Raw genomic sequence first — 72089 nt, forward strand, 5'->3', positions numbered from 1 at the left:
GTTGTTAGTTCAGAGTTATGTGTACTTCTGTGTTCCTTGTGTACCTTTTGTTAATTTATGTTGTTTGCTGTTGCACCTTGGTCTTGGGGAAACGTTGTTTTGTATTACTGTGTACTGCACTGTGTATGGTTAAAATGGCAATAACTTGACTTGTTTTTTGGTGTTTTATTGTTTGGAAGCAAAACTGCAGTACAGTCAACTGTACACATGGGGGCGCCACATGCTCAGCGCAGCAAGCAAGATTTATTAGTGCAATAGCCTAATCTAGAGCAGTGTTTTTCAAGCCTAGTCCTCAAACACCACCACACACATTGCTTCCTTCCTTGAACCCTAGCAATTTGCTTATTTAATGAGTTGAATTACATGAATTGGAAAACAGGACTCTAGAATCTAGACATCACTATCAATCATCTATTTATTCACTGAGACACTTATATTACATCTATAAGTGTTTAGTAAAGAGCTCGTGAAGTAAAAATGATAAATCATTTCAGAGGAGTTGTTCAAAAATGAAAAGCTCTCATTTTTGCCAGTTCAATTATAGCTGTAGACATTTCTGAGTACATTCGATTACTCTTCATAACAGCTGAACCTTGCACACACATCTCCCAAGGAAAAACCCAACTCATTTTATTGTCAGCATGCGTCAAAATATTCCAGTGATCTGAGCAAGCGTAAATATTTCTTCGAACAAAACAGGAATTTTTCCGCCACAGAACAACACTCATGTTTATATGGTTGCTAGAGGATATCCCTAGAGAGTGGCACGAGGAGCCCACCGTAAACTGTTGTATTTTATGGTTTTGTTGTGTCACATTACTGACATGTCACATTACACAAAGCTTTGATTGATATTATAATACTGTGTATTTTGGTGTTTTGTTGATGATGTTGATGTTGTTCATGGTGGTGATAGTGGATTACTGAATTCTCTGTTGGAAGACATGTCCAGAATTGTCTTTAATAAAACCTAATAAAAATGTTAATTATTCATTAAATAAAAGTTGTTTTTTAAATTCATAAATAGAAGTAATTAAAAAAAAATGCAAAACATTTAATAGGGACCTGGATGATATTTAATAGGGTAATTTAAATCAACATTTATATATACTTATACATTAATAATATACTCATGTACTTTCAGTCCAACATGTCCCAGTGTATGTGTATGGGCAGTGTGTGGATTTTCTGGAACTGACCCCCTTGTCTTTCGGTCGTATCACAGGAGCAGCAAGTATGAAATGGCAACAGAGAAAGCCCTAGCTGGCTGGTAAATTAGGGCATGGGATATAGCATGGGGTTCATAATTGGTGCCAATTAGTGTATCATTATCGTGTGTGTTCTCGCTAGGGTCATAGAGAGGTGAGATACATAGTGAAGTTAGAGTACTCAGTCACGAGCCCTAAGGTGCTATTTTTCTACATGTCAAGGAGTAAAAAATTCATCATATCACATCATCGTACCAATATATGTATATAGTTAATTGGATTATATATTTAATTTTCAATAGTCGAATTAAAAGAAAATGTTCTCCGAATGCGTGGAATAAAACGTTGATTATATTAGATACATTTAAAAAATGTCCCCACTGTGGGACGAATAAAGGTATATCTTATCGTATATTGTTAGATTTAAAAAATAATAATTAATTAAAGGTAATAATTGATATACCAGGATACTACATATTCAGAATTATGTTCAGATTGAGTTTAGCAGTCATTTAGTACTTTGGAAAATAAATCGGCCCTACTGTAGAACCCTGTGTCCTCCAGGCAGGCTTGTTCTCATGAAGACTGGGACCTCTGCATGCCCCCAGTTGACATTTTCATCGTGGATTTTGTCAACAGCAAGGGCCACGTTTTCCTGACAGTTTTGACAACTCCCAGCTTCTTTGTTCACTCTCACTGTCACTTTTTCTGGCTCGGATGAAGAGAATCCCCTTTGCAATAGAGAAAGGGTTCCAGAAACCAAGCTGTTAATTCAATCAGGAGTGTGGCATGCTCAATTAGGCACTCATAAGGGCCCAGAAAGAGTCTGCGGGGCCCTGTGGAGGGCAGGCAGCCCAACTTTGGAGAACCATTAATTGTGAATGACAGTGTGTAAACATTTGGGTGAATAGGCAGCACAGGTGCTGGACACCCAAGCCCTGTCTCAATAGCCCTTTTCACACCCAGATTCCCTCTGCACTTCCTCACTCGCTCCTTCTTTCTACTTTTTTTTTAGGATTACATAAGGTGCAACAATGACAGGGTTGGAAAATTTTTTTTGAGCATTTAAGTACTTACATAGAAGGAAAAATGCGTTTCAGTAGTCAGGGAGATTTGTAATGAAGAGGCACATCTGATTCGGGAGCGAGAAACCTACTGCAACCAGAACATGTAAAAGATGTGGAATTCATCAAATGAAAGCCAGATGAGAGGCTTTAAAGGGAGTAGACTCTCCTTCTGACCTCACATTTTTGTCTATGAAGTCCCCTCTTTGTCCATTCTCCTCTTTCTTTCCTTTATCCTGCTTGACTTTTATTTACTTCCCTGAAAAGGCGCTAGAAATATACAAATGTACTGTATCAATCAATAATTTTTTACTATAGGGGAACATTTCTCTTTTTGTTTTTGCATGATTATCTACAAAAGTAATCCAAATAGTTGACTACAAGTATTAAATGCAACACGGCTGTCTTTTATCGCAAAAATTAGTTTTTTCTTTTTTTGTTCGTTTTTGTGGAGTAAAACACCACCACCAATTGGTTGTAAGTAAAAGCAGAAAAACTGTATATGTTAAAGATTACATTTTGAGAAACAGGAAGATTTTTGCATGTAAGTGAAACATTTTAAGCATTACAATTTCATAATTTGGTCAAAATGCACTTTTTTTTTAAAATAATTAGTGATAAAAAATTGTCAACTTAAAATATAAATTACACAAATTACACAAATTAGTAAAGGAATTCTATATTTTTTTTAAATGTTTAAATAATGACAGCTGTTCTGTTTCCTCTGCTTCCTGTTCACAACAGACATGGAATGATTATGGGCTTGAAACACGGATCACAAATGATGATGTCGAATTTCAATAAATGTGTATATATATATATATATATATATATATATATATATATATATATATATATATATATATATATATATATATACTGTATATGTCCTTGATGTTCCAGAAATGTAGAGGTTAAAAAAGTAGCCTGGAGTGTGTTATAGAAACGCTGTGAAAGTATACTATGTTCTTCAGAAATAATTCAAATTTTAATAAAAAAAAAAAAAGAACAATAACATAAGAGTTTCAAATCGTTTAAGTATAAAAAATAGCCAGAAAGAAATTTCCCCCTTGATCTGGCAAAACCACAATAAAGCTCGCTCCAGATGTCTAATTTCACAAAACGAACTGAATGAAAAAAAAGAAAAACAGGTATTGTGATCCCTGAACATGAACTGGGCTTGTCATGCTTATCTTAGACATCAAATTAATATCCAAGCAGGGGAGGCATTCTCTCATCTGTTCATCAATGCTGATTAAAGGCATGCAACGAGCACAGCCTGGTGATAATTAAACCCGAGTTGGCAGGCACTGTCTACAGACACCTGCTGATTTTCTGGTGGGTCTGTTTCTGAAAAAACAGACATTGGACAGTGAATTGAGGCTCTTTCAAAAAGGGCCGGCGTGATAATTGGGCAGTGCAAGTCCTTTCGGGTTCGTGGATTAATTCTTCCCCACCTCTCCCTTTGTCAAGCAGATGTTTCAAACCCAGGCCAAGTGACAACACCATACTGTGTTGGGCAACTTTCTACTTGAGCAGCACTTTGTTTCCACACTGTTCTTTTGCCTGGTGTGAGGGCACAGTTAAAATAGAGAGGGCAGAGCGAAAGTGGATACAGAACATTAAGTGATCTCGTTAACATTCCATTAGACGCTCTTGATCTCCCCTCACAGCCATGCCCTCCCTTTTCCCCAGAATAACTACACACAGGAGTGGACCAGCTGGCACAGGGAGGAGTAGTTCAGCCCAGCTAAAGCCCCCAGGGAGAGATTCAGGCATGGATCAGGACACAGCCCAGCTCTGCACTTGTGATACCACATATCCCTACAAAAAAAATCAATCAAGTACAGATATTGTTCTATCTCATTAAAACCCTGTTCAGTGCTAATCTCTTAACCATAATGACCTATTGTGTATGTGTGTGTGTGTGTGTGTGTGTGTGTGTGTGTGTGTGTGGGTGTGTACCAGAGTGAAAGCAAGTTGAGGGAACAGGAGGGGGGCAGGACACCTGCACACGACTCAAAGCCCTTCTGTCTCGGCTTCACACTTTCAAACACACACACACACACACACACACACACACACACACACACACACACACACACACACACAGGGAACATACAGGTAAAATAAAAATTTAAAGGTACAACATTGTAAGTAACATTTTTCCCATTGTTCAAAAGTTTTTTTTTTTTTTGCATAATTAGCATGAAGAGATTTTCATATTTTGCATATTCATATTAAAGTTGGCTTTGTATTTGATTTGATCCATTCATTCATTTATTTATTCATTCATTAATTTTGTCATTCCTATATTTTAGGAACATGATCATATTCAGGTTTGTCTATATGGTCAACCAAATTCTAACACACTGTACAATTGTTTTGCTTATTTAATACAATATATACAATGATACAAATAAATATTGATCAAATATATTTATACATATATATATATATATATATATATATATATATATATATATATATATATATATATATATATATATATATATATATATTATATACACAGGAACTACATTATACATACGACGGAAACCCAGAAAAAATGCCAGCAACACTGTGCTCGAAATCAAGCAGTATGAGGGCATGCTGTATTACAACAATAACCAACAACATGGTGGCAAATCTGAATATTTTCTCTCATACCATAGCGAGTTATTTTGTTTACAATTATTGTAAATAATGTAATAATAAGTCACGTCGTACTTTTAAATGTTGTGTAATACCCAAGAAACTGTCCTAATGACATATCAGCTATAAAAGCACATCCAAAGACTCTTTCTTAAAGTCGATAAGACAAAAAAACGTGTTAAAATGTTCAACATATATTATAAATATAATATATATTATAAAATATATTTCATCTATCTATCTATCTATCTATCTATCTATCTATCTATCTATCTATCTATCTATCTATCTATCTATCTATCTATCTATCTATCTATCTATCTATCTATCTATCATCTATCTATGCCCATTACAGGTAAAATATCTAAAGCGTGGTTGGTTCATTATTGGACAGTTCTAATGTCCATCATCCCCGTTAGTCCCGCCTCCTGGGTTTTTAAATGAGCGCCAAAAGAGAAAGTGAGCGGATTCAACCTGTAGCTGCCGCAGGAGGAGCGCGCGCGCGTCCCGGAGGATAAAAGCAGGTTGCTATGGCGATCACCGGTCATTGAACGAGCGCGAGCGCCGTGTAAACCCGCACCTTCATACACACCTTAAGAAGACAGACACCGGTGGCCGAGGAGAACAAAAAGTGGACCAGAAGAGGACTTTTTTTTTTGGGTGGGGAATTTCTGCTCAGTAACTGTTTGACTCGTCCGTAAGAGTGAGTGTTGGGCTTTCGGAACCATGTTTCCTCCTCACTGGGTTCTTCTGTGTTCTCTGACCCTGTTCGTGCCGCCGCAGAGATCCAACGGTCAGCGGGTGAGTGAGAAAAAGCACGCGCGCTCACGCACGCACGGCCCCGCACGCGCGCTCACACTTTTGTCTTAGTCCTGGTAAGGACTCTCCGATATAGTCCTTATTAATTATAACTGTTTAATTAAATGTTTGCTGATGATTGATTCATTAATGATAACACCTGAATCAAACCACTTTAATCCCAGTAACCAAAAAGATCTATCTATCTATCTATCTGTCTGTCTGTCTGTCTGTCTGTTTAGTTATTTATCTATCTGTCTGTCTGTCTGTCTGTCTGTCTGTCTGTCTGTCTGTTTAGTTATCTATCTATCTATCTATCTATCTATCTATCTATCTGTCTGTCTGTCTGTCTGTCTGTCTGTCTCTGTCTGTCTGTCTGTCTGTCTGTTTAGTTATCTATCTATCTGTCTGTCTGTCTGTTTAGTTGTCTATCTATCTGTCTGTCTGTATGTCTGTCTGTCTGTCTGTCTGCCTGTCTGTCTGTCTGTCTGTCTGTCTGTCTGTCACCTTGTTAGTCCTCACCAATCTGTAGAAACACATAAGCTGTCAGCGTCACAGCACACACACATTTTCACTATAGGATTAATCATCTACAAGTATTTCTACATCCATTGCACCTTAATCATCATTTATTTGCTTTAATTTATCCAACAAATAGTCACATGCATGCACCTGAACGAGTCACATGACTTTCCGACCTGTCTCACATACCTGAAAGCCACGAAATCTGTTTCTTCTCTTTGTACTTTAAACATCTGCCGGTTTGGTGCGAAGAAAATTCAATGCATGGGATGAATATCTCAGTTTTCAACAGCTCTAAGGATGCACGAAGTACAATGAATGGACATTTGGTGTCACCCTTTGAGTCTGTCGAGATTTTTTATTCTCATTTCTCAGGGAGTTTTTCCTCACCTCTGGCTTGCTCATTAGGGATACATTTATAAGTGATAAACTTATAGACAGTGAACGTATACATTCTTATACATATAAGTTCATAACATATATATATATACGTTACTTCAGAATCCACCTATCTGTTTAAAGCCGCTTTTGGATATTGTTAAAATTGCAATGCAAATAAAACTGAACTGAATTAAAGTTCTCTTTTGAGTTTTGAAGTTTCCTTCCTCATACCATTTCCTTACCACTGTCGCCACTGTCTCGCTCATTAGGGATGAACTTATAAGGGATAATCGTATAGATATATAAGAAACCTCTTAATTGAGAATTTGTAACCTCGTTATCTTTGTAAAGCTGCTTTGGGATCATGTAACTCGTTACAAGCCCTATACAAATAAAACCGAATTGAATTAAACCGAATATAAAGCCGGTGTTATTTTATATAGTATGAATCATGAAGAATGTTCTCATCCTATTTATGAACTCATTTTCAATAAAATACTGACATCCGAGCTCTGAGTATCTGTAGACAATACATGATGTTCTTTTGACACTTTAAAAAAATCAAACTATCAAATACATATACGACGACTGCACATATTCGGACATTTGTTAATCCTATATTTACACGCGCGATCAGAGTTGCATCAAAACTCGTGGTTTGCTCAGCATGACTGAGACAGGATGAAACACAACATTCTGGGTTTTGTGCAAGCACTCAAGTAGGATGTGGTGTCACTGGGATTTTTTTGATAGCAGCCCGAAAAACCTCCAAAAACCAAACCACCATTTCTTTGAAAGAGATCTGACCTCTGACTCTCCACACACCACAGAGAAAATATAGACAACACTACAATATCCATATGAGATGGTGCACACCGAGACTCGACCTATTCTAGGCATTTATACTGATTACTAAACATGCATAACACTGACACAGGAACAAACCAGGCTGGATTTATTTATTGATGCTGCACGGTCCAGCTGTGTATAGATGATTCCACATTGTCCATCGGGTTTCCGGTGATACTTCACTGAACCCATTGCCCTTTTGTGGTATATGTCTATTGCTCCCCTTGCACCCCTCTGGGTTGTAAGAAAGAAGCGAGCGGTTGCTTTCTTGGCTCTGCAATTTTTTTTTTTACAATTTTAACAAAGGCAACATTGTGGATTTCTTTTTCTCACAGCTGAATCAGTTTGTGTGTGTGTGTGTGTGTGTGTGTGTGTGTGTGTGTGTGGGGATGTCCTGAATGGTAGCACAATATAGCTGTATTTAAAAGCAATACTTTTCCTTCGTTCAGCTTTTGTTTTCCATTTATTTGTCAGGCCGTCATTTTCACAAGTGAGAAAGACTGAGTCATGGCGATGAGCTTTATTCTTTCCTCGCTCACTTTCTCTTCGCTCTCTCTTTCTCGCTCTCTCTTTTTTTTTTGTGTGTACTCCCCTTTTATACTCTGGTCTGAATCAATGATATGACACTGGCCAGACAAAACTCTACAATGTGCCCCAGTTACAGCATTTTTTCCATCTGCGAGAGGAAAGGAAACCTCAAGTACCTGACGGGCCAGCGTTTTAGGCCCAAGAATGATTTGGCAAGATTGGCTTTTTCAGATAATGTCTGTTTAATGAGCCACAGAGACCACAGAGAATGAGTGAATGTGTGCGAAAGAGAGGCAGAAAAAGCCAGAAAACGTAGGATGAGAGCAAAAGAGAGGTTGGCGGGATGTCAGACTGGGGACTGTCATAAATGTGGCCTGAGGGTGTGTTGACTCATAGACGAATCAGTGACAAAGCAATGCATTGCCATATATATATATATATATATATATATATATATATATATATATATATATATATATATATAAAGAAGGTTAATTCATGTGAAAGCATCTGTTCAGCTTAAATGCTGATGAAAACATAGGGAACGTCTAATTTGGAACGTTCAATTTAGCAGTTTTAATCGATATATTTTTTAAGGTTTCGGGGCACCAAAGCATTTTATTCACTTGTGAAAGAGTCTGTTCATCTTGGTATTTTATGAAGCAAAAACAACAGTATTGCATCAGGAGCAATTTCAAGATAATGAATTGCTTAAGTTTCCAGCACAAGAATCTTTTCTTACTTTTCTTTTCTCGATTTAACACTGAAAAAGATATTTCTATTCACACTTGACAGTTACTGGGCTTCCCGAGACAAGATGACTCTTTTAACAGGTGGTGTCTGTGTGTGTGTGTGTGTGTGTGTGTGTGTGTGTGTGTGTGTGTGTGTGTGTTCTATAAGAGAAAAAAAGAAAAAGTCGGCAATACTAAACAAATCCTCCCTCTCGTGCCTGAGAGGTTTTTGAAAAACACCCCGGTGTAATCATTACTGGAGGTCAAAGGGGTTATGATATAAAAAAAAAGCTGGAGTTTTAATAAACGCTTAAAAAAACCCTCTCCTCCCCTTCGTGCCTCATTAGAGCAAACTTATCTGACGGTTGTGAGAACGGAAAGCTTTATGGGGAGTTATGAGCGCCGTGCTGGAAGGTGCATTCAAGCCAATAAACGGATTCTGCATATCCGGTTGACAGAAAGTCAAATTCCAATCAACTTCCTGTCCACCGGAGGAAATGTACAGTGAGATTTCTGCATGTAATCAGAACTGAGGGCCTTAGGTCTAGGGCATACACGTTTTCATACCACTGTGAAGATAGAGGTTAAAAAAAATTCTGTTTTTCAACATCTAGTTTGATATCATCCACTTGAAGTGTATAAATGCCAAAGGAAAACTGTTTATTTCACAATTGGACAAACATGACCCTTGTATCGCTCTCGTAAAAGAGTCAAAAAGAGAAAAGGGTCTGTCATGCCCTTTATAACTCTGAAATCTTTCAGTAATCAGAACACCAAAGAACTCTCACTATATGACATAAATGAAGAGTAAATGATAATTGAACATCTTGTTTCTCTTTTTCAAAAGCGCAACATAGTATGTGTGATTTATTGGATAGCGTAAGGGTTAAATGTCCAATAGCAACATGTGTTCTCTGTTATGCTTTTAGCCCCAAGAGATGTTTCTCAACACTACCTTGGGAAGCACCCAGCTGTAAAATGAATAAAATGCTAATAAAAAAACAAGATCTACAGTATTTGTGTTGGACAAGGTGCATGCATCTGAAAAATCAATCAGAGAAAAGAGAGTACAGTAAAAGGAATACAGATCTAAGATCTGACGTTTCATCCGTGTTTAAACCTGTATATTTTACAGTCCTAATATGAATACTGCCATGTACAGTATCATTAAATAGAATCTAAACAAATCAGATCTGCTCAAGGGCTGGGATTTGAACTCATCACCTACCGATCAGAAGTCCATCATCCTCACCTAGTTGTCATTAATTAGGCCTGGACAGTGTGTTAAAACAATAAAATGAAAATAAAAAAATAACCGAAACAGAAGGCTAAGTAAGATTTTGCAGGTAACTATGCAAGTCAGCGAAGGACAATTACACTGTCAGAAAGAAGAGTCAATCGTCAACTACATTTCTGGCATTTCGGAGACGCCTTTATCAAAATCGATTTACAATTGTCTTATTCATATTCTAAGCACATGAGGGTTAAAAGCCTTGCTCAGGGGACCAGCACTGGCAACTTGGGCTTCGAACTCACAACCTTCAGATCAGAAGTCCAATATCTTAACCACTACCACTAAATGAACACAGATTAGTTTAATGTCATTGAGACCGATTATAACCCAGAGTGATGGAGCAAAGGTCAAGTAACTGTCAAAGCCACAAATGCTGAAGAACCAAATTGAATGAAACATCTTCTATAATCATTAGGACTATAGGATCATTGGTCTACAGGGATGCGACCTGGGTGGCTTGTATTTCATTAGAATTTGAAATCACATGAGCCAATGTTTTATTTACAATAGAACGTAGAGAACATAACAAATGTTGAAATTGAGACATTTTACACTTTTATGCACAAAATGAGCTCATTTCAAATTTGATGGCATGGGGCAACAAAGGGAAGAACAAGAAGAGTTGGTGAAACTCTGCCCATCTTTATTTCTGTGAGACTCTATCTCTCTAACATACTGTACACGATTTATACCCATTCATCTTACTGACCTATTGTCAATTAGCCAAATTAGTTTAATTGTTTCATTTTAATATCACTTATGTTTTTCCAGACTTTGGTCCCCTGTTCCAACTTTATTGAGACGTGTTGCAGCCATCAAATTACAAACTACCTTATTTTTTTCCTTAAAATTGTACATTTCCTCAGTTAAAAATGTATATATTTGATATGTTTTGTTGTGAATAAAATAGGGTTTATGAGATTTGCAAATCATTGTATTCTGATTTTAAATGACATTTTATACAGTGTCCCAAACCTTTTGGAATTGGGGGTTTATATCCAAAACTAATATATAAGGCAAGACATGCTGTTTAAGACACCAATTCAAGTAGTACCATTTGTTTGTGCTGATCTCTGTACCAAATATTATACAATCAGTTCACTATGAATATCCAATAGCTTAAAAACAAACCCTATGAAAAGTATTAACAAACCATTTACCACTTATTAGTCGAAGTGTCCAAGGTTAAAGTAAAAAAATTAGGAAAACACAAAATGGTCAAATATGAAGCTTTTAGTGGTTATTTTCTGACTAGTGATTTGTTTTTAGGAGCATTAAAACCCTAATCGTTTTCATTTGACCTTGCTTGCATTTGGTGCTTTTTCCAAAGAAGTACAGTGTATGTTAATGTTTCTCAGTATGTTAGTTTTGTTTGTGGAGGGCAGTTGGCCACTTGTACCTTTGGCTTACCTCAGCTTTTTTCAGTTCTGTCCTCGACTTAAAAACCCCATGAAGTCATTTCGCAGAAGTTTTTTAATATAGGCTCTAAAATAAAGCAGTTCATTTAGTTCAATTATCTTACAAATGTCCTGTTTTTCTGAAAATAACTGACACATTCACCAAAAACATTTTTGATCATCAATCACAAGCCTATTTTGCTGTGTGACCGGTCCTACACCACACAAGTTGTTTCTTTCCCTCTTTGTTTGTATGTGTGTGTTTGTGTGTGTGTGTGTGGGTGTGTGTGAGTGATTTGCGCTCTCTCTTGTTCTTGTATTTGGCCATTTGGCCCAAACCGTAACTGTTGGTTCCTGTAACAGCTCTGTGCTTGGATCGAATTCTGTTTCACTTGGACATCAGATACATAGACTTACCAAATAAATAAATGTAAAGTTTAATATAACTTTCCTGGTGACACGATTTTGAAAAGAGAATTTGAAAACACCGTCATGCATGTCAAACTAAATACAATAGAGAAAAAATGACATCCTAGCATGAGGAATGATCCAAAATACTATCAAATACATCTATTATTCCTTATAAGATTATAACGAACCAAATATACAAGTTTTTACATTATTTTACATATTAAAATATTTTTAGTTTATTGTTATTTTTTTTCCCCGTAATTTTGAATAATGTTGTTTTTAGAAAACAACAAATTTAGCTGTTTTTAAACTAAGAAAATTTAAAGCTTGTGATTAGTAAAAGCATTAAAAAATATTATTCAAATGGAATAATGTTTTTGTAATAATCTCATAATGAAAAATAAAGAAATATATATTTGCCCACATTTAAGATTTATGTATATATTTATTTATTTATTTATTTTTTCAAATCTTTTTCTTTTTTTTTTTTTCATTTTTTTACAGTGAAGCTCTGTTCATGAATAAAATTGAGCAAGACCATCTGGGCGTTTGGCTGTACTACAGTGAAATACAATGATATGTTTAAGAATAAACACTGTAGACCAAAGATTCTACTATGATTTCATCTTGGTAGTATAATTGAATTCTGGCCACCGGATTAAAAAAAAGCTCCACCAGACCAGATTCACAATTGCGATATATGCCCAAATACGTTCTGTTTCAGCATGTCAAACTTTCCATGACAAAACCTCTGAATAATTCATTGTATTTATTTATTTTTTTCTTGTTTTCAAATCTTACTTAAAAGAACGGTATGGATAGCAGACTTGATCCTCAGGCCTTTGCAAAGCGATTGATGTTTTCCATCAATCTGGTTCACGCTGCTTTAAGGGGCGGTCGCACGTTCGTTTTAAGCACCTATTAAAGATCGCTGAGGTTGGAGGCTGGGTAATAAAATTCAAAAAAGAAAAGAAAAAAAAAGGTGTAAATTACCGATGAGCTCAGATGCCGCGTGTGCAGCATACCTGTGCTAGTGCATCACCAGAAAGCCTTGTAAAGCTCCATGATGAACCAATGCAGACAAGTGTGTGCCAAGAGTGCATTCTCAGTGCCTTACAGATCCAGAGTCTGGTCCCTGTACCTTTCCCAGCTCTCTTTTAATTAGCTCAACATCACGACCCACACAGGCAGCAAATGTACAATGTGTGTGTATTAGAGACAGAGAGACCGAGACAGAGAGACACTGAGCATGTCCAGTATTACATTTTACAGCATGCTTTTAACAGTGTCTTTTCTTTGTGTGACATGCTGACACTTACTACCAACAGACAGAAGGCAGACAGCTCAGTTGGGCAGAGTCTTTGAAAGAAAGTGAGAGACTGAAAGATACAGAAAGTGTGTAAGTGTGTGTGTGTGTGTGTGTGTGTGTGTGTGTGTGTGTGTGTGTGTGTGTGTGTGTGTGAGAGCGAGCGAGAGAGGATAGAAGGCTGGCTGTGTACTCGACACACAATGAAAGACAGCTGGGATTTGGATCAGGGAGGCTTTCTGACACAGAGAATGTGTTCTGGGTCAGTGGTAAGGCATTTCGCTATGGAGAGATAGCAGTGGGTATCAGACGAGTGATATGGCACACTGTGGGAAACGCCGGCGAGATTGCCAGCCTCCCAGAGCCTTCAATTACAACAGGATAAAGCAACCCTTTTTTTTTCCCTCCCCTGAGAAGTGTATCGCTGGAAAATCTTTTTTTTTTTTTCTTCCTACATGTTTGTTATTTGCTAAACCTCATTGCCCTTCATGAAACGTGACAAGATATAGAAGGATGAACCTGATTTCAACGTATTTATAGGAATTATAAGGAAAAAGAGTGATGGAGTTTATATGAACGAAGCCACGTCTGAGAACGTTCTACAACCGACTCTGAAGCGAGCGTCATCTGCTAACCTGAATCTACATTTTTCATACAAATCTGAATTCTTTCCTCATCGTCAGTCACTTTTCTTTTTCGGTTCTTCGGGAATAAACATAAAATAAACATAAACGATTTGTGTGGGATTTATACCATATGCTTACACTAATATCACACACTACAGTAAATACGCAAGCATGTCCGTTTCCTTGATCTTGAAGCCCCTTATCTCTGCATCTCTTGATCCCCTGACCCCATTTAAGTAAAATTACAAATTCTTAAAAATGATGGGCTTTAATGGCTTTTTCAGGGTCACTAATTTAGATCGGATATAAGATCAAGCATGTGTTAATTATTTCTGCCATGTGTACATGGATTACAAAAGCCTAACCAAAGTCATGTATTATAAAATTTACAATTTATTGTGCCATAAGTAGTCAGAACTGACTGATGAACCGGCAAATAGAGTCAGTCTTTATTACTGTTTTGCTCCCAGTGGGGAAAAACTTAAAAAGCAGCTACATGATCAAGTCTTATGAGTAATGATTTTAGATCATTGGATTGTTTTTTGTCCAAGATAAGATGAGCAACTTGTAAACTTGATCCTAATATTTATGGACAATAAAAATGTGGTGTTTAATCAGACTTGTGTGTAAGTCCTGCATATAGAGAATGAGCTCCACGTAAACCTTGGTTCTCTTTTGAGACCGATTCTGTTGCAAAGGCGCTTTTTTAGTACTAGCTGGTCACCTGCCAATTCTCATGCCCTCTCATACGACAGCTACCAAATGATAAGGGAGATCGCTAACCCGTACTTCCTCCAAGACCGTCATTTTCCGCCATAACGGAGATCGTTATTCTCAAAACCCTTTCCTTTGCTGTCTTTGTCTATCATCACACTTCAGAGGCTTTGTGTGTTGCTCAATACTTTCCCATATTCCTTTTCTCTCAGTTGGCCTGAGTCCTTCCTGTATCCTGGGTGGCCTCATCATTTTCAAGATTTCTATTGTTTCCGAGTTAAATTAACAAGGCCTGGGTGTAACCAGGGTGGTGTGAATGAACAGGATGCATGTATGTCTCAGTTCTGTGCCCTAAAAGACCTTGTAACGGGAATTGAAAAGCAAAAATGAAGTCAGATGTGTAGATGATAAAAGTATGACACTGAGTATATGATGTAGGAAGATTATTTATTTAACATATGACAGGGATTTAAAGTAAATATACTGTATATAAAAAAATTTAATATTAATGTAGGTTCCAATTATATTATTATTATTTTTGTTTGTTTAATTAATGCATTCTTTTTTTTCCTAATCAAACAAGTAAATTGTATCACTTCAAGGAGGCCTCACTCACAAGCTAGTTGGTATCTAGTTGCATATTTAGTTTATATATGTGCAGAAAAGGAGGAATAAACAAAGAAAGAATGCTTAAGCACTCTTAAAGCAAAGCAATAAATCAACAAAAATGATTTTTCTTTTATTTATCTTTTTTATTTTTTGTTTCTGTGTGTAGAAGAAAAAAACAGAGGAATATGACATTTAAATAAATGAACAAGGAACATCATATTGTGAACATTACAGTACACTGTATTCTGTGTAATAACCTGATGTTATACATAGTCCAATTTTTCTACTACCGGTATACTGGCTTTAAAAAAATCTGAACTCACACTTAGCACTGATCATCGCTTTGTTCCTTTTGTCTCCCTCACTTGATGTTTTCTCATCGTTTCTTTTTTGAAGTTCCACTTTGGCTGATAATCATTAGCAAGCCCATCAGAATCATTTTTTATGGTAGTCTTCTACCACTCAGGCCAGAACTTAAAGTTTTTAAATCCAAAAATAATATTGCAAGCATTTCAAGCACATTATCAAAATGTGTAGCCTGCAGTTGAATGTAATTAAGAGGATGGTTTCCCAGAAGGAAATTAGAGCTTAAAAAAAAAAAAAAGCTTGCCGTGCTCTTCTCATCGCTTTCAGGTTGACGATTGAAAAAAAAAAAGCATCGCCTCCCTGCTTCCATCATAAATGTGTGGTTACTACGTAGGTAAATATGCTATAAATATTTTCACTTGCAGCGAAAAGGTTTTATGTTTTGTTGTAATACCATCCAGAATGTAATCTTATCCAGCAGGAGTAAAATCCATAGTTAATTTTATGGTCGCACAACTACATCACGAGAGCTTGTAAAGCGGAGTCGGAGTGTTTGCAGAAGGAACCCTTTTTCAAATTTCTGGAGAGATTTGTTTTCAAATTCTGTTTTCAACTATGGGGTCATAATCAGATTGAATTATGTATTTAGAACATGAAGTACAGTACGGTAGTGTATAACATTTGAATGTGGTATGTTTATTATTAATTTACTAAACTTATGACTTGTAGACAGATTCAAGCGTATTTATTCATTTATTATTACAATAACATCCACTCTTCTGGGAAGGCTTTCCGCTAGATTTTGGAGCGTATTTGAGGAAATTTGTGCTTGTGACACATTATAAAGTGAAATCAGATTATGACGGTTCTGGTTTATACCAGAGGGGTTCAGTGGGGTTAAAGTTAGTCTCAGGGATGAACCATAGGTGAACCATATCTCCATGAACAGCAGCATTGTCATGTCTGAAAAATGTTTAGGCCTCTTAGTTTCAGTGTGATTGGACTTTTTACAAAGACATACTGTGCATTACGGTGCTATTGACATTGTTTTCGGTGTTTGAGGAAGGTTTACGTACATACGAACATAGATACAGGTACAACAGCATTATTATCATTGCATGGTGCAGTTACTCAGCAATTCCATTTAGTATCTACCACAAAAGCAAATAGTAGCATTGTGCAAATTATCAACATGTAGTGAATATGTAAATATTGTACGTGTACAGTAAAATAAATAAATAACAAGGCTATGTTCAGTAGCTACTGAGTAAATAACAGTAGCATTATACAGTCGAATGTCTACAGGCTTTGGGCCATTATAATAAATCCAGAAAAACTAATTATTAATTAATTTACTTGAAAGTTTAGCTTGTTTTTTCTCTGCTTATAGCCTAAAATAATGGGATTTTTACTATGGCTCTGACTTGTGATCAGAAAGTCTGCTAATTTATTTATTTTTGACTCAACGGAGACATTAAAGTCTCAACGATTGACTTAGAACATTAAAAAAGTCAATTTATTAGGCTTTGTGGCATGAAAATGCTGATCACACATGTTGTTATTACTGAATTAATTGTCACGGTTTTTATCATCGTACCACAATCATTCTATCTGATTTTGTATATTACAATCACCATGTGTTTTTTTTTTCCCTCAAGTCATTGGTTTGTTGCGCCATGGTGTTCCCCTGTTCTATGTTAAATTCCTGAATAGTTTTTATGTTTATACCCTGTTGTTTCTTTGTCAATATGTGTGTTTATATTGTTCATTTCATTGTTCATTGTTTATTATAGTTAAGATGTTTTTTCCTGGTCGTCCTGACTTCAGTGTGTGTTGGGCTGCATGGTGTTGGCCACTTAAATTCTTAACCCTGCTATGGACTTTGGCATTGATTTTTGGATTTGCTTTTTATAAAGCAAACATTGAGTTTATTTGTGTCCTACCTTCACTAACCACATATTACAGTAGCAAAGTGCACCAAATGGACCAAGGTATTGGGACACCTGACTTTCCAGCCTTATGTGGTTCTTCCCCAAACTACCACAAAGTCGGACGCATTCAATTTCCAATTTCAAACGAGGAGACCTAAACCTGTTCCAGTGTGACTTACATGGTTTGGAGTGGAAGATCTTGAGTGGCCTGCTATAGAGCTCTAACCTTAACCCTACCACTTTTGGGACTACACCCCAGGCCTCCCCAACCTACATCAGTACCTGACACTACTACACCCCTTAAGAATGAATGAGTGAGCAAAAATCTTCACAAGCTTGCTTTATAAACTAGTGCAGGGGTCACCAACCTTTTTGAGACTGAGAGCTACTTCTTGGGTACCAATTAATTAAATTAATTTAATAATTAATTAAAGGGCTACCAGTTTGATACACACTTCTGAAATAACAAATTTGCTCAATTTACCTTTATTCATATATTATTAATAATAATTAATGATATTCGTCTATGTGAAGACACTGATTATGATAATGATTTCTCACAATAATTATCAACAATGATTTAACAAGGTAGGAAACAGATAGATGCAGCTCACTGGTACGTGGCGCTATGGTGAGCTATTTTTTAGAAAAACCATGTTGGTGACCCCTGATTTAGTGGAACATCTTCCCAGAATAGTGTAGGTTATTATAACTGCAAATGGGGATCAAATGTGGAATTGGATTTTTAAAAAGCACAAACAAAACATGATCAGGTGTCCACAATATTTTGTCCATAAACTGTATATTTTCCTGTAATGGTCCAACATTTATTTACTCAAATTTGTTTGGATTCTGTTTATCGAAACCTAGGTGTTAGTTTGCTGTCTATTTAATGTTTTCCAAAAAGTCATGAAAATCTGACAAAATCTCTGATTTGAATAACTCCATATGGTAAGTTTTTGCTTTGTGCAAGTGGAAAATTGTATCACATGAATATCTTCTGATTATTATTTACGTTAAGGGCCTGAATGAACATTTTAAATTTCAGACCGGACACAGTATATTGCTTCAGATTTATTGAACTGTTTCAAACATGCTGCAAATCATAGTTACAGTATATAATCATGGAGCCTTTTGTTATATCATGGTTTACTAATATTCTGTGTATTTTGAGGTCAATACAAGTTAATGATATTCGGGTGAGTGCAGTGTTTTATATTTCCGATTGTTCAAAGCAGGTACCTTTTACTTTGATGACAGCTTTGCACACTCTTGGCATTCTCGTAGTCAGCCTCATTAGGTAGTTACCTAAAATGGCTTTTCAACCATCTTGAGTTTCCAGAGGTTCACAGAGGTGTTGAGTGCTTGTTGGCCACCTTTCGTTCAGTCTCTGACCCAACTCATCCCAATCCACCGAAAATGGGGAATTGTGGATGCCAGGTCATTTGATGCAGCACTTCATCATTCTCCTTCTAAAACGTATAGCTCCTGCTTAACACAGAGGTGTGTTTAGAGTCATTGTCCTGTTGAAAACAAATCTAAGTACATGAACTGCAAACCAAATGGGATGTCATTTCGCCTCAAAATTCAGTCGTAGCCATGCTGGTTAAGTGTGCATTCAATTTTGACTAAAACAGTGTTTACCAGCAAAGAGGTAGCTTTTGGTTTTCCTTCCTGGAATTGTTTACAGTAATGATGGACTGTCTTTTCTCTTTCCTTAAATAAAGTGTTTCTCACCATAATATGGATTTGTACAGTTTAAGTAGCAGTAATAATGCTTCTGACTCTGTACTTTCCTTTGCACAGACAAATGATGGTTATAAAGCACTTTAAAAGGCAAAACACAACTTTCACAATTATTTAATTCACAGTTGTACCTTTTAAAAAAATATTACAGGTACAACTGTGAATTAAATAATATATAAAATAATATTTTATAATATTTTTTCTAAAAATAAAATAGCATAAATCAATTTAATGCAATACACATTTTATTAAATTGATTAAATTAGATAATCAATGAATTTGCACAAATTAAATACATTTAATATTTTAGTTCTACTAGTTAAAAGCAGGAGAAATGGGCAAGCGTAAGGAGTTTGACAAGTCCCAAATGGTGACGGCTAGACGACTGAAATCAGAGCAACTGCAGCTCGTGTGGGACGTTACCGGACTGCAGTAGTCAGAATCGATCAAAAATGGTCGTTATAGGCGACCGATGCTCATTGATGCATGTGGGGAGCGAAGGCTGGCTCTGATCCAACAGACGAGCTCCTGTAGCTCAAATTACTGAAGTAGTTTTTTAGATATAAAACATTTTATTGGATATTTCTATATTTGCAGATGTTTGCATCCTCCTATGCAATCCTCCTGCTGGTGCCTTTCAAACGACCTCAAGAATTATTTTACAACGTGTGATTTTGTCTGAGACGGCAGAATAGGGCTGGAAATCATACAAGGAATAATTCATCATTCGGCCGTTTTAAAGTACGTTATTTCGTAACGACATTGAATTATCCAAACAGTACATTGAAACCAACAGAAGAGGTATGCAGTTACACGAGTGACGAACGTAAACTTAGATCCACCAAAGGCTTAACCAATTTGCTTTTACATTTGGAGGATTAGTGACTAAGTGCATTTCTGCTGAGAAACGGTCAGCTGTTTTTAATCTAGCGCCATTTCTTAGTGTAACCTAACTCTCCTGCTGATCGACCGACCACTGGACAGCAATACAGCACAAATGAATCGGGTGTTAAGCAGACTACAGTGTGTTTCTAGAGCAATATCTCATTCCTCGCATGACATTAAGTATTTATTCGCCTGGCTTTTTTTGTGCTGGAGTCGCCAACACCAAATCGTGAAACTGTTTGAATGTTTGAGGGAACTGTGGGGAGATGAATAATGTGTGGTCATTACTGTCAGAACAACAGGCCTAACTGTGTCTAATTTAGCGCAAAGGGAAACGCCATTATCGTTGTCCGCTGCATGATTTACAGCCTCTATTCTGCGCGGTTATGCTCAGCTGGGGAAAATTTCATGAATGTTAAGACTGTGAATCTGTGAAACACATGACGCTGCAACTGTATTTATCTACACGGCACGAATAGATCCATCTGACTGCTTATTAAATCTTTAGTTTTGTTTGGATAACATTTAGTACATCAGCAGTAATAGCACTTTGAGCAACTTGGATTCAGCTTTTCCAGACACATGATTCATGTAAATGGTAGCAGCACAGATGGGATCAGAGTGCTTTTCTTCTTTTAGTGGTAAAACTCTGTTAAATCTTTAAAACTCCTTTTCAAAGGAGTAAAAAAAGACTGATGAGAAAACGGCAATAACGGACTTGTCTCTCAGACATTCCATAACATTAAATAATGCTCTATTGTGATAAAAATAGGACGTGTCTTTAAGAAATAGTGAGAATATTATTATTTAAATCACTGCAAATTATGTGGAATTAGAGGACCAAAGCATGCTGTCAATATTGGTTTATAACAATGTGCCATTTATTTGGAGATTTAACCAACTGTACCATACATCGTGCTTTTTGTATATGTGTGTGTGTGTGTGTGTGTGTGTGTGTGTAGTGGTTGATTGGGGATAGAGACAGTCACTGCCCAATAAGCTGCTCAAAAAGTCAAACCAAACCAGTGTGTGGCTCAGATGGACGGAGTTACGATACGGCCTGTGAGCTACAGAGGGCAAAATGCAAGGATCGTACACTGACGTTAGCCAACAGGGGCCGGTGCAAAGGTGAGTAACCACACACAGGTTTATTTTTCACCTTTACTTCTTTGGGCCTGTTTTATTTTAGTGTTGTTGAAGTTTGAAGTTTGAAGTTGAAGTTTATTACTAATATAATAATAATAATAATAATAATAATAATAATAATATTAATAATAATAATAATAATAATAATAATAATAAGTATTAGAACTGTTTAAGAACAGTATGATATTATCGTAGTAATTTTCAATTTCACATATTTAAATAGACAGTTAGATTGTCACAAAATTTAGTTATTTAGTTTAGTTTGTTAAAATGTAGTCCCATGGTGGTCTAGTGGTTAGGATGCGGCGCTCTCACCGCTGCGGCCCGGGTTTGATTCCCGATCAGGGAACCAACCCCAGCCATTAGGGTTGCACAAGCCTTAGTGCCGGTCCCAAGCCCGTATAAATGGGGAGGGTTGCGTTAGGAAGGCCATCCAGCGTAAAAACATGTGGCAAATCAAACATGCGGGTGATCCGTTGTAGCGACCCCTAATGGAAGAAGCCGAAAGAAAGTTTAGTGAAAATGTAGTGAATTATAAACAGCACTTAGTGCATACGAATCAGTTCATTGTTTCAGACTATATATACTTTTATCGACTGTTAGACCTGCGTGTCACAAATGGGCAAGAACAAATGAAGATCTTCGACTTAATAAATAATGGGCTCCCATGTTCTTCTCTTCCATTTCAGGTAAGCTATATGGGCGGATTGATCAGCCACCCATGCTTACTGCTCCCACGCTGGCTTCAGAAGGTAAAGAGCTAGAAATCAAAGGTAACACAAAACTGTCGCTCAATACCCAGAAAATGTACTTGTGCAAGGATTGTCATAAAACTGTCACACAAAACCATTTCACAAATAAGTCACTAGAACTAAACTGTATCAGATTTTTAGACTTTACAAGACAGGTGTCCAGCTGTATGAATTAGATTAGAGTGCTGAGTGTGGAGTTTTCACGACATGCCCATTGGTATGCGTTACAATGTTCACAGACCATGTTCACACTCAGGGAAGGCAGGAACATGGCATCTACTCATAGCACTTTATTTCAAAGGGTGTTTAATGGCGTTAAGGGTGAAGAATAAACTAGGAGTTACACTGCACGGACAAAAGGTTTTTTCGACAACGGACCATAAGATTTATATGCGCATTTTGAGCATCCCATTCACATTTAGCCCCCATTTGCTCTTATAAAGCCCCCAAAGTTTTAAAAATTGATGTTAAGAGACTTGTGCTCATTCAGCCACATAGGCTTTAGTATACTCAGGTACTGAGGTGTTCAGTTGCATTGCGTTTGGTGCTCTACAGCAGGCCACTCGAGATCTTTCACTCCAAACCCATGTACCCCATATCTTTATGTGCGCAGGATATTGATGTAGCTAATAATCTGGAAAGGTTCAGGACCGATGGCTTTGCTCTTTTTATGTTTCTAAGTACAGTAATACGACAAGCTTCTTCCATCTTTTTCTATCTCATCATATGGCCACTGATTATGTCTATTATAATTTTTTACTAGATTTTTCCTGAATATAAAGTGTCCACTACACAATATGCAGCCATGCAAAGTATTGAAGAATTCATAAGGATTTCCAACAAGTGGCAAGAAATGTCCTGCTTAAACGACAAGCTTTATTAGTAAGACTGAGACTAGAAACAGGCCATTCTTAGATATGGAATTTCTTCTGTTTGGTCTCTTGGTGGTTTGTGAAATTTTTTTCCCCTTATTTATTTCTATGTTTCAGATTTCATTGTTGTTCACCAGTGTCATTTGATTTTCAGATCCTTGACAGACATGTTGCTCTAAAGTTCATTTTTCTGTCAGCGACTATAAGTCATGCAGGCCCTGAGGTAGCAAAGCAGCCAGGATGAGGTTTTGGTGTTGGTGTACAAAGTTTTGCATTCTCCAAACAAAACACTGTTTGTATTTACCCAAAAGTTTTACTTTTGTGTCGTCTGTCCACAACCGGTTGTTTGAGTAGTGTACCACTTGAGATTTATTTTTTTTAGCACACTTGACAAAGGCAGTGAAGATTTATTGAGACAACAATAGTTTCTTTAGTGACTGTCTTTTGAATGCAAATATTATGGTTGCAACACATCCCCTTGTCACGTTATTCTAGTGCATTGTTTTGCAACGCAAGTAGAATGCGTGCACTTCCAGCATTCTTGGATGCATAAGGGTTATAAAACTTTCCAGTCTTACAGATGCAGGAAAGTTTTTATTGATCAGCTCCTATTTTTGAGGAACAGGTAACCAGTATTTTAGAAGTCAGACAAGGCCAAACACACACCTGAATCGACTTAGCCAATTAGAATTGTCTGGTGCCTTAGTCTAACTACTTTCCTCTCATTACGCCAAGGAATCACATGTTCTTTTCATTAATTATTTTTATTGTTCAAACCATTTCTACTATAAAATATTGTATAATGCGCATGCTTTAGGCAACTCCATTACCAACGTGAGTAATATGAACCATTTCCAAAGCTTGAGAAAAGAAAGGTCAGACCAACATAAGCTTGTGGAGGCTTTTAACAAAATTCGACAAAATTGTGAAATCTGCTGCAAACAGGTGTTGCCTGTTACATTTCTCAACGTTTTGCCGTTTGCCAGGGTCCGAATTCATTGCCAAGCTGTAAACTATCAATATTGGCATGAAAAAAAAGTCACAGTATGATAAGAGTCTGATTATAAGCGCATGTTTTCTTTGTTTTCTAGGGCCAGGGTTGCCATATCTGTACTAAAGTTGGTGTATTAAAAATGTGAAGTTATTGCTTTTTGTATTTTTTTGTACATCTAAATTAGTTTTGAAGAATAACATTTTATCGGTAGTGCAAAAGCACGTATGCTCTCTGCCAAAAGTGCATACCTGGCAACTTTTTGTTTATAATTTTGTTCATTTAAGCTGAGTAAACGTGCAAAATTGCTTGCTGCTAGTTGTCAACAGTTTCTCAATACTGTTTTTGCTGCATTTGAATGAGGGAAGAAAGTGCACTTTGTGTTCTGGTTTGCTGTGATAATAAAATTATGATAATAAAATTTTGGCAGACACCCTCGTCCAGAGCAATTTACAATGATTTCATTTATACAACTGAGCAGGTGAGGGTCAAGAGCCCTGCTGAAGAGATCAGCAGAGGCAGTTTTAGTGATGCTGAGATTTGAACTCACAACCTCCTGGTCAGAAATCCCTACATAACACACAATTTCTTTTTTTTTCCACACAGAGTGATGTAATTATAACTAAAATTAACAGTAAACCCAGAGGGACTCGACCTTAGCAAGCAATTTAGGCTTTTTTTATAGCTTTTAACGTGCATAACCCTGTATGTCAATATATGCCTACCAATTATGTAAGCACGTACAAAACCCAAACAGAGACGTGTTTGTTTAACAGGAAAATTACTTGCCATTACAGTGCTTGACTGCAAGCATTCCAGTACTGTGATCCAAGCTTTAAGCATTGTTTATTTGTATAATATTACCCAACACTATCCAGTTCCTTTTTTTATAGCTTACTTAATGGCACATATGTTTACACTGGTCTTTCCAATTTAAAACCTTTGACATATTTTTGATAAAAAATTTGCCATATTTTTATTTTGACTGACCAGATTTTTCATGATAGTCAATTTATTATCCAATCCTGGAGAAGTAAAATACCACTTTACTTCTCCAAGCATGCTAACATGAATGCTGACAGATTTGCAGACACCTGGTCCATGAGTATGGTATGCGGAATTTGCTTTTTGAGGACCGCATTCCACATTAAGCCCCAATTTGCTCTTATAATTCCACTCTTCTGGGAAGATGTTTCACTAGATTTTGGAGTGTGCTCAGCCCAGCCACAAGGGTGTTAATAAAGTCAGGTACTGATGAAGGTGAGGTGAGGAGGCCTGGGGTGCAGGTAGTGTTCCAATTCATTCCAAAGGTGTTCAGTAAGGTTGAGATCACAGCTTTGTAGCAGGCCACTCAAGATCTTCCTCTCCAAACCATGCGAACTAGATCTTCATGGAGCTCGTTTTGTGCATTGCCATGCTGGAACTGGTTTGGGTTTCCAAGTTCAAGTGAATGCAAAATATTATTATACCGCATTCAAAGACATTTGTGTGCAAGTTGTGAAATTATAAATGAAGATGTTTGAAAGTTGAAAGTATTCCAGTGTTCCAGATAAAGATATCATACTTATAAAAGTTTTCTATTATGTATGAAATCTTAAGTCCATCTGTGTATCTGTTTCAGATTCAGGGCAGTCAAAGTGCCTTGTGGAGAGGAGCCAGGCTCTGGAGCAAGCCAAGATGCCACAGGAGTCCATCTTTATCCCGCAGTGCAATGAAGATGGAACGTTTGCCCAGGTGTGTCAGAGCTCTGGATCACCATGCCCTATACATTACATCTGCCACTCCTAAAAACAAACGTACGGCTCCTCTGGGACTCACACGGCACCTCGAACCTTGAACGACTCCAAAGGACTCATTGCGTCCCTGCATTTCTCATCAGTAGCAGAATTTTTGGAAGAGGTTTAAAAAAAAAGTGTACATTAACTCACTTTAGGGACCTGCTTTACTGACGTGTTCCAGTCATGTCTTCATTTGTCACAGAGAGCCTGCCAAATCCAGACTAGCTGTCCATGAAGAGAAGTTATTGCTAAAGCTTACTCTTCAATCTGTCTGTCTAGTGAACATCTTAAAGATTTAGTAGTTTTTGAAAGAATTAAAGAATTTTTTTTTTTTTTTTAGGTTCAGTGTCACACACTTACAGGATACTGCTGGTGTGTAACCGCAGACGGAAAACCAGTCAGTGGGTCCTCAGTGCAAAACAAAACTCCGGTGTGCACAGGTACTCCAGTGGGTGATTGTGTGTGTGTGTGTGTGTGTGTGTGTGTGTGTGTGTGTGTGTGTGTGATGGGTGAGTGGAAAAGCAGCTCAATGATCTATGGGTCAAAAATGTGCCACAACTACAGTTTTTTTTTTTTCTTTTTCAAAGCTGTCTCAATCCAAAAAATCTCTATAGTCAATACAAACACCAGAGTATTCTATTATGTATATATATAACTTAAGTTAAGGGAAAATAAAGCCTATTCATCCTTCATAATATAAATTCTTATACTTAATATTATTTAATTCTAAAAAAAATATAGTCGGTGATATAAACATAAATTGAGGTTCGCTCTGAATAAGTGCCCGTTTCAACACGAAATTTTTCTTCTTTCCAGAAGATTTTGGGAGAAGAACAATGAGCTGTTTTGTCTGTTTTTTTCTTTTACACTATAACATCGACTCACAAGGCCACTTGGAAAGTACCACTTTCATATAATGAAGGCACAGACAGATGCAATTGCAATTTGGCCAGTTTTCACTGAAAGGCTTACAAACTAATCCAGAGCGTACTCCAAATATCAAAGTCCAAGTCAGGCACAACATCAGGCGGTCAGCAAACAATGTATACAAAGTAATCCAGAGACAAGTAGCCACAAAGCACAGAGCACCGAGCAAAAGATCAGACTAGAGAAGCAAGCACGAGAACAAGGCTTAGTATAGACTCAATTCAAACAGCGCGGATCAGTGCTGTTTGTGTTGAACAAATATCATTGTTCTTATGGATTCATGTCCTTAATATTAAAAGTGGTGTGTGTATAAGTGACAAATTGTGTCTTATTAGAAGCTGGGTGATTGTGAGTGTGTGTTTTGCCAGTTGTAGTTCGTGTAAGCCATGTCTATCAACCATGTGGGATGAATCAAGTGTTTTTCATAGACCTGGCAACAACCATGTCACCCCCTAAAATATATCAAGTAACATATTTTTTAAATAAATTGTTATGTCTTTAATGCATTTATGGTATTAGCTGGGATGATAGGTAACAGGTATTTTTGATCAGATTGACACGATTTGATCATCTGAGACAAATTCTGGAAATCCTAAAAGATTCCTGTTTCTTGGTCTTTGATTGATGGTTGACATGTTATATAATATACAGAAGCGCCTCAGCTGATGATGCAGTTTGCATGAACTTCAAAACCACCGATGGGAAAAATGTCAAAACAAGTGATGTGGACAGTATAACCAGAAGAGAAACTTATTGAGTTATGGAGGAAAAAATGAGTGTTTTAATTATCAAGTCATATCTTGATCAAAATGAACACTACAAATTTGCTGCTAGCCAAACTTAGCGAGAGAACGCGGGTCTGAACGTGTGACAGATCGATGACTTAAAACTAGAACGAGTCTTTTTCTTGTGCGTGCCACTTTTTGACTGCCGTACAGTCTGACATTATGACAACTGAAATGTGTGACTATTAAGGACTGTTCAAAATAGCACAATGTGCTCCTGGCATTATATTGATTGGGTTCACTTTGTCTACTTTTTGGATTCATGCAGAGATTCTAAAGGGTGCAGAAACTTCCAAGCACCACTAACGTCCTGTCCTCGAGGATGTTCTATCATAAACGAGTCTGTTCAGCATAACCTCACGACCTTTCGTTTGATCCAGGTCCTAGTCTTTATTGGAGTCGCTCTGTTGTTTAACTTCAGCCACCACCGTGTTTATTTTACCCATCTTGTGTTTGTGCACTGCGTCTCCGCTTGATGGATGTTGCGGCAGAGTTTCTCGTGCTTTCCCTTTCCCCTGCGTCTCAACCGCCTCTTTCCACGGCACTTCTTCGCCAAATCGTACCATCGCAACAACAACAAATAAAAAACAAAAGCAGTCGCTTTCCAGGAAACATGTTTAGAAGGGAATAGGGAATGGGAATACTTTGCTGTAATCGCGATCGTTTTCCTGCGAAAGATAAATCCGTGGACATTTGCCAGGAATAGATCGCAATATGTCCAGAGCACCTGTTTCTAGTCTAGTCTCTTTCTTCTTTTTTTTTCTTCCGCCATGTGTTTTTAAACCACATAGCTAAGAGATATGTCACACTGACTCGAGCTTCTATAAATTCTCCAGACTGTTTTACATTGTTGATCATCTCATTACGATATTATACAGGCGACTTTTTTTTATTATTATTTTTCAATTTTTTTGGAATTATTGCTAATTATTGCCTCTACCTGGAGCTCTGCTTTCCTGCATATGATCCAATTATATCATTATATTGTTTCTTGGGAAAGCAACCGCTCATTCTTCCATGGATATATTCAGAGAGCAACCAGTAACAAAATTGCAGCAAAAAAAAAACAAATACATTATACTAACAAATTATGGCAAAAAAGTTAAATATCTCAAACACGTTTTCAGGAAACTTCCATGAGTTTATGGGAACTCATACTGGGACAAGTGAAACGACAGGTAGTAAATTCTACTCCGACTTCGCGTCTCGTTCCCGTTGCAATTGGTGTAATTCTGATTTGGTGGATTTTACGCATGCCTACTTAAATGTGCATGCGCCTCGATCTACTCACTGACCTTGCACAATATCGTCACTGCAAATATCATAACTGCCTGTGATCTATATTTAATGATGTCAGTATGCACCACTGATATCTCTTAATTTTTTTTTTTTTTTTTTTTTTAGGGGAGTGTTTCGGTCTTTGTTTTTTTTTTTTAAACATGGTTAATAAAATGTGTTTCAAGAGCATTGTATGTGGAATAATTTCAGAGTAATCTACAGTTAATCCCCGTTAAAGTCATGCATGACAACAAATCCCGCACAAATCGACCCTTCGTTACGTTATTGTCGTATCTGGTGAGGTTATAGACAAGTCACAGTTTTTTTCCCTTGACTGTACAATCTTAGAAAATGCACATCAATCTTTGGTTAAAATGCTGCTCAAAAGAGGTCGTGTGAAAACACTCCTACAACCAAATTTCCTATCCAAAAAAGACCATTTACAATGAACACGACCCACTCCAGTGACCTCGTATTCAAACCATAAAGAGTGCTTTTTTTTTCTCAGACTGTACAGCAATACGTGCATGCTTTTTTAGAAAATGTGCCTTAGGTGTTTGTGTTCTAATTATGATGCAAACTACTAATCCTGTGCTCTATTTTAAAAGGTTCAGTAACCGATAAACCTCCAGGACCACCTGGCTCTGGCAAAAAAGGTGAGATGAGATCTACAGAAGCTGTGTGTGTGTGTGTGGATTTATAGAACCTTCATTACACAATATATATAATGATATTGTGAGCCACACACTTGTATACAATATCTTTGGATGTATTAGCATTTAATTTTCCCTTTACTTGAACTAAGATTCCCAGACCTGTTCCAGCATGACAATGCCCATGTGTGCCAATCCAGCACCATGAAGATATGCTTTACATAGGTTAGAGTGGAAGAGCTGCTCCTGTATCCTCTGATCCCAACAATATTGAACACCATTGAGGTGAATTGGATTGCTGACTGCACCTCAGGCCCCTCACCTCACCTATATCAGTACCTGACTTCATTAAAACCTTTGTGGTTGCATGAGCACAAATCTCCACAAGCACACTCCAAAATCCAGTGGAGCATCTTCCAAGGAGAGTGGGAGATCTTTTATTATGACTGTAAATGTGGAATGGGAGGGTAATAAAGCGAATAATGTTATGGTCAGGTGTCAGTTTTTTTGTCCATGTAGCATATGACATTTATTTCTTTATCATTTTATTCCATTTGTCTTTAGTCAGCTTGTTCAAGAGTTTCTATTCTACACCTATTTTACAGGAAGCAAATTCTTTGTATTGAGCTCAACTCCATGCTTATGCAAGTAGGTGCTTGGCTTCTTTTGGGCCATAAAAAATGAAAACATATTTGTGTTGTTAACTTTTATAACTGGTGCAAAGACTTATTGCTGATCAAAGCCTTCGGATTGATGTTCCTACTCCTTTCTCTTCCACGATACACAATGAAATCTCAAACCGCTCATCCAGAGGTTATAAGTAGCCAAGATGCTCTGGAAAGCTAGACATTTACAGGTCCTGGGGGCAGTGTAGCTAGAGTGCAGAAAAGTAGAATGAAGTGTGTATGGAAGAGTTTAAATGTCAAGTTCAAAGTTGGCTCCAGAATTTCATGTTTATAATTTTGTTATATTTTGGCTACATTATGAAGTACCCTTGGAAATATAGCTAGGGCTTTTTAAACACTTTCACCTGAACTTTCTGTTCATGATGATTATGGCCCAAGCCTGGTCTTACCGAACTCCACATGGTACTCATGTCACCCATGCTGTTCATGTTCATGACTTATGTAAGTGCATCTCATATTTGGAATAAAGCCTCATTCCTCGACCGCATGCTAGAAAGTATTACTCCTTCAATTAAAAAATTACATTTTTGGTTCCTGGGCAGGATCCAGTGCAGTGATCCTGGACTACCTCTATGCTACCCACCACATTCCTAATCTACCGAAAGGTATGGTGAAATATGTTTATTTATTTATTTATTTTTAAATAGACGCATGCATAATAAGAAGTATGGAAGTCGAAATGTGGAAAAATTTCAACATGCCCAAAAATATTTGTGTAAATTGACGATGAGGTGTGGTCACTGCTTAATACAACAATTGTATGTAGGGAGTTATTTAAAGCCAAAATAGAAGATAGAAATCAGTGCCAAAACACAATGCAAAATTAAATGCAAAAACAAACGTACACATACCACAAAGTAAGAATCTCTGCAGAACAGTGATGATACATGATGATCAAGAAAAATGGCAGCATGCCTGCACAATTGGACATCACGACTAAAATACAAGTCATACATTATATGGATAAAAGATTGTGAACACTTGACCATCCTATTCCACATTTAGTTCCTATTTGCTTGTATAATAACCTTCACTCTTTTAGGGAAGATGTACCACTAGATTTTGGAGAGTGCTTGTGGAGATTTGTGCTCATTTAGCCACAAGGGTGTTAGTAAAATCAGGTACTGAGGTCAGAGCTCTACAGCAGGCCACTCAAGATCTTGTACTCCAACTCATGTACACTATACAGTATCTTCATGGAGCTGGCTTTGCACACAGGGCCATTGTCATGCTGGAACAGATTTGGGTCTAATTGTTTCGTTGGGCAGGAGTAATATTCAGATATAATATAAGAGAACAATATTATAATATAACAATACAATTTTCAATTTCAATCAGCCTAGATTTTTGTGTATTCGACTGAGAATAATTTTACACAGAGTTAAACAGCAATATTTCTGAATGTATTATGTGCTTTTTATAGGTTGTACAACTCCAATTCCAAAGAAGTTGGGACACTGTGTAAAATGTAAAAAAAAAAAAAACATATTTTATAAATCCATATTATGTTGACAATAAAAACAAAAAAACATGTTTTAACGCAAAATATATACCACATTAAGGAAATAATAAGGTTATTTTGAGTTTGATGGCTGCAATAGGTTTTGAAAAAGTTGGGAAATTGCCATGTTTAACAATGTAGAATAGAATAGCCTTTATCCGTCACATATACATTAAAGCAGAGTAAAATTCTTTCCTCGCACATCCCAGCTTGCTCAGAAGCTGGGGTCAGAGCACAGGGTCAGCCTGCATACAGCACCCCTGGAGCACAGTAGACTTGCTCAAGGGCCCATGAGTGGCAGCTTGGCGGTACAAGGGGCTTGAACAACCAACCTTCCTTCAGTAACCCAGCACCTTAACCACTACCACTCCCCCATGTGTACCATCACATCTTCTGTCTGTATACATCTGTGAACCAAGGAAACCAGTTGTTGAATTTTTGGGAGTGGAATGTTGTCCCATATGTGTCGAGATTCTAGCTGCTCAACATTTCTGGGTGTTCTTTGTTGTCTTTGTCATTTCATGATGTGCCAAATGTTTTCAAAGGGTGAAAGGCCTAGAAAGCATTTGTTGCTTTAAAACCTGTATCTACCATTCAGCATTGATGGAGCCTTTCCAAATGTTCAAGCTGCCCATTCCACAGAGAAAATGATCTTGCTTTCATTAAAATGGTACATTTCCATTGTTCTATGCTTTTCTTTATATTTTACACAGTGTCCCAACTTTTTTGGAATTGGGGTTGTCTTTAAAATGGCATTTAGCATACATTTAAAAAAATATATTAAATGCAATATAGATTTGAATGTTACAGAATTTTACACATCAGCTGGAAGGATTTGTTTACACTCAGTGAGGTTCTTGAGTGGAGTGTCCTTTTCGAATGGCAGCTGCATTCCCTACTTGCAGTTTAAATCATGACCTTGTGTGTAACCCAGCCTTTTATACCAGCTGATTATAGCATTAGCTTGACTCCCTTGCATGTGCTCGATGGGGCCCAAAATGCAGAGAGCTGAATGCAATGCCACATATCTGGGTAAGTACTGTAGGACACAACAGTCATGATATTGCTCAATATGTCTATAAATAGAAAAATAGCCACAACAACAGCACTGATGATTCTTTCTGTTCTTTGTATTCTCTCTACTCCTCCTGTATGTCTTCCTTTGAATGCTTTCTATTTCCTGTGCTCTTGGCCGGGCCATGTGCAAATCCCAACCATTCAACAGTTCTGGAGAGTAGATTGTATTAACCTCAATAATGGTAGTCTCTTTCCGGTTCTTTCTCACCCTCAACCCAGATGATGGCTCCAAACCCACACCCACAATGGAGACCTATATCATCCCAGATGGTGACGGTAAGTCCATTACAGAAATAACGATTGCAATCCTTTAGGTGATATCTCGGATTATTCATGTACTAGAAATATGAAGAAATCCTAAAGAGTGCTCTTGGGTTTTTTTTTGTGATTTACAGAAATCACGGCCCCCACATTGTGGAAGAAGCATCTGCCCTACACCAAAGATAAGCAGAACAGCTCCAGCAGCAGAAAACCAGGTGGGAGTGCTCATACTGTTTCTGCTTATATAATTCTATTTTCTACGCACTCGACACATTGATTAGTTTCCAGTATACCTTTAGATTATATCATCTTTGCATTTAGATTATTCTCTCTCTCTCTCTCTCTCTCTCTCTCTCTCTCTCTCTCTCTCTTACTCATGGCTCTCCTTGAGGTCATTGGTGTGCCTTATTTCTTCAATTTCCTTTAGACGTTTATACTTTTGAAGGTAGAACAACCTTCACCCTGGCAACAATTTTGTTTAAGGTTTATTTTACTTAGCTTTCTTTCACCAAAAATAAGATTTACAGCGAGAGCAACTTCTCCATCCAAATCATCAAGAAAGCCAGCGAATGACTTCTCTTCAGACAAAAACAAATGTAAGGATATAATGGTCTCAGTCAAACTTTTTTTTTATTTCTGCTTTTGTGCAAGCAGATTTTGAGCAGCAAAGCAGGCTGAACTCTCTTATTTCAGCTGCCTCAGCTGCTCTTTTATTTATGGATGCCTTAGCTAATATCTTATCGCCTCAACGGGAACACCTTACGGTTCGGATTTCGGGAGGTTACAGACAGCATGCAGTTTTCCCAGTGGCAATCTGGAAAGTAGCCATTGGCCACCCTCAGTCCCAGTTTGACATCATTCAATACACTGGCTACTCCGGCTGTTTTCCAGGACGAGAAATGAGAATTTGAGAAGCCGGGTGCTAAACTGAACAAAATGACAGAAGTCACAGAAATGGCGTGAAATTATTGGGCTTGTCTGAAGCAATTGAGCTTAGATTTGGTGTCTTTTGTTCAGCAACATTTGCCCATGTGCCTCTACACCCTAAATGGGCTTGAAATCCCAATCAAGAGAGCTGTTTACAAAGAGAAATAATGGCTCCAGTTCAAGAACTTCATCTTTTTAATTTCATTACAGGCAGGGGGATATTAAGAAAAAGCCATGGCCAGGCATCCCATAGACAAACAAAGCACTTACTTTTTAATTATGCACAATGGAACTCATCAGAAGAAAATAGATGTAACAGATCATATCACATGTCCCTGTGATGACCCTGATGGTGACCCTGATGGTGATGATCTTGCTGAAATAAGTGAAAGCGTTTCTTCACTCTGTATCAAAGTCCCCTGATGAAAACATCACCCCAGAGATCAGTACTTTGCCTAACCCAAGTGCAGTGGATCAAACACAGCTCAAAAGTTTGTGCTCTCTCTAGACTACCTATGGAGGGGAGGATTTTACTTGTCCCTTTTTTCTTCAAACTTCTACTTCAGCTGGGGTCAGAGCACAGGGTCGGCCCCTAATGCAGAGTGGGTTAAGGGCCCACCTTAGGAGCTTGAACTTTCTTAACAGTAACTCAGATCCTTAAACACTTCATTATCACATACTGTACCAGTAATTTAGATGATAATACATTTCTAATTTCGAGCGTAAAATAAATTCGAATTTTATATTGTTATAAACTTTATTTTATCTTACGAAGCCAAAATGTTCACTTTGGCGTTAAAAAATTCTCTAAATGCTTCCTTTGTCAGTATTATTATTAGCTTTACAAAGTCAAGGGTATATTAAAACGTTTCATTTCACAAGGCTTTTCCTTGTACAGACAGATAGATTTCAAAAGCGTCTCATATTAAAGCAGTTTTGCCAAAGCATTAAAGTGATGACGATTATACAATATGTTTGGTCTTGTTTAAGATTCAATATAAAACATGTCCAGGAGTGGGAAACCTAACTCTGCCTGGATTATGGTGCCTGTCTGTCTCTCTCTTTTTCTTTCTCTTTCTTTCTCTCTCTCTCTCTCTTCCTCTCAAGGCTCTCCTTGGGGTGATTTGTTTAGTGTGTCTTTATTCTGCAATTTCCTTCATATGAATACGGCACCCTCTGGGCTTGCCCTGTCAGCTCCACGAGGCTGGGAGAGTTTCACGCCTTGGCAGGGAAAGGGCGCAAAAGAAGATTGGATTATAGTCTAGGAGAGATTTGTGATTGAGAGCAGAAGCGAACGTACATTATGTACGAGTATGCGTGTGTAAAGCGTTTGCATTTGAAGATTCCAGTAGCACATGGAAAAACTGTTTTAAGACATGGCTGTGGGATCACTCTGTGTTTATTTTGCACACATCAGTTACAGTTGGTAACAAGGAAAAAAAAAACTGTTTATCTTCTCGTCCACCATGAAAGGTTTCAGGGCATATTGTGGTGCAGCAAACACTCCGTCAGTGTAGCGTAAAAACTGATTCGTGCTGACAGCTGGTTGGGATCCCTTTCGAGGATCCTCCTGCTTTTGATTAACATGTAATGTACTGAGATGAAGAGTAGACCCTCAGTCATATGACTGGTGGTAGTTTTGGGGCAGTTGACAGAGGCTGTGGAGTTAGCTTAAAAATGTAACTTCTCATACATGAAACCCAAAGGCCATGCAGTGGTTTACAAGAGAGAGCGAGAGTAACTTTAAAATTTATATTTTATCTGCAAGAGATTTCAGCATGGGACATTTGCTGTTATAATAACCTTGAGATGTAGATTTTGGAGTGTGTTTGCTGGGATTTGTGATCATTCAGCTACAAGGTCATTAGTAAAGTCAAGGTACCGAAGAGGGTGAGGTGAGGTAGCCTGAGGTACTGTTAGCATTCCAATACATCCCAAAGGTGTTAAATAGGCTTGAGGTTAGAGATCTATAGCAGGCCACTCAAGATATTTACCGCCAACCCATAACTTCATGGAGTTGTCTTGCTGAATCAGGTTTGGGGCACCTAGTACAATAAAAGGGAAATTACAACTAATTGCAAAAAATTGCTATTGAATACCCTACAGTATATGGCTGGACAACTCAGGTCTCCCAACACATGTAGTGTATGCAATTCGGGAGATACTTTATATTTTTTATAGCTTTACATTAAAATTTAAAGACCCAGGCATTTTAGATATTGGGAGTAACATCAGCATTTAGATCTTTGAATCTAAAAGACCTGTTTTAGAGACTCAGTCAGTTAGCCTTCACAAGTTGTTTAATGCCAAAATCAACACATGGAAATCTCACATTACAGTTTAGTTTACTGGCAGTTACTCTTCCATTTAAGGGGACTGTCAGAAAAGAAATTTCCCATCTAATTCAATTTAATTTGATTTTATTTGTATAGTGCTTTTGACAAAGAAACTTTGCAGAATTAAACAGAATGGGTTTACAAATTTTAGCGTCATAAATTAGTCCCTATAAACTCCCTGAGATTGTAAAAGGGAGACACCTTGAAAGGAACCAGAGTCAAAAGGGAACCCATCCTCATCTTTGATGACCCCGAGTGTCCATTAATTATAGGTAAATTGTGTGATGGGTGCTTGAACGCAAAAACTGTTCATGGCAATTGCAGCCCTAATCCATTGTAGAAAACTGTTTAGAATAATTATAGTCCAAATTCCTTTTATTGTTTTTTGAGTAAGGACTACCATTTCTACCACTTAAGTCAAAACTACCAATTGCTGACAACAGCACTGTTTGTAACACAACATTTTAAATCGATAAAATGTTTAATGATTGTTCGTCTTATTGCCAATGGACTCCAAAAAAATAAATTAAATGACCAAGCCTGTGGTCACCTGACTGTAACACTCATGATCTGTGAACATTGTATTCCAAATATACCGTAATTTCCAGACTATTAAGCGCACCCAAATATAAGCTGCACCCACTGAATTTCACAAATATTTTAATTTTTACATAAATAAGCCGCACCTGTATATAAGCCTACACTGAAACTAATGAACTTTATACAGGCTTTAACGAAAGACAGTGTCTGTTACTCGGTGTAACGGGTGAAATATGTTGTGTCTCCATTAAGAGCAGAGCGCCATTTTGGGAACAGCCTGCCCCGCTTTTTCCGCTATTACTGCATGTGTGCAAAGCCGAGGAATATGTCCTTATTATTTTCCGATGCTCATTTCTAAGTTTCTTTGACTAACCCGTAACGCTGTTGCCAAGAAAAATAAAAAAGCACGAGTTTTGGAAACCTGTCTGTGCTTATATGATTTCTGTTGTAACTGGAGTTAGCGCGCGCTCCCTTTACCCAGACTCAACGAGCTACAACGGCTTGTATCTAAACAGTAGCCTACCAAGAAAAACATTGTTCACTGTCTTCCTCCTTCCTTTTACAACCATTTCTCTCGGGAGTGTTTCTTTTGGCATCGCCGTGCGTTTAAAAATCACCATCGGTGAAGCTTTTCTCCCGATGCCGTGCAGCTCAGAACACAGATGAAGTGCGTTTTTTCATGCCCGTTCGGCAATTTCATTGGTCTAATGTTACGGGGCTCAGTGTTTTTGGCTTGAAGCTTGTGAAACCCGGAAAAACCCAGGAAAAATCTATAAATTAGCCGCTTCGTTGTTTAAGCCGCGGGGTTCAAAGCGTGGGAAAAAAGTACCGGCTTATAGTCCAGAAAATACAGTAGTTTTAGTATAATAATCTCCCTTTTTTTTCCGGGAACACCTTCCACTACATGCTGGACATGGCTTTCCACTACTTGAAGGACCATGGCTTATATTTCACTATTCAATCACAAGAGCATTATGGAGATAAGGCACTAATGCTGAATGAGGAGACCTCAGGTAAACTTGGCATTTCAGTTCATGCCAAAGGTGTTCAGTGCTCAGACTCAGGGCTCTGTAGGACAGTGGTATTGCGGTGCTTGAGAATTCCTGAGTAGGTCCATAAGTGTGTACATGGTGTCCTATTTTCTGATCTGTTATACTTTGGCTTCATGTTGGAGACTACTATGAAAATCCAAGCACTTTCCTGAAAGCTCACGTCTACTAATCAAATAATAAACAACACACAAATAAATATAATGAAAACCATTTAGTTCTTCTCTCAGTTCTTCTGTTCAAAATACATTAGCAGAAAACGAGGGTTGATGGCTGAATTCATGACTGTTCAGGAATCTGTTTAGAGTATTGGGAGTAGTAAAAAATGCTAAATTTTTTTGTAAGTTGTAAGGAACTTTGGAGCGACAGCAACTCATAGCAGCTCGGAGCAGACTTGCACTCATGCTCAGATGGCAACTGCTTCCTGAAAACAGGTCCAATTTCATCCTCCCACACTACCTCAGCCCCACAAATACACACACATATACACGCACACCTCCCTTTCAGCCAGGTCCCACTTAAATGGCCCCAGGACTGTTCCAGAACATGTCAGTACTGTCAGGCCGTGATCCAGAACTGTTTGCAAAGGACGCAAAAACAAAAACACTAGTATTTAGTTACAGCCAAAGAGGTCATATATCATGTATTCCAGTCAGTTTAAGACATCCCTTTGGCTTCTGCAGCCTCTGCCTGGCCCATGGCATGGTCTACCATTTAAAGTCCCACAGTTCCTTCTTTATTTGAGAAATTCTCCTTACCCACAATATAAACTCAATAAGTAACACAAGCTTGTACAAGATTACTTGGGTCAATAGATTGAGATTTTGAGAAGGGGTGGACATTGGAGTATTTCTTCAATTTAGGTGGGATGGTCTCAAATGGGCATGTGGAGTGTGTATGTATATGTGTGTAAGTGTGTACTCTAGAAGCTCCTGTTTGTTTTATTGGTCCACCTGGTTGAATAAGAGCTTTGGAGAAAAAGAGCATGACAAAGTGGCTGTTGTTTTGGATACTCTTTGTAATCACTCTATTGAATTAGCAGTGCTGCGAAAGTCCTACTCTCTACGTGCACAGCTAGCTAGATTAGCTTCAAGGTGTTGTACAGCACTGTGGCACTTCGCCTCTACACATCCAGCAATGTGCTAAATGGATCCCAACATAAATAGAGATTTATGAGACAAGGCGTTAAAACATTTAAACAAACATCTGTTAAGTGTTAATAATGGTTGGAAGGGTGTGTGTGTGTGTGTGTGTGTGTGTGTGTGTGTGTGTGTGTGTGTGTGTGTGTGTGTTTCAGGCCTTAGGTAAAGGTCAGGGACAAGAGAATATCTTCAAAATATTTCCATCACCAAGCTTCTGCATGTGCTAATTTAAACAAGCACTTCCACTTTCCATCCACTATCTTGCGTCAACGCTGGATCTTATCTGGCACTCGTAGTCAGTCTGAATCATCCATGAGGAGAGTAGAGCTCTATGCTGTATAATTACAACCAATAGAGCTGACAACAGTGCCATAAGCTTTCCTTTTATCTCTAAAAACTCTTCATTTTCTCTTCCTGTCTTTGCTCCTTCTTGTGTCATGTGCATATCATTTTAATTGTATCCTGCTGTATCGTTAAACTTCCTAATTAGTCCGTTTGTTTTTTTTTGTTTTTTTTTAATGGCTTCCTAACTTTTGTTTTACTTCCTGGTTTTTGAACTTTGTCTGTTTCTCCCATATTGATAATGGATTATCCTCATGTCATGCTATAGTCTGTTTTGTGATCACTGGTTTGGAACTTTGACAATGATCTCTGATTTGTCTCTAAAAAGTGTCGAGCACTGGTGTCCTGCTGTTTTTTATACACTTCTTCTCCTTCTTTCGGCTGATCCTGTTAGGGGTCGCCACAGCAGATGCAGTATGTCGTCATACTACTCTGTCTTCTACATCTGCCTCAAACCAACTACCTGCATGTCCTACACCACATCCATAAAACTCTTTGGCCTTCCTCTTTTCCTTCTTCCTGTTGGATCAATCCTTAGCATTCTTCTATCGATATACTCCATGTTCCTGCCTTTTTTACATACCTGTTACAAATGTATATTTTCTTTTTTTGTTTCATTTTTCTAAGGTGGCATCCATGGTGCGTTGCATAGGTATTAACTCCCCTTAAGCTTATCACGTTGTATAATGCGTAACTATGGAACTGAAAGTGTTTTTGGGATTATGTCAAGAAACTGCTGCAAAGTAGCTGCTGTGTGTGTGTGTGTGTGTGTGTGTGTGTGTGTGTGTGTGTGTGTGTGTGTGTGATAAACACCCTAAATTTGGTCTGACACAATCAGTTAACATGAATTTAGAATCAGAATACTTTATCGATCCCATAGGGAAATTGGTTGTGGTTGCTCACAGTAAAAAAAAGATAAAGTAAAGATAAAAGTAAAAATAAAAATGAAAATAAGAAATATAAATAATTTATATAATTGGAGTTGAGCTGCTTGCCTTTAAACTGTTATATAATATCAGTAAAAATACAGGGTGGCAGAAGACAATCATGAGTCTTATAAACGGTTTTAAAGCGAAATCTCATCACACTCCACACACTAAACCACTCCACTGCTCCATTAGAACTAATGGCAAGGGGTTATAAACGAGGTTGCACTGGTTCCAAACAATTGCCGACATACCAGGGTTACCAACTCCTACTTCCAAAATGTCCCATTTCCCTGCACCACCTTATACTTCTGTCTCTGGATCGTTTCAGGGTTTGTTCATCGTGACAACCAAAGACCTTTCAAAACAGGCCTGGGATGAATTTCTAGGAATTTATTAATCAAAGATATTACTAATTACACTGCATAGAGTGAATTGCAAACTATACTGAGGTTTAGAATTGTTTTGTGTAGCTGTATGACATAATCCTAATTTGTCCCTTTCAGTTTGACATTATAATGTTGAGAAATTACTATTGTGGATTTATATTTTGCTGTCTCAACTTTTCACCTCTGTCGAGTAAACATACCCCTGAGATTCCAGTGACTAGTGTTCCTGTCCTTTCCTCTCTTTGGATCTGCCTGGTTCATCCTGATGTCCTACCTCTGGATGGAGTCCCTCTCACTTGAGACCACTCTGTGCAGCTGGGGATGGTTTTACATCTACAGACTATAGATCCATAAAGCCTCTGAGCAACTCAAGAACTTTGAGGACCTGATTCGGACTGTAATTAATATCAACCGTCTATTACATTGGCTCAGGACAGTTTCCATGAAAAGATCTGCATTAACACATCTATTACTACACACCTCAACAATGTCATTACGATGAATGGACATTCAGGGTCACCCAAATGAGGATGGGTTCCCTTTTGAGTCTGGTTTCTCTCAAGGTTTCTTCCTCATGCCATCTCAGGGAGTTTTTTCCTTGCCACAGTCGCCACTGGCTCACTCATTAGGGATAAAACAATTATATGGAACATACTTATTGGCAATATATTTTTATAACTTTAATTACTTACTCATTCTTTTATATAACCTTATGACCACTTTATCTGTGTAAAGCTGCTTGGAGACAGTGTCCATTGTAAAAAGCGCTATGCAAATAAAATACAATTTAATTCAATTGAAATTGGTTCGTATTATATTCAGCTGTAGCAATTCAACTTTTTTTCCTCCTGTGTTAAAAGAACGTGACTGAAAGTTCCAGTGTTTCTATAAGCTCCATTCTTTAATCGCATTTATCTTGATTCTAGAGAAAGTTCCTTCTTGTGACCAAGAGAGACAGAGTGCGCTTGACGAGGGTCGGCATAACCCGAGAGAGGGCATCTTTGTCCCAGACTGTGGGCCACTGGGATTGTACAAGCCTGTGCAGTGCCACCAGTCCACCGGATACTGCTGGTGTGTGCTGGTAGACACAGGAAGACCCATTCCTGGAACCTCAGCCAGGTAAATACAGGACATAACGCTTAATCGTTTACACGTTTAGACCACAGTGCAGGGTTAATCACTTGCCTTTTTATAAACTGTGTTTTCGAAATAGTCTTTTGAGTTAATGCATATTTTTGTATATGAGTTGTCTGAGTAAATCAAAGGTGTGTCTCAGTTTTATATTTTTGACTTTGAAGCCATTTTTTTGTGAATGAGCATCAGCATTCAGTATCCAGTAAATCCTGTGCTACTGGTTTGCATGCTAAATTGTAAGTTTTATGGAATTAAACCATTAAATACATATATAAGCTAATATTAATAGATTTATGATATCTTCATATTACAGTTTATTTTTCCAGACAGAACCTATTGGAGCAGAGACATTTCTGAATTCATAAAATTATAAATGAACATGAGTGAGCTGTAAATGTCAAATATGGGTGCTTGGTATAGTTATCCTTTTTTCCATAATCACGTTTTCTTTAAAAAAAAAAAAAAAAAAAAACTAAATTGATCTTGTACTTTTACTCATAATTTTCTATCCTTTTTATCTATTCTTAGTTTATATATTCATGACCCAGTCTCAGGCCATGCAAGACTTGCTTCCAGGTTTCTAAAACCTTTCGGGGAAAATGTATTTAAATATGATGCAGTATTATTTATTGTGCATTTTGGCCATTTAAGAGCACCTATCTAAATTTACATACAGCATGATTTCAGAAAACATTGTTTACATATGCAACAGGTTCTGCTAATTCTGATCATGAGTGTTAAACATTCATCTCTTAAAATGTTCTTTAGTGGATCTTAAGGAGTATGTAAGAAAAATCCATGCAATAGCGATAATTGGGAGACAACTACTGACAGGAAAAGGGAAACAAGAAAGCAGTCTTTAACTGAAAAAATGAAGACTCGTATTTGAAATATGGGTCCGTCTGTACAGGCAGTTCACATGCTCCAAACCCCACGTGTGTAATATGTGGTGATACATTAGCTACATAAGTCAACAGAGCCCTTAAAATCCCTTCTGCCTCTTGAAACTCAGCAGCATTGAGAGACAAACCATTGGATTATTTTATGTATATATATAAAAAAGTCACAGAAAAATTCACGAGGCACCAAAATCCGCCATTTATATATATATATATATATATATATATATATATATATATATATATATATATATATATATATATATATATATTATAACAACATAAAATGTTCGGATCAGAAATTATATATATGCAAATATGGATGCTCTATGCAAATGTAGGTGCATTTTGGTGCCTCTTTTGGGATTTGTATCAGTAAAACAATTGTTTACTGATTAAAATTTTTTTGGGTGAATTTTTTTTTTATGTATCTGAGTAAAGAAAGGACGTTGTAAATATTTAATACTATTTTTAATAAAAATGGTCAAACAGCAATGCGTGCTGCATTTATCACCCGTTAATAAAATTTGTGCCGTCAAAATAAATTTGCATTAATTTTGACAACCCTAACATTTTTATATATATAAATATATACGATATATATGTATATAACTCCCTCTCCCCCTCCTGGAGTTTGGAGACCCTTGGTCTAGATCAGATCTTTTTCACAAAGGGCTGGTGTGGCTGCAGGTTTTCATTCCATCCAATCAAGGGCCACACTTGGTTGGTTGGAATGATAATCTGCACCCACACCAGGCCCTTTGTGAAAAAGATTAGATACCCCTGGTCCAGATGCTTCATCTTACACACCAATACTAAAGACAAATCTGGTAACCTTAGCGGCATGAACTACACGCTGGTCAATTTTAACCATCAAAATAATCCACATGAAAAATCTTCTTAAGCAGCCATGAGTCTGAATATTTATGCAATTAAAGTCACATATTGCTCTGATGACTGCATTTCTTGTATTGTCCTAGTGTTTGAGTAAAGCTTATGGTTTGAGTGACCGCTTTTATTGAAAAATAACGGAAAATGCTCATCCCTTAAACACTCTTAGATCACTGAGCATTTTTAGAAGTACAAAAAAATTCAAAAATGAAATTCACCAAGAGCAAGGTCCATAACAAACCTATTCATTCATTCATTCATTCATTCATTCATTCATTCATTCATTCATCCATCCATCCATCCATCCATCCATCCATCCATTCATTCATTCATTCAGCTAATTCTCACTTATAAATCTTAAATGCAGACTTTATAAATGACTATATAAGACTAAAGCAAGGCATGTTGTGCAAAACAACTTAAAACTGCTGTTTTTAAAAACCTCTCAAGCATTGCAAGTCACTAGGTTTATGGCTTCACTTTAAAAATGTTCCTGAGTCATTACATTTGATGAGACAATAGATTTTTTCCCCTAAATGTCCAGGTTTTTATTTTTGTCTTGGCTCGCGTGGCTTTTTCCATTCCCCCGATTTCCCGGATTTTATTCTGACTATTGTGTCTCAACTAGTTCAAAATCTCTCTTTCTCTCTCTCTCTCTCTCTCTCTCTCTCTCTCTCTCTCTCTCTCTCTCTCTTTCTTTTTCTCTCTCATCGTCTGCTTTCTCCTAGATATAAAAAGCCAGAATGTGCAGTCCGCCCCCCTGTGTCAGATATGGAGGATCCTTTCAGAGACCGAGATCTGAATGGTGAGGACTGCTGCCTGTAAACCCACTGTGTAAAACAGAGACAATAATCTCGCTTTATACTGTAGTCGTGAACTTAAGTGTTCGGTGTCTGTTTGCGCTCACTAACACGATTTGGGAAACGGTTATGGGATTATTATAATTCCCATGTGTTGCCACCTCGAGGTGGTCTTTCTTTCAAGCGGGAAGCTTTCACAAGGGTCCCCGGTCTTTTCACTGGTTTCTGCTTATTTCCTTTCCTTTGGTTGATCTACTTTCTACCCTTCATTCAAAGTTGCATTATAACTGCTCTTTAATTCCACATCTGGTACATTTACAGAGTAAAACATGGCTCCTGACTGAGCAGCAGATGTGTGTCGTGGTTTATGGCTGGTTGGAGAGGGGCTTCATTAAGAGGCGGAGGGATAATACAGGGTGGTTTTTTTTTTTCTTCCTCTGTTTTATGTACTCTACCTATGTAACTTGTCACTCTTCAGGAAAAGATTCACATCCTTTTATGTAAAATATGACTTTTCTATCTGGAGACGTGATCTAGCAAGGGTCACCTTCCTGAAACCTTCCTGAAACTCTTAAAAAACAAACAAGGAAGTAGCTAAAATATTTCGCATCCATTGAGGAGTTTGAAACGGTCCAATCCAATTTCATATTGGATACGCTCTAATTTAAAACCTTGCCCGTTAGTGAGGCAGTGAAGCGGTGCATCAAGACTCTTGCCCTGGCCGAAGTCACACTAAATGGATTCACCTGCATGCAACAAGACCCCAAACTGCCCCAGAGGTCAAACAAGAGGAACAGAGGGACTGGTGCACAGGGAGGTCAGATAGAGTGTGAGAGAATGCAAAAGCAGTGATTTTGGGGGTAAAAGTGGCTTCGTTTATGTTCTTGTGTTTGAAGTTGCTCTTTGAAAGACATAATTAGGCTGAAAACACTTGCGGTTAAGGCGTTACATCTGGAGCAATTAAGCAAGGTACTAGCCAAAGTGTTGCGCAATGCTCTATAAAAAAAAAGCTGGATTATGTCACCTTGCATGTGTCTATTTATTTTATTATTAATTCATTTATGCATGCAGACACCCGCATCTATTTTGTAAAGCTAACGTTAAGCACTTTTGCACAACTTTCTCAGCGTATCTGACTGTAAGCCAAATTAGCAAAAACATTCTGCTTTTTTTCATTGTATAAGCTTGTGTGGTCATGTAGTTCCTCTTTGTTTCAATCTGACAGGCTGCCCAGATGGCAAGAAAGTAGAATTCATAACCAGTTTGTTGGATGCTCTGACCACAGACATGGTAAACACCATTAACTCACCTACTCCCTCTGGTGGCGGGAGGTAAGATGCTTTTTATTTATTTTTTTAAATATGCATAGAAATGATTTATTTTGATTTGTGATTTATCCCTGAAAGGATAAATTGACCCTGATAAGACTTTTAAATACAAATAAATATGACTTTAATGCATAAATATTAATTTGAAGTAAAAAATGTAAAAACAAAAACAAAACTATTGTCTGTCCAGCTTTTTCATCCTGATTATTTGTTGACTTTACTCAAACAGATCATCTTCCAAGCTTACAAATTTCTTGCTAATACGATCTTCACCTTTATCATGCTAAATATTTTACTATAAACATGCTCAATATTTCTGCATGATTTCCTTCAAGTATCAAATGATAACTGCACATGATTAAGGCACAGGATTTTTCTTGTATTTCAACACGTAATCTTATTTTATACGCACTACTAAAGCGTGCTGATGTTTCCAAACATGTTTTGTTTTATGCGTATATGCGTTGCATGATAACCTCTTACCCTGCAGAAATCTTGTGCAGATTTGCAGAGCCTGACCCGAGCCACACTCTGGAGGAACGTGTGGTTCAGTGGTACTTCTTCCAGCTGGACAACAACCGCAGCCACGACATCAGCAAAAAGGAGATGAAGCCCTTCAAACGTTACGTAAAAAAGAAAGCCAAGCCTAAGAAATGTGCTCGCAAGTTTATTGATTACTGTGACCTGAACAAGGACAAGGCCATTTCTCTGCAGGAGCTGAAAGGATGTCTTGGGGTCAATAAAGAAGGTTAGGACAATAAGAAGTGAATCTATAGGCAGAACTGGGGATTATTGTGATATGTGAATTATTTAAAATATCATGTTATTTAATAAGGGGGCATTTCTTTTGTGCAAAACAAAATCAATATATTAAAGATTGCATTCTAATGTTATAGTCTAAGGTAAGAGTTCATTCCTGGCTAATGGACTAATACTTATATCATATACGTATATAATATCATTGGTGATATAGTAAAGCTTTTTGTAGAAAAACTGCCACAATAAGGTTTTTTTTTTTTTTTTTTGCATAAAAAAAACATCTTTAGGACTGCTGGTTTTTGTGTTTTGAGAGATTTTTAGAAGAAGATTTCAAGCTGTCATAACACAAATTAGAACCTAACTTGACATTCCATAACATTATATGTAGTTAAAAATAAATTGGAATTGAAAATTGCTGTGGTGAAAGAGGAATGAAACCTTGAAATGAAAACAGGACATGGAATTTAATAGAATACAGAAATAACTTTCTTCTATTGTGCGTGTGTGTGTGTGTGTGTGTGTGTGTGTGTGTGTGTGTGTGTGTGTGTGTGTGTGTGTGTGTGTGTGTGTATATATTTATATTGTATTTCCTTCCAAGTCAGACAGTCAAAAAAGCATTTAATAATGCTGTGACAAATACAATTTTATTTTGAAATAAAAAATGAATTGACTGCAAAATAATACAAATAATAAATGAAACTACAATTTGCATTTGTAACAAATCTGGTAAATTTTTTTAATAATTTTTTTTTTAGTAAATGTATACATATTAAGATGTTATCTAACGCTACATTTCATATTAGTTACATTATATTACATTAATGTAAGAAATTACTGGGAAATTGTATAAGAAAGCTTTTCAAGTTAGTTCTGGACACTCAAGAACTCCTGGGCATTAAATGCAGTCCCACGAGCAAGTTTCATCTCACTGCTGAAAGTGTACACTGATGGAAAAAGACAGCTAGCCTTGCAAAACGTTGTTTGAGTTTTTAAGCCTTGCAGAAAGAATTTGTGAGTAGTGGAGATAAGTATACATCTTTCAATCTGTTTCTCCGACTCTCTCCCTCCCTCTCTCTCTTCTGCAGGTACAACAACAAGCAGCAGCAGTCAGGGGACAAGGCAAGGAACTAATTTGTTCAGTAAGGCCGCACTAATCGCTTTCACTAACATGAGTGGGTGCAGATGGCTCTGAATATCATGCATTAACATTCAGAATTACTAACACAGAACAGAATTGCAGCATGTCAGCGAAAGGATGAGTGTGTGTGTGTGTGTGTGTTTGTGTGTGTTGGCAGAGCTAGAAATAGCAATTCATTTGGATATACAGTATGTGTGTCGTAAGGAAGATGTTTAGAAAGTAGTGTTAATATTTCATGCTGAAGAAACTTAGCGCAGGTAAACAGAGCGTAGCAGGACAGTCAGCCATTCAGTTTAGCTCAATAGCCCAGTCTGCGTGGAGCAATGAGGTAGTGGAATTACAGGAGGCAGGGTCATCATGTTCGACTGGGAATAATTACTCCTTGCCCTTAGTTGACCTGAGCATGCAGGCCTGTTCGAGGAGGATGCACCTGTTTCTGCGCTCAAGTGAAATTACATGTCTTAGCTGTCCCACCTCATTAATCAAAAATCACTAGCCGTGGTATGAAAGGTTCTGTAATTTGTATTGGATTAAAACCCGTCTTTTCTTTTACTTTTAAAGATATTAAATGACACATTGTTTGGACTGAATGTAATCATTCTACTGTTACGAAACCCCAAATTATGAGGATGCGATTCTTTTTTATAAGCACTAGCGCTCAAGACGAGGGGGTTCCACCCAGTCAAGTGTCTTTCTCTATGTATTTTTTCCATTCGCTCTCAGTATGCTGTATATTCTAGGAACATAGTGAAACAGCAGATCATGTCTGGATCGCATGTAGGAAAATGTTGCGCTAAAATGGATGCTCATGGAAGACATCATCATCCTCCAACACACCCTGAAAAGACAGTGCAGGTTTATATTTATTAGCGGCCGGATAGCTTGTCTACAATTTTATTCCCTCTATGGGAAGGCTACAGTTTCAGACTTCTCCCATGTCACCTGTTAATTAGGATTTTTTTTATTATATTGGTTGTATTTGATTTCTGTGTACTGGGGGAAAACATTTCACATTTCAAACTGCCTGGACGAATTTATGTTACGGTTTTCTTAGCTTTTCTCTTCTTCCTTTCCCTGTGAGTCTGATTTTCTCAGCCTGAGAATCTCTATCATAGTTTGCCGGTCACTACGTGATGACAGGTCCTCAGCCCACTGCACTCAGTTCTTCTCTGTCTGGTGGGATTGTCTCGTTATTAAGAGCGTCGTGTCTGTTTACCCTGGCCTGCGGGCTGCTTCAGGGCCAGCGAGGCCTGAGCTCATGTGTTTACCCTGGCGCTACGTGCTTCACACTGAAAAACAGTGGCTGAAAAGGGGCATAACATCAGGCAAGGCAGCATATGGCCAGACATGCCAGGATAAACAACAGGTTCATTTGGACAGCCAAGGGGGGTTTTTTTTGCCCCCTGTCCACTGGTTTGCTTTAGATCCCCATAGACATGCCTGCCTTTCCCAGCACACACTCGGGGATTGATAAATTGGCGCAAATGTCTTTGAATAGACAGTTTTATGTCAGTTCACTGGAATACACTGAATTGAAAATTGATGAGTATACTCAAGGTTTGGGGCGCACCTCTGCCAAAAAATCTAAGACACGATGAGAGCGAGTGCCCATTTTCCCGAATCTGGCAGCAGCCGAAAGCTGAAATGGACTTTTTGCACTTTTTTTTTTTTTTTCTGTTTCTGAGCACTGTAAGTATGTTGGCTTAAAGCAATACTCTGTATCTGTAGCAACACCACCATTCCCACAGCGAATAGTTGCCTTTACACCTTGAAATCTCTAACTTACTTTATTAGGCTGTAAGCATTTCGGAGGCTTCAGCCTTGATTTGTGAAATGAATCGCTTTTTCTTGGCTCGGTTTTTCACCCAGTGTCGGATCGAACAGATCAGGCCGTATTTAAAAAAGAAGCATGTTCTAGAACTGTCTACAGATTTTAAGAAAATAAAAACTTTGACCTTGAATAGTTTTAAGACATTGGCTAATCAAAGTTATTCAGCGTCGTGAGACTCTTAGACAGATTTGCACGCTGCTCAGATATTTGTGATTTGGGTTCATGTGAGGAGCAGAAGAAAGACCAGAGCCACTGCCTGACGGGTTTATGTAACCAAAATACATATATCATCCAATACACATATACATACATCATGAACTTTACATTTTCGTCATTGTATAAATACAAATTAAATCTGACAATATTAATTAGAGGTCGACGATATGGGTTTTTCTCTGGCCACTGCCGATATTTAGATATTGGCCGATGGCCGATATATGATGCTGATTTTTCTTTCCTCCTTCATGCAATAAAATCTAATTGACATGATACAGAAAACTGCTTAAATTATATACAATACAGTTCTTAAAATGTTACTCATTCTCTCTCTCTGTTATTCATTCTATCACTCTAAATATTATTCTCATTCTCTTTCCAGATGTTATTCTCATTCTCTCTTCAAATGTTATTCTCAATCTCTCTAAATGTTATTCTCATTCTCTCTCCAGATGTAATTCTCATTCTCTCTCCAGATGTTATTCTTATTCTCTCTCCAGATGTTATTCTCATTCTCTCTCCAGATGTTATTCTCATTCTCTCTCCAAATGTTATTCTCATTCTCTCTCCAAATATTATTTATTTTCTCTCCAGATGTTATTCATTCCCTCTCCAGATGTTATTCTCATTCTCTCTTCAAATGTTATTCTAATTCTCTCTCCAGATGTTATTTTCATTCTCTCTCCAAATGTTATTCTCATTTTCTCTCCAGATTTTATTCTCATTCTCTCTCCAAATGTTATTCTCATTCTCTCTCCAAATGTTATTCATTTTCTCTCCAGATGTTATTCATTCTCTCTCCAGATGTTATTCTCAATCTCTCTCCAAATGTTATTCTCATTTTCTCTTCAAATGTTATTCTAATTCTCTCTCCAGATGTTATTCTCATTCTCTCTTCAAATGTTATTCTCATTCTCTCTTCAAATGTTATTCTCATTTTCTCTTCAAATGTTATTCTCATTCTCTCTCCAGATGTTATTTTTATTCTCTCTCCAGATGTTATTCTCATTCTCTCTCCAAATGTTATTCTCATTCTCTCTCCAGATGTTATTCTCATTCTCTCTCCAAATGTTATTCTCATTCTCTCTTCAAATGTTATTCTCATTTTCTCTTCAAATGTTATTCTCATTCTCTCTCCAGATGTTTTTTTATTCTCTCTCCAGATGTTATTCTCATTCTCTCTCCAAATGTTATTCTCATTCTCTCTCCAAATGTTATTCTCATTCTCTCTAAATGTTATTCTCATTCTCTTCAAATGTTATTCTAATTCTCTCTCCAGATGTTATTCTCATTCTCTCTCCAAATGTTATTCTCATTCTCTCTCCAAATGTTATTCTCATTCTCTCTCCAGATGTTATTTTCATTCTCTCTCCAAATGTTATTCTCATTCTCTCTTCAAATGTTATTCTCATTCTCACTCTCTTAAAATGTTATTCTCATTCTCTCTCCAGATGTTATTCTCATTCTCTCTTCAAATGTTATTCTCTTTTTTTCTCCAAATGTTATTCTCATTCTCTCTTTATTTTCTCTCCAAATGCAACATAATTTTTGAACAATGAAATATATAAGGCTAGATTAAAAACGAATGATAAGAATTTAAAGCCCGAGGGCCTTTGGGGAATGTCGGGGGTGAGGGTCAAGTGTCAGCTTTAGTTTTTTCCGCACCAATGTCTTTAGTCAGACGGCATCAGCTGTTTTTCGGCAGATTCTGTATGTCGAATCAGCGGCGGAGCTCGTTGACGAGAAAGAGAATCAGATTGGCTAATTAGCTTGTCTTTGCAATTTAGCAGACATGATTAAAAAAACCTACACGAATCCGTTAGTAATAATCGCAGCAGGTGGACACGCTACTTGCTTTTTATATTCATATTCTACCTCTTTCGGTTTCCCTGTTTGGATGCCTGTTACAGACTACTGCCCCCTGCTGGTGAGGGATAGTTATGTACTCTAACGCAAGCGCTGAATGTACACGCACAGTTTGATGTGTCAGATGTACCTGCCTTCTAATCGCCCTTATTTGTAGCAAAATCTGCAGATACTGTTTAATAAACTAAAAAATCGACCTGAATAATCGGCTTATTATCCCTTAAAAATCCACCGAAAGGCGTGTTAAAATAGGATCTGAAAATCTTTACAATGCTTTAAATCTTTACAAACATGTTTTATTTGCAGGAGAGAACATCAAATAAAAAAAAGATTATAGTTCGATCCCCGGTCAGGGAACAAACCCCAGCCATTAGGGTTGCACAAGCCTTAGTGCCGGTCCCAAGCCCGGATAAATGGGGAGGGTTGCGTTAGGAAGGGCATCCAGCGTAAAAACATGTGCCAAATCAAAACATGCGGATGGTCCGCTGTGGCAACCCTTATTGGGAGAAGCCAAAAAAAAGTTTATAGTTAATGTGGCAAAAAAAGATTAAAAACACTATTTTCGATAGCTTCATATTATAAAATCATGAACTTAATGTACTGTAGTAGCTCATGGCCACATTATTGTGAGTGCATATTTTACATTTATGGCATTTATGAAGTTGTCCTTATCCAGAGTGACTTACAATTATCTCAATAATACAACTATACAGTTGTGGGTTAAGGGCCTTGCTCAGGGGCCCAGCAGTGGCAGCTTGAAGGTGTTAGCATTTCAACTTTCCGATCTGAAGTTGAACATCTTAGGAGTTCAGTATAAAAAAAATTGCCCAGACACCCTCTATAGTAGATAGCTTTGATGCTGCTCTAGTGGACGCTGTTTAGTCCTTCAGTAAGGTAGGACTCCGACTCAAAAGTCAAATGGCAGCCATGTATATCTTCTTCGTACGAAATGCTCACATTAGGGGTCGCCACAGCGGATCATCCGTCTCCATACCCCCCTGTCCTCCACATCTGTCTCTTTCACACCAACTACCTGCAAGTCTTCCCTCACCACATCCATAAACCTCCTCCTTGGTCTTCCTCTTTTCCTCCTTCCTGGCAGCTCCATCCTCAGCATTCTCCTACTGATATACTCCATGTCCCTCCTCTGCACATGTCCAAACCATCTCAATCTCACCTACCTCAACTTGTCTCTCAAACATCCTACATGCGCTGTCCCTCTAATAAACTCATTTCTAATCCTGTCTATCCTCGTCACTCCCAACGAAAACCTCAACATCTTCAGCTCTGCCACCTCCAGCTCCACCTGCTGTCTTTTACTCAATGCCACTGTCTCTAATCCAAACATTGCAGGTCTCACCACAGTCCTATAAACTTTTACTCGCAGACACCTTTCGATCACACATCACTCCTGCCACATTTATTCACGACATCCTTTCTTTACTAAAAAACTTCACCAAAAAAATGTATTTTTAATTTTAATTAAAACATTTGTTTTACTGATGCATCAAGTCTCAAATCAAGATTCAAAATCCTCCATAATGCACACATCCGGCGAATAAAACCGTCCGTGTGGAAACATAGCAAAAGTTTTGATTGGTGTCCTGATGATTTACATAACACCAGAATTACTTAAAAACATTTACAAGAATATTTTGTCTTCATGCTCTGAGTCTGGTTTTACTAATAATAAACATACATTTGCATAAAACATCCATATTAGTCCATGCCCAGGTTGATTAGAGTAGTAAAAATTTGAAAAGTATTAATTTAAGGTACATTTAGAACAGATAGAAATGTGCAATTTATTTGCAATTAATCACAAGTTAACTAATGACAATTCTTTTGTTGATTGACAGATATATAGGTGTGTGTGTGTGTGTGTTAGTGAGTGAAGTTATATATTGTAATATGATTAATTGCTTTTTTATTTACATTTGTAAAACTTCTTCTTGCTTCTAGATGACATTGTATTGCAGACTGATTTTTGGTTGCATTTCATAAATTATAGAAATGCGCTCGTTTTAAAATCAGCTTAAGTATCTAAATAATTAATCTGAATATGAAGAACATTCTGCCATATACATAGTGATATACGCTAATTTTAACAGTGCTTCACACACTACATTCCTTTCCTTTCACCGAAGGAAGCCAGAGCACTAATCGTTACCCTGCAAAGGGACAGTTTAACTTTTATGTCCTTACTAAAAATGAGAAGGCCTATTAAACCACAGTGGCCGATTCTTCCAGGCCATTTGTTTTGGAAGTTGCTTTTCTCTGAGTTCTCACCCTAAAACCCACCTGCCCTGCACATTTCATTTCACACATTATTGTATATTGTTATTATTATATATTACTGCCTCATTGTTAGTGTTTTTTGGTGTCACCTGGCTTTGACAACGTTCTCCTGTTTTTTATAGGGAAAGCAAATCAAGCAAAACCAAAATCAGTATGCTCTTGATTACTAAGGTTCATTAGTAGTGTTGCCTGGGAGTCCCTGGTGGTCTAGTGGTTAGGATGCGGCGCTCTCACCGCTGCGGCCCGGGTTGGATTCCCGGTCAGGGAACCTACCCCAGCCATTAGGGTTGCACAAGCCAGTGTTCTCTTAGTGCCGGTCCCAAGCCCGGATAAATGGGGAGGGTTGCGTTAGGAAGGGCATCCAGCGTGAAAACATGTGCCAAATCAAACATGCAGATGATCTGCTGTGGCGACCCCTAATGGGAGAAACTGAAAGAAAGTTTATTAGTTATGTTGCCTGGATAAACATAAGTTTATTTGGACCACAAAGTGGATTAGTGGATATTCAATATTCCACTTGAAATCGTCAGTGCATTATGTGTTATCAGTGCAGCATTACTTTGTTTCTGCTTTGCATGGTGCAAGTAAGGCTATACTGTAGACTTAATAACTTTTAGGAATAATTCAGATCTACTCACATCAAATTTTGCTATTTCTTTATTACTAGATTGGTTACTATGGAAAATCATTTAAGTTCGCTTATAAATTCTGTTTAAACAAAGAGTGATACGGGGAGATGTGCACGTATATATTTCATGCCTAGGAATAATTGTTAGTCATGGTTTTATGTCTTTTTGCATGTAAAATACAAATGCCATGGAATAAGTGGATTAGCAGATACAAATGCAACGACATGAGTTAATAATAAACAAAGATTATAGAACTTACACCAAATAATGTTAAACATACATTTAAACCTGAGCATGAAGAGAAAAGCATGGCAGACAAATGCCAGACCTAGAGGGCTATAAAACGTGAGACTTATAGACATGTGGCAATCAATGAAGAAATGGAACAGGTGAAGTTAATAGTGACAAGTGATGGTGCAGTGGCTGATGGGAATCATAGTCCAGAGCCATATTCCTTTTTAGAAATAGTTCAGAATCCTGCCTGAATTCTTGTATATTTCAAAACCCTGGAATTCTGTCTGGAGAAATGCTGTGATCCAATGAAAATGCAACATAAGACATTTGGTCTTTTAATAATGTGAAAGCATTTTTTTTTTTTCCTTGTAAACCTGTGAATACCAGAGCATCAACCTGAGTGTCAGTGTGTAGTCATTTTACACTGGGCCGTAGTGTGCATGGCTCTAATCACAGATCAGCACTCAAGTAAGGCTGTTCGAAGACAGACCGGATCTGGTTTCTCCGCTTTATCCCTCGATCGTGTCCGGGGAGCAGCTTTGTGTCCTTAATGGCGCAGTCATTTCACCACTTTCCCCTGCTGAATGAGGAGAGGCCAAAGTGGACTGCTTCTCTAAAGCCTCTTAATTGCCATAGGGGACTGAAGCTATAGAGAAGACTGAGTGCGCAGACACTCAGATCTTACAAGGTCCTCAGAACCAGTGGACAAACGAGAACTCTCGAGTTCTCTCCAAAAAAGCTCCTAAAGGCCATCACACTAAATAATAGACATAAAAGTCAAGTTATCTTGTGAGCTCCCAAATATATATGGTTGATAGCACTGTCTGTTGTGATACACATACAGAGCATCTACTTTTCAGCGGAGATAGTGTAAGCAGTAAATCTGTCGGGTGTAATAAAACACAAACATACCAGTATTTGACTTGGAGCACACCTGCGTCACCCCACTCCCCCTCAGAAACCTGCTGTTAACCTTTGGTTCTTGTACACACACACACACACACTGCTCTCCAGGGCCAAAAGCCCCATCTACTCCCCATGCCCTTCCCCCATGGGCTATGAAGCTCAACTGGAACTCTCCCACTGCTGTCTTTAGGCGCCACCTGTAAGCAATCTGGGCTCTCTAGCCCAGTCAAGCCCTTTATTTCCTCAGCTCTCCAGCTTTACTGTGATTAATGGGCCCAAAAGGAGTCCCATACCCCATGCTGCTGACTTCAACAATCCCTTTAGATGTTAGATTGATTTTGTCTAATGTCGCATTATTTCAGGATAGTAATGTGAATATGAATGCGGTAATTAGGATTCGAATCACACTGTGCAGGCCATGTTCATACTAATAGGTTTTCGTTCAAAAACACATAATTTCCCCTCCGTTTTGGCCTTTCGTCCACACCGAGACTGCTTTTTTGGTCAACCCAAAGCTTTTTTAAACGCTTATTTCGTGTGGCAGTGCGGACTTTGAAAAGGCTTTCGTAAACAACGACGCATTTTTAGTCATGTGACAGTGCCTTTCCTCGACATCGCTGCAAAGTTTCAAAGAGACGAAAAGGCGGAAATGACGCAGGACGAATCATCTCGCATTTGACTCATGCGCAGTACAGGGAGCGTTTTCAAGATGTTTCAGCGTAGATAAGCAACTTTTGGGAAACGATTGAAAATGATAGAGCGAAGCGTTTGTAAATTAATGCGTTTTCAATAATTTATCATTCACAAATATATTCTCTTAAATCTCTTATTTACTTTTATTTTCTCTTACTTTTTATTTTATATTAGCAGTTTTCTTAATAGCCAGTTAGGTTTCTATTCTAATGCAAGTTGTATTTCGCATAACAAATCAAAAACTTGATTCTTGAATCTTGAGAAAAACACTTGAGGGTGATTCTGGCGTGAAGTTTGCTCACTGTTCCCACCTTGAAGTTGACAATTGACCTACAGTATTCCAGCATAAATAGCTTTAACCTTTTTATAGCAAAGCATTCAGCCAATTCTAACAGTTATAATATAATAAAGAACATTTTTTTATCCATTCATGATTAGAACTAAGAGGTTCAGTGGAGCAGTTAAATGGTGTGAAGGAAATAAAGAGAACCGTGAAGAGGATCTTCATCTGCAGGCTTAAACAATTGTTTTCTGAAAAGCTTGCCTTACATCTTGACACACTCCAACCGTAGACATAAAGTACAGTACAGACGTCAGCACTAAATAAACTGTGACAGGGGTCAGTAGACAGGATGGAGGACAAAGAAATAGTAAGTGAGAAAGAAAGAGGGATGAGCATAAGAAGGTAGAGGCTAAGAAAGAGTTACGATGTGATCACAGAGGAGAGATCGGGTTCCCACATGACTTCCGCAAGGGAGAGAACGCACATCTCATCCTCCTTTTCTCAGACACACGCACTGGGATTTAAGACTTTCTGTAATGTCCTGTAGTGTGTGTGTGTGTGTGTGTGTGTGTGAGATCGGCAAAGCTGCTGTTGGTCATGTGATGTGCATTGAAGTGAACACTGAATCTCTGACTCTCGTTTCTTATCCTGTCTCTTCCCAGTAGGCCGTCTAGTGTGAGAACAGAAGCTTCCAGAAGATGAGCCAAGAGTCGAGAGAAGAAGTGGCTGACGACTTAAACAGAAAGAGAGAGAGAGAAAAAAATAATGTCCTAAAGAAAAAAAAAAGCTGAAACGATAACGTCGGAGCCAAAATACTTGCACTTTCTTCTCCCAGCAGTAGTCATTTGTTCTGATTTGGTTGTAAACATTTTATGATATAGGATCTGATGTATGCAAAAGAAATGGCACTCGTACACGCACGTGGCAGAAAACCCGCTTCAACCCGGCGCAACACGTTCGAACTTATTAGAGTACTCAACACACAGCGAGGTCTAGTCAGTATTATACACCACAGCAGAATTTATTCACAAGCCTGCCATGTAGTCTTCTGAAATAGCGGTCATAGTTGCACATAGCCAGTTTTTTTATTGTTTGTATTTGTAAAGGTTTTTTTTTTTTTTTTTTTTTTTTTTTTTTACATTGTATGTGCACCATTTGGACTAAGCACATACAGATTCGAAGTATAACTCCCATGTACCCTGAATATAATGTGACAGATGAAAAATAATGACGTTGGTACTGTAGTGTCCACTTTATTAGGAACACCTGCGAATTCATGCAATTATTCAGTCAATTCTTTTCTAAAAGGATGATGATGATAAAAATAATAATATTAACAAATACCATCTTTTTCACCTACATAATAAAACCAAGGAACAATCCATTGTAATATATGAACAGGTTGTCAGTATTGCAATGCACTGTAGAAAGCAATCAACCTACATTTTTTTTGTTTTGTTTTTACATTAGAGGAAACAATATGCTAATGTGCTTGTTAAAATCCTTTATCTGGTATAACAGCTTGATGCAAAATGGAAAATCTGTTGAAATGGTGCCTCTACGGTGAGGAAATTCATGTTGTGCACAGTGAACGCGGCACTAGTGAGTTTCTTTCGGGTCACATCCAGGAAAGTCGGATGCCCGTATCAGATACAGCAGTGTAATCATGTTGTGTAATGAGTTTATTTATAGAAATTCATATAATATATTGGTGGCATGTCAGAATATAAAGTGAACTCTATACCAGCTTCGAGTGAACGCACGTTGCAGGATGTAAAGCATTTAGACTAAATTATTAAACACTTCCAATAAATAAAAAAAAAAGAGTGGATTTAAACACTGCAATTAAATCTTTTCCATCTGATTCATCAAAAACATGTATTTTTTTAATTCACAGCACATTTAAACACAGAATGTACACCTATATCATATATAACGTTATGCAATTCGTCACGTGATAAGTATCAATGGTAACATTATTCTTTAAATGCCTGTAGGCATTAATCGCTTATCTATGTGTTACACAGTGCTCATGTAGTCCCTTGAAATAAAGAGAATTAGAAAAGTCAAAGAAGAAAAATACAGAATGCCATGTGAGACGATCTTTCCGATCAAAGAAAGATGGTAGATGGTAGATGATTGTGTGTGTGTGTGTGTGTGTGTGTGTGTGTGTGTGTGTGTGTGTGTGTGTGTGTGTGTGTGTGTGTGTGTCTGTGAAGATGTCCTTGGACGTGATTGCTTCGGCTTGTGAAAGGGGAAAAAAAGCGCACCAGTAAAGTTGTAAATATGTATCATATGTGCCGTTTGGTCTTTTGAGTTTTTCAGCATCAGTCATGCAGAAGACTTTCTAAACACAGGTTGTTTTTTTTTTGTCATCATTTAGAACCTTTTTTGAGTAAACTGTGTAATTAAAGTGTTTTGCCATCAGCCTGAGTTTGTTTAAAAGTTTGTTCATTCCGTTTCAATGCCTGTGTGTGAAAATACACATTTCTAATGTAATGTCTGTCACTTGTCTGTTTATTTAAGGGGTTTTGATGGATGGGTTCATTAGTCTTCTTTACTGCTTCAGAGCATGTGTATCATTTATGATATAAAATATTTAGCCTTAGATACCTAATGTAAACTAGTCCTTAACAATAAACTAGTCCTTAACAATCCTTTTCTTAACAATGCTCTAATTTTATAGACTTGGTATTCAGACAACACACTGAAGCCAAGCCTTATGTTATTTTTCTTTGTGCATAGCAGTGGCTGTTATGCTTTATTGTTCATTTACATCTTTGCTTTTATAGTAATACTATACACACTGCCCGCATACATCATCTATAGCAGAAGCATCAATATTAACCTCATAAAATGACCCCAGGTTTTCCATGCATTTTTTGCAACTTTCTTCTGTGGATTACTGTTTTGCTGGGGATTTGAAATCAAGACAAATTGTGTGTTTTTGAGCAAATTCTACAGGAAAGTAAATGCAAAAGTATGAATGGTTCATGGCAAAGCTTAACTTTTTTGGCCATTCTTTTCCAGCTTTTCTTAAAAAAGTCTATCTGGTATATTTTCAACCAAATATCGACCAAATCAATTTTATCTCCTAAAAAACAGCTATTAAATCCACATGAATATATCTGAGCTTGTGCAGTTTGCTACAGATGTTGCTTTTGCGCTCTATGAGCATCCAAACCTAGAACTTAAAAATACAGATTTGATCATCTGTCTGCTGGATAGCCCTTGTCTCACCAACTCGAAATTTAATTGGTTTAAACAACTGCTTCATGCAACATGTACTTTATGCTAAAGGAACTCAATGAACAGGGCTCAGGGCTATAAGGCATATTCATTTGACCCAGGCAACATTTGATAGGACAGCTGAAATCTGATTGGATAGAAATGTCTCTAGGTTACGTAAATAAACTTAGTTGCCTGAGAGAACGAGATGCTGCATGACAACGCTTTGGGAAGGCTTCCGCATTGCTCATGCTCTGAATCACGTGTGTAATCCTGCCAACGGCAAAACGCGGCGTCAACGACAGGGTGATGTCACGACCAGGAAGCTAGACGACATTTCCTTTCAGGAACTTGAGATGCGTCAACGCTTTGGGAACGAGTGTCCAATCATGCCACACTGACCAGTCCTTGCCTAGTGTGTGAGAGCACAACCAGAGTGCAGGACAGAGGAGCCGGCAGTGGCTCTAAGGTCAGGGTCGTAGAACCTGATGAAGGTCAGCGGGGTGGACCGGCCCGCAGTGTTGCAAATGTCCTGGAGTGAGACTCCAGCAGACCAAACCTTGATCCCCAAAGGAGTGGGGAGACCAGAGGACTCATATGAAGATGAGATAGCATCCACAATCCACCTACTGAGAGTCTGTTTGTTGGCAGAAAACCCTTTGCTATAGGGGCCATAGCAGACAAACAGCTGCTCTGACTTCCTCCACGGACTCGTCATAGTTGTTTTTGTTTCTCGTGGTCAGGGACTTAAAAAAGGAGGAGGATAGAATGCCTGCAGCACGGCAGGTCATGGGGGAGCTGTGGGCCCCTTAGGTACATACCCTGGTTTAGGGTAAAGGAGGGCACTGGCCATGCCAGGGGTAAACTCCAGGGAAAGAGCCTGTAGGTCTCCGACCCTCTTCCGGGAGCGGTCTTAAAGCAGTCTTAATAGGTATATATACCTAAGTGCCACCTTCGCCAATGGCTCGAAGAGGGGCTTTGAAAGAGCCAAGACCCATACAGGCACAGGATGACGTGTCACCAAGGATTGTTTACCCAGCGACTGCCCAGCAAGCAAGGCACAATAGGCCATGATAGCGGACACATAACCCTTTAGGGTTGAAGGAGCTAACCCTGCAGCAAGCTGTTCCTGCACGAACTTCAGCACTGAACTAACAGGGCAGTTAACTGGGTCCAATTGGTGGTGCTCACACCATGCAGCGAACAAGTACCATTTAGCGGCATACAACCTCCTCGTAGAGGGAGCTCTGGAATGGAGAATGTTCCCCACTACCTCAGTAGAGAGACCAGCTGCTAAGAAGTCCCCAGGGCCACAGCCTCCATAACTCTGGGGGTGAACCAGAGTACCCCCCTGCCTGGAATAGGAGATCCCTCCTGTGAGGAATTTCCCAAGGAGGTTCTTCGAGGAACACCAGGTTCGTGAACCATGGTCTGCCCAGCCATTAAGGTGCCACCAGGAGGAGACGGACTCCTTCCCGGCGAACTCTCTACAGAACTCCTGGGATCAGCACAATAGGGGAAACGTGTACAGGCGTAGCCATGTCTGCTCCATGGTGTCCCTAATGGGGGCTGTGTGAGTGAAAACCAGAGGGGACAGTGCGATGTCTCCTGAAGATCCAAAGATCCACCTGAACTCTGTTAAACCTCCGCTATATCTGCTTTACTGCATTGGGGTGGAGTCTCTATTCCCCGGGCCTCAACCCGTGCCTCGAAAGGGTGCCTGCTCTCTGCTCTTGAGCTTCTTGGTGCCTGGCAATGCCAGGCTAGCCTGTAACTCAGATCAATTCACTTTTATTTATATGGCGCTTGTAACAATTTCTCAAAGCAGCTTCACACAGATAATGTGGTTATAAAAATTAAAAAGATGTTCTTTATAGGTGTAAGTTTCCCTGATGAGCAAGTCGCTGGACAAAACACGTCTGTAGCTCTTTGCACACATTAGTACATCTAAGTAAGACTTTTTATGCCTACAGAGGAAGAGAAATTGATTTGATCTCAGATATATTTAAAAATCCATTTTCAAGAAAAGCTAGACATCGTGAGGAGGTCGGCCAACCTCGAAGCTAGCTAGCTTGTCTCAGCCCAGAAAAGGGTTTGTTCACTACTCCGAGACCAGTGAAAACGAGCGGTACCACTGGCTTACAGCCTCTGAGGAGCGGTGCAAATTATGACTATGCATCCTTGGTGAATCGGTTGTATTTGGTTTACATTTTTTATGTTTTTGTCATGTTATTAGACAAATATTGATTCTAAACTGCCCCAGATGATGTAGGTGCAAAGTCGCGGTTGTAGTGTAGAGGTTTGGAATTGTCTTAACTGGGTTTCTTGCTTTAGTAAAATGGTATTCACCCTCCATACACAAAATGCCTCTCTCTTTGTAATGCCACACGTTGTTATATTGTGTTTTTGTATAGTATTGATGATTTCTATAATTGAGACGTGATAGTGGTTGTATTAAGAGGTGTATTAAGTCAAGTAAATCCTCACTGAAGGCCCAGGTACCAAATGCACGGCCTGCCAATGCCAGAATGTAACACAGACCTGAGAGATCTCTTAGATAGGAGACGACCCTCCACACCACCGTCAACAAACCTGAGTGAACGTGTAAGAATGAGGGGATGACAGCATACAAATATCCCAGTTCACCAAACACTCTATATACATGATCCCTCCAGATCTGCTCCTTTACCTAAGAAAAATCTACTGATAAAAGATTTGACTAAATAAATATGTTTTCAGCCTCGACTTGAACACTGAGACTGTGTCTGAGTCCCGAACACTGATTGGAAGGCTGTTCCATAACTGTGGGGCTTATAAGTGAAATATCTGCCCCTGCTGTAGTCCTTATTATTTGAGGTACCAACGAATAGCCTGCACATTTTAAACTAAGTAGGCGTGGAGGATCATAATAATACAGAAGTACCATTAAGTGCTCTATATGTCAGTAGTAGTATTTTATATTCGATGCAATATTTAATTGGGAGCCAGTGTAGACTGATTAAAACAGGGCTGATGTGGTCATATTTTCAATATCTAGTAAGGACCCTTGCTGCTGCATTCTGAACTAACTGAAGCTTATTTATGCACTTATTCGAACACCCAGACAGTAAAGCATTACAAAAGTCTAGATGTAACAAAAGCATAAACTAGTGTTTCTGCATCCTGTAATGACATCATATTTCAAGTTTTAGAAATATTTCTGATGTAAAAAAAAGGCGATCCTGTTAATGTTATTCACAACCTAAATTCAGTAACATAAACTTTCACTACAGGAAGCAGTGCAACAGAGCAAAAAAGCTATGAAATGATGAGAATAGAGTAATCCCCAGTTTTTCGTGGTGGTTAAGTTCCAAAACTGCCCACGATGAAAAAAAAAACACCACGATAAATGTACACCACCCCAACAATTCTATTTTATGTATACAGTACTGTACTGTATTAACATTTTATTTGATTTTATAATTAATAATTATATTTTAATAAAAAATGTCATAATTTCAACATAAAACTCCATTAAACAATTTGCTATACAAAATTGGTCGATCGTGCTATCCGCAAGAGAGCGGGAAAATCAGCCAAACACATTATTTATGTAATATATATATATATATATATATATATATATATATATATATATATATATATATATATATATATATACTGTATATACACACAGTCTCATATTAGAAGATGAATCTTATACTATAAAAAATTGGGTTGAGCAGAACAGTGAGGTCTGTTAATCATGTGCTTGATAAAGTCAAAGCAGGTTTAATGAGCAGCTTAGGTGTGAGCTGCCATGTGGTAATGTGCTAAGCATTTGGCTAAAGGCTCAGATGAGGGTTTTGTTTTTTGTTTTTTAGCCCACACCTCTTTTCACAGCTGCCCTCCATTTTGCCCGACCCCCACCTGCAGGAGTCGGTGTGCGTTCCCCCCTGAAGTGCTTCCAGACTGCAGCTGAGTAGCACATCGCGCTTCAGCCGTTTAAAATCGCTCGACTCAGAAAACATGGCTGCAATCACAGCTAATCAAGCTATCAGCATGAAGGCATGTAGATTACTATCGAAGTTGCAGGAAAGGCATTCATAAATCTAATAAAGGATCTGCAAGTGATTCCAAATGAAACAACTTCCTGATAGAAACTTCAGAACTGCAGTGAAGAGATCGGACACCTATATTCACTGAGAGTTTGTTCTGCTGGTAGTAAATACCAGGAAACTTCACAGAGGAAATATAGGAAATAGAACAATATATACAAGATAATAGAAGGTTTTTTCCAACAAATTTGAGGCTTCATTAGAAATAGTCTTCAGTTTTTGGCTTATAAAGGCTGTTTCAATTCTACTTGGACTATTTTGTAAGAATGTTTATAGTGTAAAGCTCTACATAGAACTGAAGAGACACAAACCAAAGAGCTTGCTCATGTGTTTTATACTTGACCTTTTATATTGAATTTTTGTCATTTGTTGCCCCATAGACGTGGTTGATAGACAAAATATTTAGTAATATATGATAACCACGAACAATAAGAACAACCGCCAACAACAAGCTCTATAAATCTAATTATAATATATAAATATACATATAGAGAGATAGAGAAAGATTTTTACTGAATTTATTACTTTTTTTAAACTTAGATTCATTTTTCAGTTTTAAACTAGTATAATTTTGCCCTAAACTTGCACCTGGCACAATTTTTTTTTTTTTTTTATGAAATATTTTTTTTTATTTGTATTAATATTTTTCCTCCATACTTCTATATTGATGCATCGGCAATATAGGATGTAACAAATCAAACCAATTATGTTCTTTAACATTTATCAAGAAAAATAGATTATTTGGGTTGGGAGATATTTGATCTCATATAAATGGGAAATCCTAAGTAATAGTAGAGGAAACAGAAAAACATACAGTATAATATACAGTAGAGTACTGTGATGTGGATGTGAGAGAACTGGACAGAGTAATAATAATAATAACATATTTTAGTTGTATTAAATTACATTTTAATTCATCTAATAGGAAAACCGAACAGAACCAGACTTGTCACACATGTTTATGAATTATGAAGTTGAGTGTGTTAGCTGCTTGGTGATGCTCATTGGTAGGTGAAGGTATTGATGCCGGTGGTGCAGGATGGAGTCTCTGGGGTGTTCGAATAGCAGAAGGTGATGGGTGGGTGGAGACATAAAAACCCTTACAAGCAGCTGCACTACATCTGTCTTGCACTGACACATGTGGCATTTGTGAAGTTCAAAAGAAGTTTTATAATGATGCAGCTGCTTAAGGATGTGAGTGTGTGTGTGTATGTGTGTATGTGCAGATGTAAAAGGTGCAAAAGTGGGGAATTTTTTTCACCTAGGTTTTTTTAATTATTCTCTAGTTCATGATGGAAATGATTTGGTGCTTGAATGGCAAGATTAAAGCCATAGCTTTTATATAATTTCAGTGGGAAAGTGATATAATATTTGAGCAGTCCTCTTTTTTTCCAGCTCCCACTCAAGTTTGCTGTAAGAAACAAAGATGTTACATAAGCAGCTTTGCCTGTGTGCACCCACTGATTTTGATGAATATTTCCAAGGCCATTAGAGCTTATTAAATGCACTCAGTTGTAGGACCACATAGTTAATAGTTACAATGAGGGTCTGAGCGGGTCAGGAAGTTGGTGTGTTAGTATATGTGTGTGTTTGTGATTGCTGGAATTGGTTTTAGAGCTTAGGGGCACTCCCTGTGAACCATTTGTGCCTGATGCCATGCCTGACTCTCTGGACTAGAACCTGCCCTGCATGCCCAAAGGTCACCTGTCAGAAGGTCAATGCCTAGAGTCAAAGGTCATGTCACAGCATGTCAGAAATGATTGAGAATACAGATGGCCTTTTCAGGTCAGGTGTCTGTCTTTCGTCCACCTTTTGTCCTTGTTTTTTTTTTTTTTTATGGTTGGTACATAGGTGTCATAAAATTTGATTCACAAAACTCATGTTAGTAAAACAAATGTGATTTCTATTTTTTTTATGTGAGATCTTATTCAATTTTACATTTGATATTGCACCATCTGTCCTCTATTAAATTCAGGATTAGCCCTGATTATGTTTCAATTCCAGAGCTGCCAATACTAAAAAAAAGCCTGGAAAAGGTTCCTTCCTCACATATCGCTTGTTTCAGGGCTAAAACTGCGGTTTGGAATGAAGCCAGGCTTTCATGTAATTTCTTTAATTTTTTCCTTTTTTTTTTAACATTAACTCGGTTTAGGCTGTATGTGATTTATTGCTTGTATACAATAACTTTTAAATCCATTTTCAAAAAATAATCAGTCTACAGAGTTTATTTAGTTGATATAATCAGAATCAGAATCAAAATCAGGTTTATTGGCCAAGTGTGTTGACACACACAAGGAATTAGTTTCCAGCTGTTGGTGACTTTTAAAAGTGCAGGCATAAATAACACTATATATTTAGCTTAGACTATACAAGACAATACAGGCTATACAGACAATACTGGACAATACATAAAATACAGATGTAATTGTATTTATACATCTTTTGTACATAGATTTGCAAAAGTAGAGGGAATTAGAAATACAATTAGTTTGCTTCATTAAAGCCCTTTTGAGCAAAACCTCCTGGAAGCTTATTTTTTGAAAAGAGCCCCCTGGTGGCAATTGAATGAAAGTGCAGGAATACCAAACAATTGTTTTAAAACAGTACTGTACTGTATAAGGAATAATGAAAATCTATGAAAATAATGAAGTGACCACTCTATGGCACTGTTCACGAGCAAACATGACACTCTTCATGCATCTGTTTTACCACAAGACTGAATTTCATCGCGGCGAGTACCGAGGTTACTGTATAGCAGTTGTAATATTTACAGCCCTGGCTTTTTTTTCAGTACAGAAAAAACGTATTATTTACATGATTTTATTATTATTATTATTATTATTATTATTATTATTATTATTATTTCAAAAATGTAAGGCCAAGACATCTCTTGTAGCTGAGGCCTCGCTGCCTCTGGGACAGATCATATGTGATGAATCATTTGCGTGATGATGTCATCTGCAGGGTATTGCGGGAGGGATTACCTGGAACTCCAAGGGCACATTCGGGGCACTTCAGTTTTATAGTATTTCACTCAACTTTTACAGCTGTGGCTTTTTTGCCCGCGTCTGATGTGGTCTACGCCTAGGAATTTCTCCTTACCCCAAGAAGGCATTCCTACTTTTCATTCTCTCTTTTATACTGGTTTCACATGGGAGTAAATGTGATTAAAAAAAAACCTTGTATATTGTTTAAATACAATCCAAAAACAAATTGTAATAACAATGAAGACACTCTCGAAACTGTTGCAGACTCATGGACAAGATGATGGTCTGAGTCAGTACACAGTGTGGCCATGTCCTTTATAGGTTGCTAAAAAATTATATTATTACATGTTATTAATAGACTTGTAATAAATAATAGACATGCTTTGCTCTGAGCACATAATTATCTTTAGCATTTATAACATATCATTATACATCAATAGGATTTTTTTCATATAATTGGTAAATGAATTCAGTTGATTTTAGTTTTATTTGTATAGCTCATATATCTGCATTGACCAAAGCAGCTTTACAGACATATGGAGGATATAACATTTTAATGTATACATTTGTGCCATTGAGTGTAGTGCATATAAGTATATCACTAATAATAAAAATCTCTGAGATGAAATGAGGAAGAATCTGGGTGGCACTATATTATAATTGATTAGCTGGCATATTGGTGTAGTGTAATATGTAAATCCATCATTATTAAACCTTTAAACTTATGGTATAGCATAGAGATGCTGTCTGGCACAAATCAGAGTAGCCTCTCACAGTCCTCTAGTAATGTTAGAGGACTGTACTTTGGTAAACCACTGAAAGCTGTGAGTAATGTTCAGTGTTCACAAATCCACTGGTGAATGTTTTAAACGTTTCCTTATGCAAAACATTTAATCCTTGCTTTTGCTTCTACGCCCTTATTCAATCTTATAAAAATCTGTTTTTTGGTTGCATACGTTGTTTTTTGTTGTTGTTGTTGTATTATTATTTATTTGATTTAATTTTTTTACAAACCATTACACATCTACTATATTTTTACAGGAATGTCTGACAGAACAAGAGATAAGTTCAAATATCCAAAGTAGGAACCTCTGTGTTTTTACATTAACACATAACAAGGTTTTTTTCATTGTAGTCATTTTTCGTCATCAACACTCTGAGAGGTTTTAATTTTTTGACTTAAAAAAAAATTGTGAAGAAAAAAACCACAACAAACAGCTCAAGCTGTTCAACAAGTCACGGTTACAGTGCCAAGATATGATTACATTATTCAGTAAAACACTTGAGGACAAGTCTGAAATACAACACTTGAGGAAGTGTTCTTATAGGAAAATAACCATTGAGAGGATGGAGTGATAAGGGCTGATGACAAACACCTTTTTTCACTTTTACCACTCCTAATGTGATATTCTGCATAAAAATCAAATATAGTTATATGTAATATTGTGGAACATGAACGAAATTTTTTTTTATCACTTACATTATAGCAGCTATAAATCCACATTTATCGGCATCGTCTTTTAAAATTACTACGAAAAAAACCCAGGTTACTGAAAAACTAAATGTTTTGCTGACACTGGAGACTCCTTTGGAACATTTTAAATAAGCATCTTCTTTCAGAGAACATTATTATATTAATGATCAGTGTTGGGCAGTAACGCGCCTTTTAAAAATAAAGTAACTCCGTTACTGTTACCGTATGGTGCGTTACCCGTTACTTTTTTAATGAATTAATTTCAGCTGAAGTGTAGCCTACAGTCTGACCTGTTTACAACAGAGACGCATTGTAGGATTGGTGGATGAACCACTGTAAACATGAAGAAGACGCACTGTGGGCGTGTCTCCGTTTATTCAGGTCTCTGTCGAGGCGAGAGCAAGACGAGTTTCTCAAAGTGGAAATATGCTCATTATTTCACTTTAGTTGAGCATAAATACAAAAACATTTTAGTCAAATGTAAGCTGTGTCTTTCTGGTTCAAAGGTCGTATCTACTGCGATAGCAGCACCTCCAGAAACTCCATGCCTCAACGAAGCTAGAAGCTAGAAGTGTTCTGTTCTACATTGTTGATAGTTTTCATACTTCAGCTGTGAAAGGAACATGTTTAAGAGCTCAACACAACAGCAGAAGCCACTTTAGTTTTTGATTGTGAATATATTATTCAGCTTGTTTTGTTATTTATTTCAGAAATCCTTGTGATATATTCAGTTTGTGTTGGTCTGACTTAATAAAACAGTGTTTAAATATTACTTTGTGTTTAAGTCAGTTTTGTGTTTGTATAGACCATAACACATAAAAGGGCATTAATAATGGGAACATTAAAAAACTCTTCTTTAAAAAAGTAACTAAAAAGTTACTTTTAACAGTAACGCATTATTTTTTGGTGTAAGTAATCAACAAAGTAATTGAGACTTTTTGAATGAAGTAATGAGTAACTGTAACTAGTGACTATTTTTTAGTAACGAGCACAACACTGATAATGCATTGTATTACAAAAACAACAAAAAAATTATATATCTCTATTTATTCCTGTAAAGCTGCTTTGGGACAATGTTCACTGTTTAAGGCAAACAGAAACAGAAGAGTAGAATAAAATAGTACAGGCTACAAGAGGGGAATGGCTTTCTCTTACAAAGCCCTACTGTTATTTAAAAACCTGTGATTTAGTGTTTTATATATAGCATCTATATCAGGTAACCAAAACACACTTCACAGAAACCTAGCAAAGATTTTCAGGAGCTTTTGTTAAAATAGCCAGGTACATCCCGGTTAATGGACATTCTAATATCTTTATGTCAAAAATAATCCGACAGGACCTACCTCACATTTACACTGAGACGTATGAAGACATTCACACAGTTTCTGTCAGTCTTACTTACAAAAGCATTAACAGACTTATGAATTCAGGATACATTCATGGTCTTTAGAAGGGTCTAGCCCGTTGAATTATTAGTCGAGCTCGTCTTTATAATTGATTTAGTCCCTCAGTTTTGTGATCAAACTAGCAAGAAAATAACAGGATGATTATTGAGTGAAAGAAGCAGAATTTTGTGTAGACCTGAGATGCCTGTCGCTGCCATTCTTTCATACCCAACTCAAAATTCATCACACTGGTGCGACTTCATCAGGGATCACATGGGAGCCTGGGTATGGACAAGTGTCTGAAAGCTTCCCGGAGAGATACCATTGAGATGGTAGTGAGGCAAGGGGGCATATAGGGGTGGGGTGCAAATGAAGGACCTGGAAACATCAATGTGTGTGAACAAGTGCTAATCCCTGGATGAAGTGTATAAACACTCAAGAGGTGCCAAGAAAGAGTGGATGTTGGATTTTTTGCAGATATAATCATTCTTCAAGCCAGTAAACAGGTAAGGGACTTACCTCATGGGTGTCTTGCTTTAAAAAAATAAAAAGGTGATTAAATGAGCTGTCATAAATATGTCCTAAAAAGAAATGGCTTGCAGTATATTAACACAGCATCTATTAAAGAAGATTTTATTTGTATTTAATTAAGCAATATGCTCTGAATTTGCACAAAATGTAACAATGGTTCATGTGCTTTTTTTTTACTACTGATGTTCTCATTCCTAGTGCTAAATGGTGGACACATTAAACAAGAGGAAAAGAAGAAAGGGATTTAATTCAGACAAGCAAATTAATTTGGAATCCATGTGTACAAAATTAAGTGTCATGTACAGTACAGACCAAAAGTGTGTCCAAACTTTTGGTCTGTACTGTACATATGTTATATGTACAGTACAGACCAAAAGTTTATATATATTATATATACAGTACAGACCAAAAGTTTGGACACACCTGCTCATTCAAAGAGTTTTTTTTATTTTCATGAATATGAAAATTGTAGAGTCACACTGAAGGCATCAAAACTATGAATTAACACATGTGGAATTATATATGGAATTATATACATAACAAAAAAGTGAACTGAAAATATGTCATATTGTAGGTTCTTCAAAGTAGGCATCAAGAGAATGCCAAGAGTGTGCAAAGCAGTAATCTAAGCAAAAGGTGGCTACTTTGAAGAACCTACAATATGACATATTTTCAGTTGTTTCACACTTTTTTGTTATGTATATAATTCCATATGTGTTAATTCATAGTTTTGATGCCTTCAGTGTGATTCTACAATTTTCATAGTCATGAAAATAAAGAAAACTCTTTGAATGAGAAGGTGTGTCCAAACTTTTGGTCTGTACTGTAATTGTAAATTGTTAAATAAAAATACTTTAAACAAGTATTTTTTTATTCTGTAAATAGAGCAATTATCACAAAGTCATCTACATTTTTCAAAACATCTTTTTAATCATGTCTCTTTCTCATACATTAAGCAAATTTTTTTTTTAAACATAAGCAAATCAATTTACAAATTACCCTCCATTGCATACTGCGATAATTATAATATTTATTATAATACATTTATTCAAATCGATATAATAAAGAGTATACGTTTAAAAGGTTTGAGCATTTAGAAATGTACTTTTTGGATGAATTCTGATAAATAAAAACATTTGTTAATAATGTGTGTAAAGAGGTTTGTTATTTTTCTCCTCTCTGAATCACTTATGGTATAATTAAAAAGTAGCTGGTTACCTGAAGTGAGCTTGACACCACTGCTCTAATGGTATCATATGGAATATATGTTTTCAGCCCTGAGACATGCCACTTTAAGAGCCTCTCCTGTATCTACTCTAGCTGGAAAAACGAGCTCTAGAGTAAATACAAAAATCGTTCCCTTTTCCTAAAGAAGTGACAGTCATAGAACAGGCTCATGGCAATCGCAGAGGTTAGTGTTTACTTTATCATTCTTTAATATTTAGAATAAGGTGTGTTAAAATACCTATGAAATTGTCCGTTTTGTGTGAATTATGTTAAGTAATATCAAGTGTTTGGGACTATTGGTGGGAGTGAAGGTGATGGTCAGTAAATGAGATTTTAATGAACAAAAAATCTCCATCTTAATATCACCTTCACTCCCACCAATAATCAGTAAATAAGACTTTTTTGTTCATTAAAATGTCAGTAAATTAGATTTTAATTAACAAAAAAGAAAATAACACATATTGAGCCATTGGCTAGAATTGAAACTATATGATAAAATGGAAACTAAGAGATGTTCTTGCTTTGTGTGAGAGCGCACATGTGCATTAGTCAGTGTGTGTTTACACTGAGCTTACAGAATTGTTTAACCGTGACACATGTGTTTGGTTTTATGGCCAGAGTCAGCTGACTGCCACGCTGCTTACCTCTGTGGTGGCGGCAGTGTTTGGCTCGCTACAGATCGGATACCACACGGGCAATGTCAACTCTCCAGCCAGAGTGAGTACAGGGCTCTGGGTAGCATGGCACAAACATGCACTTCTTACTGAGTAAACTTTACAAAGTGGTGAAAGCTTTCTATTCAGCCAGCCATGGTTTTGGAAGGTTTTATGTTTACAGACAGGTAGCTATGATGTCTGGATTGTGTTGATATATCGGTTTGGTGTGTGGATACTGTGCAGCATTCTTCAGTTGGTATTTCATTCCAAAGCTCCCAGG

At 37.5% G+C, this 72089-nt stretch overlaps 2 protein-coding genes across 11 annotated transcripts in view; both read left to right on the forward strand.

Annotated features, from left to right (window-relative positions):
* The first annotated feature begins 5393 nt into the window (after positions 1–5393).
* smoc1 (SPARC related modular calcium binding 1) lies at positions 5394–58723 on the forward strand. 10 transcript variants are annotated; one of them, XM_046855653.1, is made up of 16 exons: positions 5394–5728; positions 20924–21089; positions 21797–21880; positions 25344–25456; positions 25841–25940; positions 28340–28390; positions 29099–29146; positions 30372–30434; positions 32627–32683; positions 32803–32883; positions 41246–41438; positions 43972–44048; positions 45269–45374; positions 45875–46119; positions 47216–47269; positions 56887–58723. In XM_046855653.1, the coding sequence occupies exons 1-16, from the start codon at positions 5654–5656 to the stop codon at positions 56901–56903; spliced, it is 1530 nt and encodes a 509-aa protein (XP_046711609.1). In that variant the 5' UTR covers positions 5394–5653; the 3' UTR covers positions 56904–58723. The 10 variants fall into 10 exon arrangements, with proteins under 10 accessions (XP_046711609.1, XP_046711611.1, XP_046711608.1 ...); XM_046855655.1 differs by having other exon boundaries at positions 56890–58723; XM_046855652.1 differs by having other exon boundaries at positions 47216–47249.
* Positions 58724–71275: 12552 nt separating this feature from the next.
* The window catches only part of LOC124389993 (solute carrier family 2, facilitated glucose transporter member 1), a 5999-nt gene continuing 5185 nt past the window's right edge, over positions 71276–72089 (forward strand). Inside the window, exons 1-2 of the mRNA XM_046855663.1 lie at positions 71276–71337; positions 71772–71870. Of these exons, the coding sequence (XP_046711619.1) occupies positions 71323–71337; positions 71772–71870 (114 nt within the window). The 5' untranslated portion in view covers positions 71276–71322. The remainder of the gene's footprint in view (positions 71338–71771; positions 71871–72089) is intronic.

The sequence above is a fragment of the Silurus meridionalis genome, chromosome 8, assembly GCF_014805685.1.
Source record: "Silurus meridionalis isolate SWU-2019-XX chromosome 8, ASM1480568v1, whole genome shotgun sequence".
Classification (NCBI taxonomy): Eukaryota; Metazoa; Chordata; class Actinopteri; order Siluriformes; family Siluridae; genus Silurus; species Silurus meridionalis.

Bases quoted from the DNA above. Each gene is read 5' to 3' on its own strand.
- smoc1 (XM_046855652.1), top strand. From the start codon at position 5,654: ATGTTTCCTCCTCACTGGGTTCTTCTGTGTTCTCTGACCCTGTTCGTG. The intron at 5,729-20,923 runs GTGAGTGAGAAA...GTGTGTGTGTAG, and splicing joins AGAGATCCAACGGTCAGCGG to TGGTTGATTGGGGATAGAGA. The intron at 45,375-45,874 runs GTAAGATGCTTT...AATCTTGTGCAG, and splicing joins ACTCCCTCTGGTGGCGGGAG to ATTTGCAGAGCCTGACCCGA.